The sequence below is a fragment of the Meles meles genome, chromosome 15 (genome assembly GCF_922984935.1).
Source record: "Meles meles chromosome 15, mMelMel3.1 paternal haplotype, whole genome shotgun sequence".
Classification (NCBI taxonomy): domain Eukaryota; kingdom Metazoa; phylum Chordata; class Mammalia; order Carnivora; family Mustelidae; genus Meles; species Meles meles.
In genome coordinates, this window is record NC_060080.1 from 14,508,217 (window position 1) to 14,580,305 (window position 72,089).

Here is a 72,089-nt window from a genome sequence, read left to right on the forward strand (position 1 = left end):
GCAAAATAATAATAAAATGAGAAGTCTATTAGAAACAGAAATCATTTTTGAGAGGGAAGAGTCAAGATGACAGAGAAGTAGCAGGCTGAGATGACACCAGGTAGCAGGAGGTCAGCTAGATTTTTATCTAGATAGTTTATCAAACCATTCCGAACACCTACAAATCCAACAGGAGATCGAAGAGAAGAAGAGCAGCAATTCTAGAAACAGAAAATTGACCACTTTCTGGGAAGGTAGGACCTGCGGAAAAGTGAATCCAAAGCCATGGGAAGATAGACTGCAGAAGGAGGTGCCGGCTCCCGGTGAGTGGCAGAGTAACGGAGCACAAAATCAGAACTTTTAAAAGTCCACTCCACTGAGGGATATTGCTCCATAGGCTAAGCTGGGGTGAAGCCCATGCAGGGACAACATGGTCTCAGGTCCTGTGGGGTCACAGAAGGATCAGGGGTGTCTGAGTGTCACAGAGCTCGCAGGTATTAGAGTGGGGAAGCCAGCTACAGAGATGGAGCTGAGGAGTGAGCTCTCGGCTCAGGGTTACCTAAAATTCTGATCTGTGACACAATCAGGCCACTGCTCTGTAAGCAGGGATCTCACAAGATCCGGGGAGACCCCCATGGAAGAGCACAGGGATCTGCTGGGTTTGGAGACTCCAGGCAGGGCTGTGTGCCAGGGACACTTGGTCACAAGCTGGATGAGCTTGGAGTGTGGCGGAAGGCCAGGGAGATAGGAGTGATTAAGCACTTTTCTCCAAGGGCACACTGGGGAGTGGGGCCCCAAGCTCTCAGCTACTCCGGGCCCGGAGACTGGGAGGCCACCATTTTCATTCCCATCCTCCAGAACTCTACGGAAAGTGTTCAGGGAACAAAAGCTCCCAAAACTGAACCCCAGCAGATTACTTAGCCCGGCCCCTGGTAAGGGCGGTGCAATTCTGCCTTAGGCAAAGACACTTGAGAATAACTACAACAGGCCCCTTCCCCAGAAGATCAACAAGAAATCCAGCCAGGACCAAGTTCACCTACCAAGAAGAGCAGCGGAATTCCAGAGGAGAAAGCAAAGCATGGAATTCATGGCATTCTCCCCATGATTCTTTAGTCTTGTGAAGTTAATTAATTAAAAAAAAATTTTTTTCTTAAGCTAAAATTTTTTTAACTTTTACTCTTCCCTCTTCTAACATTTTTAACTAGTTTATCTTAATAATACCTTTCATTAAAAAAAAAACTTTTTTGAACCATCATTATTATACTCATATTTTATCCTTCATTGTATCTAACTTTATTTTTTGTATACACATAGGGTTTTTTCTTCTAAGAAAATTTGGGATAAAACTTCTTCTAATAGATCAAAATATACCCTAAATCTAGCACAGGTCTTTGTTCTAGTCTCCAGAATGAGCAAATTCTCTCCACTTTCTTTTTCTTTATTCTCCCAACCATCTTATCTTATCAACTCCATTTTTAGAAATCAAAAAAAAAATTCATCTTTATAGTCATATTCCATCCCTTCATTGTGTTTACCCTAATTTTGTGTGTGTGTGTGTATATATATTTTTTCATTCTTTAAAATTTTGGGAGGTAGTTTCTTCTAAGAGACCAAAATACTCCCAAAATTAAGTGGGTGACTCTGTTCTATTCACCGGTCTAATATATATATGTATATATATTCTTTTTTATATATTTTTTCTTTTTTTAATTTTTTTTTCTGAACTTTTTTACCCCCTTTCTTCCCCCCACAATTTGGGGTCTCTTCTGATTTGGTTAAAGCACATTTTCCTGGGGGTCCTTGCTACCCTTTTAGTATTTTATTCGCTCCTTCATATATTCTTATCTGGATAAAATGACAAGGCAGAAAAACTCACCACAAAAAAAAAGAACAAGAGGCAGTACTGAAGGCTTGGGACCTAATCAATATGGACATTGGTAATATGTCAGATCTAGAGTTCAGAATGATGATTCTCAAGGTGCTAGCTGGGCTCGAAAAAGGCATGGAAGATATTAGAGAAACCTTGTCTGGAGAAATAAAAGAACTAAAATCTAACCAAGTTGAAATCAAAAAAGCTATTAAGGAGGTACAATCAAAAATGGAGGCTCTTACTGCTAGGATAAATGAGGCAGAAGAGAGAATTAGTGATAAAGAAGACCAAACGGCAGAGAATGAATAAGCTGAGCAAAAGAGAGACAAACAACTACTGGACCACGAGGGGAGAATTTGAGAGATAAGTGATACCATAAGATGAAACAACATTAGAATAATTGGGATTCCTGAAGAAGAAAGAGAGAGGGGAGCAGAAGGTATATTGGAGATAATTATTGTAGAGACTTTCCCTAATATGGCAAGGGGAACAAGCATGAAAATCCAGGAGGTGCAGAGAACCCCCCCTCAAAATCGATAATAGGTCCACATCCTGTCATCTAATAGTAAAATTTACAATCTTAGTGACAAAGAGAAAATCCTGAAAGCAGTCCCAGGACAAGAAGTCTGTAACATACAATTATATACATACATACAAAACATACAAAAATATTAGATTGGCAGCAGACTTATCCACAGACACCTGGCAGGCCAGAAAGAACTGGCATGATGTATTCAGAGCACTAAACAAGAAAAACATGCAGCCAAGAATACTATATCCAGCCAGGCTATTGTTGAAAATAGAAGGAGAGATAAAAAGCTTCCAGGACAAACAAAAACTAAAAGAATTTGTAAACACCAAAGCAGCTCTACAGGAAATATTGAAAGTGGTCCTCAAAGCAAAGAGAGAGCCTAAAACTAGAGGACCAGAAAGGAACAGAGACAATATACAGTAATAGTCACCTAACAGGCAATACAATGACACTAAATTCATATTTCTCAATAGCTCCTCTGAATGTAAATGGGCTAAATGCCCCAATCAAAAGAAACAGGGTATCAGAATGGATTAAAAAAAACAAAACCCATCAATATGCTGCCTATAAGAAACTCATTTTAGACCTAAAGACACCTCCAGATTTAAAGTGAGGGGGTAGAAAACAATTTACCATGCTAATGGACATCAAAAGAAAGCTGGGGTGGCAATCCTTATATCAGAACAATTAGATTTTAAGCCAGAGACTATAATAAGAGATGAGAAAGGACACTATATCATACACAAAGTGTCTGTCCAACAAGAAGATCTAACAATTCTAAATATCTATGCTCCTAACGTGGGAGCAGCAAAATATATAAACAAATTAATAACAAAATCAAAGAAACACATCAACAATAATACAATAATAGTAAGGGACTTTAACACTCCCCTCACTTAAATGGACAAATCATCCAAGCAAAAGATCAATAAGGAAATAAAAAGGCCTTAAATGACACATTGGACCATATGGATATAACAGATATATTCATAACATTCCATCCCAAAACAACAGAATGCACATTCTTCTCTAGTTCACATGGAACATTCTCCAGAATAGATCACATCCTGGGTCACAAATCAGGTCTCAACCGGTATCAAAAGATTGGAATCATTCCCTGTACATTTTCAGACCACAATGCATTTAAGCTAGACTCGATCACAAGAGGAAATTTTTAAAACCCAAATATATGGAGACTAAAGAGCATCCTTCTAAAGAATGAATGGGTCAACCAGGAAATTAAAGAAGAATTGGAAAAATTCATGGAAACAAATGATAATGAAAACACAACAATTCAAAATCTGTGGGACATATCAAAGGCAGTTCTGAGAGGAAAATATATAGTGATACAAGCCTTTCTCAAGAAACAATAAAGTTCTCAAATACACAACCTAACCCTACACCTAAAGGAGCTGGAGAAAGAACAACAAAGAAAGTCTAAACCCAGCAGGAGAAGAGAAATAATAAAGATCAGAGCACAAATCAATGAAATAGAAACCAAAAACACAATAGAACAAATCAACAAAACTAGGAGCTGGTTCTTTGAAAGAATTAAGATTAATAAACCCCTGGCCAGACTTATCAAAAAGAAAAGAGAAAGGACTCAAATAAATAAAATCATGACTGAAAGAGGAGAGATCACAACCAACACCAAAGAAATACGAACAATTATAAGAACATATTATGAGCAACTATACGCCAGCAAATTTGGCAATCTGGAAGAAATGGATGCATTCCTAGAGACATATATACTACCACAACAGAGCCAGGAAGAAACTGAAAACCTGAACAGACCCATAACCAGTAAGGAGACTGAAGCAGTCATCAAAAATCTCCAAACAAACAAGAGCCCAGGGCCAGATGGCTTCCCAGGGGAATTCTACCAAACATTTAAAGAAGAATTAATTCTTATTCTCCTGAAACTGTTCCAAAAATAGAAATGGAAGGAAAACTTCCAAACTCACTTTATGAGTCCAGAATGACCTTGATCCCAAAACCAGACAAGGATCCCATTAAAAAAGAGAATTACAGACCAATATCCTTGATGAACACAGATGCAAAAATTCTACCAAAATACTAGCCAATAGGATCTAACAGTACATTAAAAGGATTATTCACCATGACCAAGTGGGATTTATTCCAGAGCTGCAAGTTTGGTTCAACATCCACAAATCAATCAATGTGATACAATACATTAATAAAAGAAAGAACAAGAACCATATGATACTCTCAATAGATGCTGAAAAAGCATTTGGCAAATTACAGAATCCTTTCCTGATCAAAACTCATCAAAGTGTAGGGATACAAGTCACCTACCTCAATATTATCAATGCCATGTATGAAAAACCCACAGCAAATATCATTCTCTATGGAGAAAAAAATTATCAAATTCAATGGAGAGCTTTACTGCTAAGGTCAGGAACATGGCAGGGATGTCCATTCTCACCACTGCTATTTAACATAGTACTAAAAGTCATAGCCTCAGCAAGAAGAAATTAAAGGCATCCAAATCGGCAAAGAAGAAGTCAAATTATCATTCTTTGCAGATGATGTAATACTATATGTGGAAAATCCAAAAGACTCCACTCAAAATCTGCTAGAACTTGTACAGGAATTCAGTAAAGTGTCAGGGTATAAAACCAATGCACAGAAATCAGTTGCATTTCTTTACACCAACAACAAGACAGAAGAGAAATTAAAGAGTCAATCCCATTTATAATTACACCCAAAACCATAAGATACCTAGGAAAACACCTAACCGAAGAGGCAAAGAATCTATATTCAGAAAACTATAAAGTACTCATGAAAGAAATTGAGGAGGACACAAAGAAATGGAAAAATGTTCCATGCTTATGGATTGGAAGAACAAATATTGTAAAAATGTCTATGCTACCTAAAGTAATCTACACATTTAACACAATCCCTATCAAAATACCATCCTTTTTTTTTTTCACAGAAATGGGACAAATAATCCTAAAATTTATATGGAACCAGAAGTGACCTCGAATAGCCAGAGAAATATTGAAAAAGAAAGCCAAAGTTGGTGGCATTACAATCCCAGACTTCAAGCTCTATTACAAAGCTGTCATCATCAAGACAGTATAGTACTGGCACAAAAACAGCCACATAGATCAATGGAATGAATAGAGAGCCCAGAAATAGATCCTTAAATCTATGGTCAACTAATCCAAGCAGGAAAGAATGTCCAATGGAAAAAAGACAGTCTCTTCAACAACTGGTGTTGGGAAAATTGGACAGCCACATGTAGAAGAATGAAACTGGACCATTTCCATACACCACACATGAAAATAGACTCAAAAGGGATGAAGGACCTCAATGTGAGAAGGGAATCCATCAAAATCCTTGGGGAGAACACAGGCGGGAACCTCTTCAACCTCAGCCGCAGCAACTTCTTCCTAGGAACATCACCAAAGGCAAGGGAAGCAAGGGCAAAAATGAACTACTGGGACTTTGTCAAGATCAAAAGCTTTTACATAGCAAAGGTAACAGTTAACAAAACCAAAAGACAACTGACAGAACAGGAGAAGATATTTGCAAATGATATATCAGATAAAGGGCTAAAGAACTTATCAAACTCAACACCCAAAGAACAAATAACCCAATCAAGAAATGGGCAGAAGACATGAACAGACATTTCTGCAAAGAAGACATCCAGATGGCCAACAGACCCACATGAAAAAGTGCTCCACATCATTTGGCATCGGGGAAATACAAATCAAAACCACAATGAGATACCACCTCACACCAGTCAGAACAGCTAAAATTAACAAGTCAGGAAATGACAGATGCTGGCGAGGATGCAGAGAAAGGGGAACCCTCCTACACCGTTGGTGGGAATGCAAGTTGGTGCAGCCACTCTGGAAAACACATGGAGGTTCCTCAGAAAGTTGAAAATAGAGCTACCCTACAAGCTACTACTTTTGCACTACTGGGTATTTACCCTAAAGATACAAATGTAGTGATCCAAAGTGGCACATGCACCCAAATGTTTATAGCAGCAATGTCCACAATAGCCAAACTATGGAAAGAACCCAGATGTCCATCAAAAGATGAATGGATAAAGAAGAGGTGGTATATATATATATATATATATATATATATATATATATATATATACAATGGAATACTATGCAGCCATCAAAAGAAATGAAATCTTGCCATTTGTGACGACATGGATGGAACTAGAAGGTATTATGCTTAGCAAAATAAGTCAATCAGGGAAAGACAATTATCATATGATCTCCCTGATTTGAGGAAGTTGAGAGGCAACATAGGGGGTTTAGGGGTAGGAAAAGAAAAAAATGAAACAAGATGGGATTGGGAGGGAGACAAACCATAAAAGACTCTTAATCTCATAAAACAAACTGAGGGTTGCTGGGGGGGAAGGGGATAGGGAGACGTAGGTGGGGTTGGGGAATGTATGTGCTATGGTGAGTGCTATGAAGTATGTAAACTTGGTGATTCACAGACTTGTACTCCTGGGGCAAATAACACATTATATATTAATAAAAATAAAAAAATTTTTTAAATCATTTTTGAAAACAAGTTCTGGAACTGAAGAATATAATGAATGAAATTAAAAATTCAGTAGAGAGTATCAGCATCAGACTGGCTCAATAAAAGAATCTGTGAAGTAGAAAACAGATCTTTTGACCTTATCTGATAAAAGGAAAACAAATCAAAAAGAATGAAAGACTAAAACCTATATGGATTATGGGATACCATTAAGAGAAATCATTATGCATTAATGGGGTCCCAGAAGGAGAAAATAGGAAGAAAGAAACAAAAGCTTATTTAAACCAATAATTGCTGAGAATATCTTAAAACTAGGGAGAGATCTGGACACTCTTAGTGGGAATGTAAACTGGTACAACCACTATGGAAATCAATATGGAGTTCCCTCAAAAAACTAAAAATAGAAATACCATATGATCCTGCAATCCCATCTGGGATACATATCTGAAAGAAAGGAATTCGCTTGAGATATCTGCCCTCCCATGTTTACTACAGCATTATTTCACAACAGCCAAGACACAGAAACAACCTACACGACAATCATGACAATCAACAGATGAAAGCATAAAGAAAATGTGAGATAGATGATTGATAGATAGAATATTATTTAGCCATTAAAGAGGAAAAATTAGATATATCATGGAATATTATTTAGCTAAAAAAGGAAATCTTGCCACTTGCAACAACATAAGTGGATCTTGATAGAATTATGCTTAGTAAAATAAATAAATAAATCATACAAGAAATACTATATGCTCTCACCTCATGTGTAATCCAAAAAAGTTAAACTCATAAAAATAGAGAGTAGAATAGTAGCTCCTAGGAGCTGGGGGTGGGAGAATTGGGGACAAACTTTTAGCTCTAAGATGAGGAAATTCTGGGGAACACATACAGCGTGGTGACTATAGTTAATAATATTGTATCATACACTTGAGAGACTGAGAGAGGGGAAGTAGATTTCCCAAAATTATGCATGGCCGCTGCTACCATGACACTTGTCAGAGAAGCTTCAGCTCTAAGATCTGCCCTTTGTCTGCAGCACTCACTGAGGCTTGGGGCCACTAGCCAAAGCTAGGACAAAGGATTTTACATCAGGAAATTTCAGACATGGACTTAACACCAGGATACTGATGTTGCTGCATTCCTATCTGCAGGAATTAGGAGTCAAATCTGGCACAGGGCTCCCTGCCTGCATGCTACCCTTAGGCCAACCAGCTTTCCTAATCTTTGCTGACACCTGTGTCATCTGCTTTTGGTTCAAAGCCTACTACTGGGTGTTCATCCGGTTTTCACTAAGAAAGTCACCTAATATTTTATAGCAACTGTTAAGTGTTAAATTGTATCCCCTAAAAAAAATACTAAAGTTCTAACCCCTAGTGTATCTCAGAATTTGACCTCACTTAAAAATAGGGTTGTTACAGATGTAATTAGTTAAATTAAAATGAGATTATATTTGAGTAGGGTGGGTCTCCAATCCAATATGACCAGTGTCCTTATAAGTGGATGTCCATTTGAAGACACAGAGACACCCAGGGACAAGGCCATGTGATGATGAAGGCAGACAATGAAGTTACGCAGCTGCAAGCCAAGGAACCCCAAGGATCACTGGCAAACTACCAGAGGCTAAGAAAAGGCAACAAAGAATTCTCCTGCAGGTTTCAGAGAAAGCATGGCTCTGCCAACACCTTGACGGCAGACTTGTAGGCTCCAGAACTAAGAAACAATACATTTCTATCATTTTAAGCCACTTAGTTCACGGTGCTTTGTTATGACAACCCTAGAAAACTAATACAGAAATTCTATGACCCAGCAAGAGTGCAAAAGCCGCCCTCCCAGCCAGACTCACCAATAAGCACACATCCCAGACGAAGCTCCAAAGTGGCATTTACCTCATTTATCCAGAAAGCAGTGCTTCAGCAGACTCAACTAGGGAACTGTGACCAAGGACCAGAAAGGAAGCAAGAAAATACCCCAGATACATATGACACCGTTCACGTTTTTAATTCCTAAAGCAGATCTTCAAACTCTCACTTAGAACCTACTGACCCTTAACTAAGAAACTGCCCAACAGCAGGGGTGGTGCATAAACTCCTGGGAGAGCAGGCCTGGAGCTGACAGCAGAGGCAAGCAGCTGCTAAGGAAGGAGAAGAGATGACAACAAGTGACATTAAAAAAAAAAAAAATCTCAGTGTCCTGGGGCCATTTAGAGCAGAGGGAAACATTTCTACATTTCAATAAATGTCTGGAAAATAATGATGCATTTGATTCACCCAAAATGCATAAGTGGTTTTTTTCCAGTTGATATAGAGTAACAGGGACCATTTTTATCCTCCTGCATGGAAGGACTAAAATGCCAGACAGAATATATGAAACAATGGTGTTCAGGACATAGGATAGTGGGCAACAAGGGACTGTAATTCCTGAGAGATAGGGGAAAACGAGATGAACCCTACTCTTGCCTGGAGAGAGTTTGCAGGCTTTAGGACTGGAAGGGTGGGTCCAGGCAGAGCCCAGGTTCTCTGGAGTTGAGGAATGGAGCAGGAGCTCCAGGGAGCTCCCAGGGAAGAATGCCAGCAAGGAAAGAGCCCCCCTGCGACCTGGGGAGGCTCTCTCACATCTTCATGGTGTCAGGGGACCCAAGGCTGGGGGAAGAACCACCAGTAAGCGTCACCAAGAACAAGCCCCAGAATTCATACCCACCTGGAAATAATTCCTGTTGCCACAGCAGAGTAGGAAAACCTCGTAATTCATGGACCATTCAGCAGGGTACTGAGCAAGGTTTTTTCCTCAATAGTGGGACAAAATTGGCTCTGAACTAAACGCCGATTCCAGTAGCACCAAACAAAGCTTAAAATACTTCAACAACAGTATGGTCTCCAAGAATCTTCCCCAGAAAACACTTAATAATTACAAATGGGAAAAGGGTAAGTTTAGGGTGGTAAAGTCTGGCAGACACAAGTTAATCAAATGATCAAAGGTCAAATCACCAGGGGCGCCTGAGTGGCTCAGTGGGTTAAGGCTCTGCCTGCGGCTCAGGTCATGATCTCAGGATCCTGGGATTGAGCCCCGCATCAGGCTCTCTGCTCAGCAGGGAGTCTGCTTCCCTCTCCCTTTCTCTCTGCCTACTTGTGATCTCTCTCCCTCTGTCAAATAAATAAATAAAATATTTTTTTTAAAAAAGTCAAATCATCAGACTGGACAAATCAGTGTGCCTCCTCATAGGATGCATTAATGGCATTCCTTATGTGACACTCCTACCAAGAAGGCATGATCCAAATCAAATCATGGGGACATGTTAGGCAAACCCAAACTGGGGGACATTTTACCATACAACTGGCCTATGACCTTCAAAAGTGACAAGGTCATGAAAGTCACAGGAAAGACTGAGAAACTGAGGTTGAAAGAGACAAAAGATGCATAACAACTAAATACAACCTAGGATCCTGGATTGGATCCTGTTTCTCTAAAAGCCATGTCTGGGCACACTGGTGGAATTGGAATGAGATCTCTGGGTGAGATGACACACAGATGACAGAGATATTACACACAGAGATGTTAATGTCCTGATTTAGGTTTCAAAAATAGTACAGAAAGTCCTCCTTTGCCAGAATTACACAATGAAGTCTTCCAGCAACTTACTTTCAAATGGTTCAGGGAAAAAGGTATTTGTAATATGATAGCAAATTTTCTGTAAATTTGAAAGATTATTAAAACAGAAAAATAAAACTTTCCTGAGGAACATGTAGGAAAATTCTAATAAGTAGAGAGACAGTCTATGTTGCTAGAATGGGAAGGCTATATATTGGAAATCCATCATTTCTTTGGTGTAAATCTTAGGAAGTCAATACACTTCAAATCAAAATTCCATCAGAAATTCGTGAAACCATTAGGGCAAAGGAGTCAATAAAATACTGAAAACTAAATAAAGCAAGGAAGAATTTACCTTTCAGTGTATTTAAATTTATTTCAAAATATAATAACCAAAAAGAGCATACTGCGGCACCATCCTGCAAAACAGAGCAATTGAACAGAATGAGAAGCCACCAAAAAAGGTCAAGTATGAAAATGGCCTTGGAAATCAGTGAGGATGAGTTATATATTAAATATTAGGCTACTGGTTATAAGATTGGGGGGAAATTTTAAATATCTACCACACACTATATATCAAAATAAATCCCATGTACATTAAAATTTAAATACAAATAATGAATCTATAGAGAAATGTAATCAATATATTTCTAAAATCTTGAGATGCAAAAGGATTTTCTAAATATGACATCAAAGGCAAAAACAGAAAGGAAGATATACATGGAATTGTATATATATATATATATTTAAAACCTTTGTACATCAAAAAGTACACAAAGAAAAATAGTTAACTATAACAAAATTAGTGAACTTATAATGTCCTTACTGTTAAATAACATTATATACCAATTAGAAGATAAACCCCCCCAAAAAAGAGAAACAATTCTCTTAAGAGGACAAACACTAACACATGAAAACTGACTGTTGAATTTCATTAGAATCAAAAATGCAAGTAACAAAATATCATTCTTCACCTATCACATAAAGATAGATGCTCACTCAAAAACATCGCTTAAAATAATAAAAAAATCAGAAATAAGCCCAGCTTTTTTTAAAAACAGAGAAACTGTTAAACAAACGAAAATATTCTGGTAAGCAACAATCTAAGATGGCCCCACTACCTCTTCACCCTGGTTCCCATCCCCTGCACATTCCTGCCGACGATCAATATGATGGCATTTATTCCGCTGATTAGGTCACATTACAGGACACAGTTGTCCTTAAAATGAAAGTATTCTGGGAGGTGTGGCCTAAGCATATGAGCCCTTTAAAAGGGAAGAGTTTTCTCCAGTGGATCATAGAAGAAGCCAGAGTCCAAACACAACAAGGAGTCAACGTACCACTGCTGGCTTGCAGATCAAAGGGGCCACATGTCAAGGAAGACAGGTGGCCTCCAGCTGCTCAGAATGTTCCTTAGCCAACAACCAGCAAGGACAAGAGGACTTCAGCCCTACAGTCTTGAGGAACTAAATTCTGCCAACAAGAAAGAGCTTGGAAGCAATGTTTCCCAGAGCCTTTAGAGAACTTAGCCCAGCTGATACTTTGATTTTGGAACTTCTGGGATGTGAGCAGAGACCCTAACCATGCCATGCCAGACTTCTGACCTATAGAACTGTGAGCCGATACAGCGTGTTATTTTAAAGGGCTGAGTTTGTGGTTATTCATTACACATCAATAAAAAACTAATGCAAATATATTCACAAAAAGTATAAATAGGTGTTTTCATTAAAAGTGCAAGAAAATTGGCAAATGCTTAGGATATAATATTTGTTTTTTTAAAAGGAATCAGAACCAAGCATACAATATAATCACAAATTTACTTGATACCCATAGAAAAAAGATTGCATGAAAATACATCAAAATGGCACAAGAGGTAATATCTGGTTAAAGAACTGAGAATTTCAATTTTTTCCTTTATATTTTTCTGACCCAAGTTTTCCAAAACAAGGGTATATTACTTGAGCAAGCACAAATAAAATCAACAATACTTCAATAAACTGCCAAGAGCAAAGCACCTGGTTTTGAGGGGCTACTAAAGTATTTCGGCTAGTTTATTAATCAGATGGAAAAATGGTATTTAGCATCTTTACATTGATATTATAAATTACACCCTGTTGTTAAATAATAATAATACATAAACACAAGTCAAACACATGGGACTGTTGAGTCTCTGACCACTTCAGGGCTGGTTCCTGATGTGACATGAATTCTGGAGCCTGTGCCTGCCCAGTTTAGCAGCTGAACAGCCCAGTCTCAGATGCTGTGAATGAACTTGGGGAATGCTGCAGTATTAGCCTTCTCTGCTAATCCTGCTAATGCACTCACAATCTATTTGACAGGCTGCCCATCACGGCCCCTCTGTCAGGGCGAGCAGCCTTCAGAGGTGGCTGTGACAAGGGGATTATGGAAAGGACGCCCGGGAGGACAGACTGGGCCTCCCTCTGCAGCGCTCTGACCAGCTCTGTAGATAGGCCACATACCACAGAGGGCATCAGATTTGTCTTCCCTACAGAAGTCTTGGCACAGGGCACAGAGGGAGACGTTCACCACCCCAGGGGGATGAGTGTCTTCTGACACCCATGCCATTCTCCAGTCTCATCGTGGAGAAAGACAACAAGGCAATTGGAAGGGACAATTCACAGGGCTATGGTTTCTGGCTCATTCCTTAATAGCAGAACTTCCCCCCTCCCCCCTTGCAGAGACCCTGCGTGTTCTAGAAAACTAGGAAAAACTCTGGACTCTTGGGAGGAGTCATCAAACACTTCTGCCCTCTCCTTTCCCTCTGGTTACCAAGTTCCTCAGTGAGTGGCTGACACTCCATAAAAGTGACATTTACAGCTCGGTCTTCATTAAATTCGCAGGACCACTTTATTTGCCTTCTCAATTTTCAAGGATGTCATTTTAAATGTTTCATTTAAATACAATGTAAAATGGAAATAAAAGGTACAGTCTTCACACCAGCAGGTTATTACTTGAAAACGTAATACAGGATTTGTCCAGAGCAAAGCCACTGTTCCTTTTTCTGAAAAAAGTCCCTGACAGCCAGACCTCATCACTCAGGCAGTGGACAGTTCCTTCTACTTCAATTTACACACATGGTTCTCAAATGATCGGAAGGAGACTTCTTCCAGAAACGGTTAGTTAACAGGAAACTTCTTTTCTCATGAAGTTTTCCTCATGCCTCTAATTGGGCCAAGGCTCTCGAGCTTCCTGCTCAAATAGAACATTCTCGGGCTCTGGGCCACAAAAGACATAGGGAATACCGAGATAGACAGAACCGGTCCGGGGCCTCAAGGAGCCTGCAATCTAGAGCAGACGACGGTGACCAGGACTTGGAAGTGCTGTGAGCGAGGTTTCTGTACGGGCACCTGGAAGAGGTCCACGGACCAGACTGTGGAGAGGAGAGGCGGAGGCCATGTCCGGGAAGAGTCTAGTCTGGGTGGCCTAGGTTCCTCTTCCTGCCCTCTCCAGCTGCATGTTAGCTACACTCATCACGGGTGCCTCTACCGCAAGATGAAACCCTGAAGGTTAGCGGACGGTCTTAGCTGTGCCCCGTCAGGACAGCACCCAGAGACCCAGCTGAGGCCTCGGTCTCACACTCTGCCACTGTCCTTGACGTGCCCAGCTGCGGTGCTTCAACATTATTCAGACTCACAAGCTCGTAGTGCAGTGAAGGGAAATGCACAGGGATATCTCACACAGCACTTAATACCCACAGATAAAATCCATGCCCTTCTCAGACAAGCCACACCCTCTCCTGATGGAAGACCAGCGCGGTAGCTCTCATGCAGGCGGGGATCAGCTACAGGCTCCCACTCGCCTCACTCCCAGGAGGGGCTCCATCCTGAGCCAGACCCTGGGCGGACTGCTCCATGGAACAGAAGCAAGGCCTCCGCCTCGTGCTTGGAGGTGGGGGCTAGGACCCAGGCCAACCTTAATCATTCCTTGACTTGTGCTCAGCAACCCCTGGGAGGCCCAGAGCTTTCTCAGCCCTCCCCTCCTACCTAGTCTCTCCCTCCCCGGGAGAGGTAAAAGCCCAGCACTCTTCATCCTTCTGGGCAGGGCAATCAGAATCCTAGCGATCTCAGTGCACCTCAATTACAGGCAAGTAGTAGAGGGTCTCGTGAGCGCATGGGTTTTGGAGTCTTGAAGAACCTGGAACTGAAGGCTGGTTCTGATCCCATACTGTGTCACCTTGTGCAAATGTACACTTCCGCCTCCATTTCCTCATATTAAAAAAAAAAAAAAAAAAAAAAGAGAACAGTACTGTGGACACCAGTCTCTCGGCGCAGTGTTCTGCATATGGTAAGGACTCAATAAATGGAAGCTCCGTAAAACAGCTCCTCCGAGCATATCTCCTAGGTCTGCATCTCAACATCGGCTCTCGCTAGGAAGGGTTCTCATGAGGAAATGAGGGATTCCAGACCCCTAGGGAGCAGGTGAGGGTTTGTTTTCAATGGGAGGTAGACTCTGAAATCATCCTGCCAACAGAAGTACTTTCAATTAAGGCAATTTCTGTTCATCACTTAGAGGCATGCCTCCCCAGCCAGAGAAGAGTGTGCACCAGGGAACACAGCATACATTAAGCCCGCTGTGCACCCAACTTTCTGGCTGCATATCTACATGGGGACTTTCTGGAAACCTCAAAGGACCTGGTGCCAGCCAAGCAGGCTGAAGACAATCACCCACTGTAGAAAACAGTGAAACCAACAAGCTGGAAAAGTCAAACGGATTTCACCCAGCCTCCTCAGGCTACACTAACAGATCCTTACTGATACTCACACTCTGTGTCTTTCTGGCCCATACCTGTTGTATGGCTCAGAGTGATTTATGTGACAGGGAAGTAACCAAAAGTAGACACACACAGAGAACACTCTCAACATTCCTTTACATTTTTTCTGCCATTCAAACAGATGCTCTGCAGTCAATTGTAAAATGACCTTTATATCCACAGATAAAGTTCATGTCATAGCTAGCTTTGGCTCACTCCCTAATTTCAGATTCTGAAGATTACAAACAGTAGATAAAATTTACAGGGATTTTTTGTTAGTTCCTTGCCACATCTAAGAACCAGTTCAAAGACAAGAGATGAGATCCTGCCTACCATGGGGGTGACAGCAGGACGTCTTGCCTCCTAAAGATGGCCTCGTGCAGAAATCCCCATGTCAACACAGCAGGATGATTGGTGTGCTCTAACTACCATGAACCCATTCCTCTGAAATTTGAAATGAGTTTGCCTTGTTTCTCTAGAAATAAATATTTATGACTCAAATCTTTGTGTTCATTTTTTCAAAGTCTGCGTTTTTGTAATTGTTCTTATTTCAAGACCAGTTGGTTTACTTTTATTGTGCTTCTGGGACAAATCAGAATATCCACATGCTTCTGCGTAGTTCCTAAATGTGAGACTGATTTTCTAATTACAGCTATTTCAATCCGCGTATGCCTGCTACACAGTTCTGTAAACCACGTGCGAGGCTTCCGCCTGACTCTGCTTGGGTGACGTAACTCGCTGTCGGGCAACAGCAGAATCAGAGTACCAGGAGGGAAAAATCAATTCAGTTGCTTACTCATCGCAAAAATGGACATAGTCAACTATGGCAATGAACTCTGAAAAAATGTTTATGGCTATCCCAAGCACTTTTGAATTCTCTCTGCTCAAAGACATTTTTGACACCAAAAGAAGCCGAAAAGCTGGGAGTGTTTACAGATACTCTTTTAAGACTAAATAAAAAGAGGTGGGTAGTCTTTAGCCATATTATCTATATTTATGACACAATCTAAATTTTCCCTGACCCAAACTGTACAAGTCAGAAAAGATAAATACTTTTATTCTCCTGGACAGGTAAGGAAATTGAGGCCCTACGAGTTTACAGGGTTTGACTAAGGCAACACAACAAAGTTCAGCAATGAAATGTACGCTGAGACACAGGCTTCCTGCTTCCCAGTTCCTTTTATCTGGGTAATCTGTTTAAGTTGCCCTGACTCATGGAAGTAAACATTATGCTATAACCACACATATTTGGAAAAAGCAAGAACTATTGCTCTCAATTTGCATGATGTTCACACTTAGCCTGTAATCAGACAAAAGTCATAGGTCTTAGTCAATAAATAATATTAACTGAAGAGAAGTTTTTTGCTTTAATAATTATTTCTATCCCTGACCAAGGCAACACTAAGACATCTGTAAGGCACAAGAAGAAAAAAAAATTCTATCCTTTTAGGAAAATTTGGACAATGAAGGAAAACGACCTATTATCTTAGGAAAATTTGGACAGATTCCTGAAATTCTGATCTCAAAAATTTAACAAAGCTTAAAATTCTATGGACACATTTATATTAAAAATTATAACCTGAACACCGGACACAGGAGTAGGGCAAAAAAGAAATCCATGCTCCCAGCCACTAGATCCATTAGTTTTTTTTCTTTTCATGAACAAAATAATAAAAGACTCAATTTTACTGGGTCAAAATTCAAGACATTATAGCTAATGTAAAAATACTGATTGTTCTTTTTTTTTTTTTATCCACAGGGACCTACATACCAACATTTGAGTATAGGCAAAAGTTTTGCAACATTATAATAAAATACTACCCCAGAGCATTTTATGTCAAAACACAAAGTGAGAATTTTATATTACAAAATAAAAAACACCACAATACATTAGAGTGGCAACCCAGGATTACATTAGAACGATAAAAGAAGTGCTCCCAGGAAATGGGAATTTGTGGAGAAATTTGTCCCTTGAGTATAGTTCCATAAGGCCAATACCAGTTCACTTATGTGACAAGATATTCAAAAGGCCATAAACTACCCATCAGGAAAGACTGAATGAGCAGTCTGGGCTTCTTTCTTTGTCCACCTACAAAGGGGGGGGGGGTTCCTCCCTGCATTATCCAGGTGTATCTGAGAAGACTGAGTGGGCAACCAAACTTGCATCATGGCCGATAGGTAACAAGGCCTTCCACCTTACCCCCAGCAGAAGCCATGTGGGAACAACCAAAAGAACCAACAAAAAGGATCTCTCCGCTCCTAGCCGAGATGGTGTCAGTGGAGGCCTAGAGAGGAAACTGAAATCTCACCCCTACCAAGTAGCAGCGTGGCACCCCTCTCTTCCCAGGGTGCCAAGGAAGCCAAGTGGGGGTGCTGGACATTCACCCCACACGATATTAGTGAGGTAGCTCCCCTTCACCCACCATGTCACAGCAATTCAGATTAAAACAGATTAAAATAAGAACCAGAGTTTCATAACACAATACCAAGAATTTCAAGGGCACAAAAGAAAATTACGTGTCAGGCCAAGAACCAGGAAAACTTCAACTTGAAAAAGAAAAGATAATCAACACACATCAACATCAAGATCACACAAATGTTCAAAGTATCAACAAGAATATGAAAGCAGCCGTCATAAAAATAATGAGCAATTATGAAACCTCACAACAGCTGAAAAGTAGAAAGTCTCAGCAAAGAAATGGAATATATTTTAAAATGTGGAAATTTCAGAATTAAAAAAAAATACAATCATTGGAATTTTTTAAACTCTCAATAGGAAGTAGCACAACGTTTTTCAAGTGCTGAAAAGAAAGAACTATCAGCTCAGAATTCCGTACTTGGTGAGATTATCCTTCAGGAATGAAGGAAAAATAAAGACAGTCTCAGATGAAGGAAAATTATGAAAATTTTTCACCACCAAACCTACCCTAAAATAATGGCTTTAAAAGTTCTCCAAACAGAAAGGAAATGATAAAAGAAGGAAACTAAAGCTATGAAGAAGGGGGAAACTTTTTTTTAAAGCAAAACCATGGCTAAATACAATAGACTTTCTCCTCTTCAGTTGTCTAAATTATGTTTGATGGTCAAAGCAAAAAAAAAAAAAAAAAAAAACAGAACATTGTATGACTTGGATGTCAGTGTATGTAGAAGAAATATTTAAGAAATAAACAGGGAAGATAAAATTGCTTAAAATTTGGTGTTTTAGGTCAGGCTGCTCTAACAATACCATAGACTCATTGGCATAAAAGGACAGGCATTTATTTCTAACAGTTCTGAAGCCTGGAAGTCCAAGATCAAGGTGCCAACCAATGCAATGTCTGCTGAAAGTCCTCTTCCTGGTTTGTAGATGGCTAACTTCTTGCTGTGTCCCCCAATATGGTCTTCAGCAGAGAGAAAGGAAGCAAGCTTCCTCAAGCCCCTTCTTACAAGGGCACTAGCACCATTTGTGAGAGCTCCACCCTCAAGACCCAAAGCCCCATTTACTAATAACATCACTCAGGGGGTGAGGATTCCATCACAGGGATTTGGGGGGACACATTAGGTCCACAACAGGAGGTAAAGTTTCTACATTCACTCAAATTCTAAAACACTGATACCGGCGGATCTTTGTGCTGATTCTATAGTTCTGCATCTTCATTATGGTGGTAGAATAGGTAGAATCTACCTACTCCTGTTTTTGTGGGGAAACAGCATAAAACTACACACATACATGGTACCAATATCAATTTTCTTAGGATATTGTATTATCATTACACAAGGTGTAACCATGGGAGAAAATGGGGGAAGGGTACCTGGAACTTCCCTGTACTATGACTGTAACTTCCCATAAATCTATACTGAATTCAAATTAAAGTTAAAAAAAAATCAGAACTGTTCTAGATTAAAAGATGTTAAAGACACAAACGCAATGTGGAAAACTCTGGAATTTGATTTCTAAAAATTCGAATGGTGGGAAAATTGGGGGAAACTTGAATGTGGATAGGACATTTGATATTAGGCAAAATTATTATTGATAACAATGTGGTGGTAATATAGAATAACACCTTTATTCCTAAAATATATGTGCTGAATTATTTAGGGCTAAAATATAATGAAGTCTGAACCTAACTTTTTTTTTTTAAGATTTTGTTTATTTATTTGACAGACAGAAATCACATGTAGGCAGAGAGGCAGGTGGTAGGGGGCATGGGGGCAGGAAGCAGACACCCTGTTGAGCAGAGCTGGATGCGGGGCTCCATCGCAGGACCCTGAGATCATGATCTGAGCCAAAGGCAGAGGCTTAACCCACTGAGCCACCCAGGCGCCCCTGAACCTAACTTTTAAATGGTTCAGGGAGAAAGATAGAAAGAGAGAAATATAACAAAACATGATCAATTGTTGATTTTATGAAGAAGATATGAAAGTGTTCTTTGTCCTATTCTTTCAATTATTCTGTATTTATAAATTTTCATTTAAAAAAGAAAAGGTTGAGGGATGAAGTGGTGGTAGGAAATGTGATAAAGCAAGTATAGTAAAATGTTAATTGTAGGATTTCGATGGTGGATGAGTGAGTGTTCAGTATAAATTTCCCTCTATTGTTCTGTATGCCTGGAAATGTTTAAATTAAATTATGGGGGAAGAAAGCTAAGGAAACATCAAAATCCAGTGCCCTTCCCCCTAACACTCCTAATCCTCCTGGCCCCGTTAAATACATACTTAACGATAGTTAAAACAAAGCATCATTTGCCAGGGGCAAAAGCTTGCCTGGCTTCTTGCCTGGAGAAGCCCGAGCACGGCCTCACACTCTTCCCAAAGTGGTAAAGCCCCAGTCACTGCCAGGTCCCCAAGGCCACACTGAGGACTCTCCCAGGAGTACTGCTGTCAAGGAGAGACAAACCTGAACATGTACATATATAGTAGAACTCCAACAAAAAAACAATTCCACCATCATGGTGGGAGTTTTTAACACACTCAAGTACCAAAGTTAGGAATTAAAAGACTAAGAAATTAAAAAACTAAAAAGAACATAGAAGATAAAAAGATTTAAAAGACAGGTCAATGGCGCACAGATCCCTGTAACAGTTAACAAGAACTCTCTGAGCCACTCCACTCACATTAGGGTGATTCTGCTCAAATATTTCCATGTGGGCAGGTCTAACAAGGCCGTAATAGAAACTGTCCCTGACAGGTACAGCACCACACCTGCCCTGGTTCTTCGCCCACCACTGACCTACAGGAGGAGCTATGTATGCTGTGAGATACTGAAGACATTCTGAATTCTGCACAGACACGTTCCGCTCTGGCCCAGGTCATCAAAAACTAATGATGTACTGTATGGTGACTAACATAACAAAAAAAAAAAAAAAAGAAGAAGAAGAAGAAGAAGAAGAAAGAAGAAGAACAAGAACAACAACAACAACAACTAATGATGTACTGTACGGTGACTAACATAAAAAAAAAAGAAGAAGAAAGAAGGAAGAAGAAGAAGAAGAAGAAGAAGAAGTGGTGAACCAAACTCCCAAATAAATCTCATTATTTCAGGCAAGGCCTGGATTCTCTGGAAGCTCATTTTCCCTCCTTGGTCTTTTGAGAGGTGAAGAATCTAGTGATTCCTGCCCCATCTCCTCTAGCCTTCTTCCATGTCCCCTATAAAAATTTCTCATGCCGCCATTTACCTACAGTCCCCAAGCGGTACCCACTCATACCACTGACAAAAAGCAACCCATCCCTGCCCCTGTTACAACTAAATCCCTTATCTTATCTCACAAGCAAGAGATCAGTCAAACCAAACATTGAAAATTAATGATGCTTACACCTCCCCAGAGATGGCTGAGCTGCTCAGATCCATGTTTAGAAATAAGAAAAAAAATGCACTCCATTTGTCCATCCATCCCACTTTTCCAAGTCCTTCTATTTGCCACTTTTCTAAGTCCTTCTATTTTCTGATTGCTGGAGCTGAAACTAGCACTGGCCAAGCAAAATGGCCAAGAGTGGTATCAGAGAACCAGGGCTCAGGTGGCTGGTGAAGAGGTACATTCCTATAGATCTGTCCATGTAACAACAGTGTACAACTATCTGCAGGCTCTGGACATGAGAGTAGAAATCAAAGAAAGAACATACCCAAAGACTGTGGGGTGGGGGGGCGCGTTTGCAAAGTGAAAGAGCCCCCTCCCCCAACCACCACCACTTATGGAGTCACACTTGCCACATATATAGGCCCCGCCCTGCCTGACACCTCAGTCTGCCCCAAGTTGTTTTTTCTCCCTAGGCATATGCCACAAAGGAGTGGTAAGTAGGGCACTTACATTTTGTCTCCCACCTTCCTCTCCCAAGCAAATACAACAATAATCTGTGAACTGATTTATCCATTCGTCTCCATGGAGTGAAAGGCGGCTTCTTTCAGATTTTCTAGGAAGTTTCATGACCACCAGCCCAGGTGATATCCTTCTTCCATCCCATTTCATTAACTCTGGGTGATGAGAAAGTGAAGACGAGAAGAAGAGTCTCTTAAGAAAAAGGCAGCTTGGGAGGCAGGCTACCTCAGAATGCTGAGAGCAGCATTTCTAATACCTTTACATGGTGCTTCACAAACGCCAGAGTTGTTCTGCAACACATTAGGGCCCAGTTGTTGGTTCGAGTGGTGAATAAACGATTGAGAAAATATGTATATGACTTTGACCTTTTAAGTGGCAGGAAAAGCTACAACTGGGTCTTCAGGCCCCTTGCCTCAAAGGAAACGCAACTTGTAATTCTTCCTCTGCCACTGACGTGAGGTTTGATTTCCCCCCCCCCAATCCTATCTCATGTCCATAGTGAATTTTTCATCTGAAACATGGAACGTGGGCCCAACCATCAGTCTGGTTCTCGCAGAGTCCCAGGAAGCCAGGCTGAACGGGCAGGGCAGGTGACCAAGCCTGTGCGTCCAAGAGCTCCGCTGGACTGGAGACCAAGACCTCTGCCTCGAAAACCCTGCTCGAAAAGACTGGGGCCGCACTGGATCTAGGGCTGGGGTGGGTCGCACCATCCCTCTCGGCTCGAATCCCAGGGACCTCCGTCGGACCAGGGCAGCATTGGACTCGAGGCGCCATACGGACTCCAACAGTCTCTAGCCCGCATTATCCCAGAGCTGCCTCCTTCGGCGTTAGTATCTCTAGTGCTCATAAAGACCGATAGCGGGATGAGCCCTCTCGGCCAGCGGTACTCTGTGCTCTTTACACCCGAAAGCGGGATACTGAAGCCAGGAGCCACCGCCCAGGACCGCCACCGCACGGCAAACTCCAGCGCTTGCGGTGCTGGGCGACGAGTTCCTTCTGCGCCTGCGCACAGAGCTTGCGCAGTGGTGGAGGCTGTGAGCGGGGCGGGGCAATGTGGGCGGGGCTAGTATCCCGCGGCCCCTGGTGCTCTGAAACCCTACCCGCCGGGAGAGCATTCTGAGCCGCGAGATTCCGGAGGGGAACGCTGCCGGGCACTCTCCCTCACTCGGGGCCCCGACCAGCGCTCCGGGTCGGTGCATCCTATTGTACGGGAACGAACGGATTCTCCGCGCGTTTCTGGCAAGATTCGCAGGGCGGGGCCGGGAAATGTGGGAGCCGTAGTATCGCCGCTAGTCTGTGACGTCATCGAACTGCATAAATGAGATGCGGCCGGAGACTTGGAGCCCTGGCGTATCTTGCCAGCGGCTCGTGTGACATCACTGCGCCCTAGTTTTGTGGCAAGTGGGGCAGGATGCCTTTGAGCCGGCTCTGGAGGCACCAAGATTCCAGGGGTGAGGGTGGGTATGCTTTCACAGGTTCCGTTTTCTTGGAGCTGAGGTGGTATCCAGGAACCCTAGACCAGTCAGTCCACTGCGTTTCTGCCTTCCCCCCGACCTATGTTAGCTCTGACTCCCGCCGTCAAGAAGTCCGCAGGAAAAAAATGGCCCATCCTCCGACCCAGACCCCTGAGTTCGGAAGGAGGAGGTGGAACCTTGACGTGTTCCTCTTGGGGACAAGCCCCTGCGAGCTGTTCTTCACCCCGAGTGCTACTGATCTCCCAGAGCGAGCACCAGGAAGCTCCAGGCTGCCTAGAAGCTCTCTTGCGCCTTCTACCCAGCAGCAGAGGTCCCGCCGAGTAGTGTCCCGCCGAGTAGTAGTGCCCCTTCCCTGCCCCGCGCTTGGTCCTCCCTGGAACAGCTAGCCTAGGGGCTTCGGGGAGGGCCCCAGCTGAACTCTCCTCTCTCCCTTCCTTCACTCCCGAAAACTGACCTAAGTCACACTGGGGACCTGAGACCAAAGAAGCTCAATGTCTGGAGAGTGCGGTCGGGTGGGGGTGGGGGTGGAGAGGAATGGGATCTTGGGGTGAAGGTTCCCTTGCAGCCTGGGCAAGCAGTAAAACCCATCCAAGCATTTCCGGCATTCTCATTGCCTTTTCTTGCTAACCCGCAGAGTGGGAGCTGGAAATTGCCTCCCCCAACTGTGTTGCCTGGGAATTGTAGCCTGCGTGGTGTCTGGGGGCCTGCAGCCCCAGCCTGCCCTTCCACTTGTTGTGCTGTTACTACGCAATCCATAATATCACTGTCAGGGTATAGATGCAGCCGGCTAGGCCGAGAAGTGGCTTCTGGGTCCATCAGGATGATAGTGAGCCGCTGGTCGGGCAAGACAAGGTGGAGGCACTGAGTCAGTGGAGGTCTTCTGAGGGTACCCTGCCCCACTCTCAGCGCCTCTCTGTAAACCCTGTGCTGGGAATCCATCCTTTAAGGATACACAGTTGATATGGGAAGTCTCTCAATTGCAGGATCTAGGAGGGACCGAAGGAAGGGGATTCAGTTTACTAGAGGTGGGGTGGGCCAAAATGGAAAAACCTTGCCTGCAAACCTCCTCCATATCCGTGGCGGGTGGCTTACTGCAGAAGCTCTAGATGTCCTGGGGGACTGGGAGGTGGCTAATGTGGGGGCTGCAGCAGTAGTGAATCCTTGAAAAAGGTGGAACACAGAAAAGAGCCGGGAACTGAGGAAGACGCTCTCACAGGTGCCCAAAGCTTTCCCTGGCAGCTGTATGTACCCAGGCACTGTCATCTTAGAGCAGCCACGTCTCCCGGACCTCACGGAGCTCATAAAAGAACCCACATGGCTCCTGCCATGGGCCCTAACATAAAGCATGGCCAACCGCACACCTTACTACGCGGGCACTGGCTGGCTAAAGCCGTCAAAACCCAAAATGCACTGACTGACCTTCCCTCTCTGCGCCCAGAAATCACAGTTCTCTGGGATCCAGACTCCGTTTCTTTCCTGGGGAGCGTCCTTATGAAGCTGGGGGAAGAAGGGCTGTGATCTTGCTCCCCTAGAGGAGATCGCCCAAGCGGGTTCAAACCCGGGAGCGGACAGTCCTTATTTGTAGTGGGCCATGGTACCGGTCAAGAAGATTTTGAGGGCAAGACCAGACATCTAGATGAGTGGTGGACGGGGCCTGCGACGGAGAGTTCATCTAAATGAGCCTTGGGCTGGATGCAGCGAGGTGCCCCTGTCCCGGGTCGCCCGTTCAGGCCTCTCCAGCAGGGGGCAGCGTGGCTCCGAAGGAGGACCGGGCTCACCAATGCGGGCCCAGCCAAGGCCACAGGGGCAAGTTGGGTTCCGGAACCGCGGAGTTCAAGCCCTCACTGCGCGGGGAGGCATACCCGGAGGAGGGGACGGCGCCGTGAAAGGCTGGAGCGTTTTAAGTCCTACGGCGGGGGCTTCGTTTCTCAGGCCGCACGGCCCGGCCTGAGGCTGGGGCTTTGGGTCCCCGCGGCAGGGAAGTCCGGCCCAGCCTTGTACGGGGCCGCGGAGAGCCGGGCACAGAAGCCGGAGAGGCCGCGCGCACGGCTTGGGAAAGGCCGCGGGCGCCACCGCCTGCGCCGCCCGGCGGTCAGGACTCTGGAGCTGGGGAGCCCCGCCCCGCCCGGAGCAGGAGAGCCCCAGGCGGCCTGGCCTCTAATTGTGGGAAAGCAAGACGCCCCGGGGAAGGTTCAACTTGTGGAGGGCGGACTCAGATTTCCCCTCCTAAACTTCCCGGGCCTCCCAGGGCGCCCGCCCCCGCCATTCCTAACAAGGCTTTAAAAACTGTAGGGAATCTTCGCGGGCGTGGAGCCGTGCTCCGGGCAGGGGACGAGCCCCAGGCTGAGAACTGTGTCTGGGGGGATGCTATTGGAGGGAGGGTTGTAGGTTTGGGGTTTGGGGGAGGTAGCGGGGATTGTGCACGTGCATCCGGGTACTGGGGCCCAGGGAACAGAACTGGTCCTATGGCTGGCTGTGAGGCATCCCCTTCCGTCCCAGAGCAGATGCCAGAGGTCAGTAGGGAAGCCTTTGGTCGGAGAGGTGGGTGACATTCTGTTCCCTTAGTGGATCCTAAGCGACCCTGGCACCGGGAGACGTGGAGATTTCTCACGGCCAACGTACTGGCCTGGCTGCAGGCCCGGCTTCTTTATAATCCCCCACCCTTTGGAGGTGAGGAGAGGGGACACTGCGACCTAAGACCAATGGAGGAGTGAAGAAGGAAAATAAACATGGGATGGGATCCGAGAAAGACCAACACAGGGAGAGAGGAGGCTTCTGCATCCATTCCAGCCCTAGCGCCTCAATAAGGCGGGGGTTCGGGAAGCGGGCAGGTTGGGGAGGGGAGGGAAACCTGCTCCTCTCAAGGAAAGGAGCCTCCCAGTTTCTTGTGTTTGGGAGGGAAAATACCCATCCTGCGATGCCTGTAAAATAACCGTTTATTTCATATTTTAAAAAACTCCAGTGATAAATGTCTGTTACCGATGGTCAGCATAAAGTGCCAATCGCAATACAACGCCCCTGCTCCTAGCCGGCTGCTCGCTCGTGGTGACCGGGCGGCGGAGCAGGGGAGCCAAAGGCCGGGCCCCCTCCAGCCCAAGGCCCCAAGGCCTCCCGCCCTGCCGTCCGAGGCGGAGCGGAGCGGAGCGGGGGGGGGGGGGGGGGGGGGGGGGCAAACGGCCTCGCGGCGGAGCAGGGAGGGGGCGTCCGCGGCCCCGCGGCCCCAGGGCCGGGCTGCTGAAGCTGATACACGGATTACACTTTTGCAGGCTCCCGGGGGTGGGGATGGGGACGGGAGGAGGGGGTGGGAGCTGCGAAGGCGCAGAACTCCTTTCCCTCTCCCCTCTCTCTCCGCAGGCAGAGTTACAAGCTTATATGGTCAAAGAAAAAAATAATAAAGAAAACGTATAAAATAACAATAGAAAAAGTAATACTTCTGGGAGAGGCGCCGCTATGGCTCCGCGGAGCTTTCGTTCGTTCTTTAAATGCAGTTTCCCTTCCGCCACGTGAGTACCGCCTTTTGGCCAAGACTTTAGCCGCGTCCTGGGGGAGCCGCCCGGGCGGCTGGGGTCACGGCTCGCGGCGGGGCTCTCGAGTTCCGCGTGCGCCCGGGACCCAGGGGACAAGTCTGGGATAGGGAAAGTTCCCGGGAACCCCTCCTGCTGCCCACCAGAGTCGCCTTCGGCTTCTGGTCCCTCCGGACGAGGGGTCAGCGTGACCCAGGGTACTGGTGACCCAGAGGCTCTCTTTAGCATTTGATCTTGGAGGTTTTGAGCTCCTTCACCTGTGAGTGTAGCGTCTTGTGGACAGCGAGAGTCCTGGACTGGCAGAATCCTTTCCCACACTCTTGACACTTGAAAGGCTTCTCTTTGGAGTGAATATATCTGAAAGCAAAAACAGAGAAATTAATCTTTGCAAAATGATGTAATGTTATAAACAGTTATCCAAGATCCCCTCCCACAGCAATGAGGTACTTGCCCTCAAAAGAAAGGGGGAGGTAGGGGGGGGTACCTAGTGTGGAGTGGGCAACAGGAGAAGATTGTGAGTCAGGTAGGGAAGTGAAGGAAACCCATAGACAATGTCTGACCCATCGGATGGTCAGGCTAGGCCCATCCCTGCCTTCCCCCAGGGACAAGCACTGCTTCCTTATAAGGTCTGGGTTAACAATGAAGGTGAAGGAGGGACCTGGTGGGGGGGGGGGGGGCAATGGAGCTTCACCTTTCAAGCTGGCAGCCACTAGCCACACGTAGTCATTAAAACTAATGTTCAGGAAAACTAAAAAGTTAATCTCGCTGTCTCACTAGTTTTACGTTTCAAGTGCTCCGTGGGGACACGTGTCAAGGGTCCCACTTTCCATCGCCACAGACACTTGTATTGGACAGAGCTGCGGATGGGAGAACGGGTGAGGCAGCTGTGCATGCCTGTCTGGAGCTCATGGAGACCCGACTCAGTCTTCCCATGCCCTCTCCACCCATTCTCCAAGAACCCTGAGCCTTGTCGGGCTTCCTTTGCTATGTTAGAGAATTCCCAGAAACTGTGATGCTTGGAGCCAGAGCTGGGCTCACCAACCACCTCATTAGGGAGGAGGACTGTGAGGACAGAGACAGACAGACAGCTTTTCCGGGGGACCACCCGCAGTACCTGTGGTCCCGTAGGTGGTCTTGTCTCCTGAAGGCTTTGTGGCAGATGTCACAGGTGTAGGGCCGCTCATCCGTATGCGTCCGCTCGTGGATAAGGAGGTTGTAGGACTTCGTGAAGTGGCGGCCACAGAACTTGCAGACGAACTCCTTCTTGGTCTTGGAAGGCAGGCGTCCCCTTGTGGGCTTCTTTTCTGGGGACAGCTTGGTTACATCCAGGAGGGCACCCAACCCACCAGCGGGGGACCCGGGGCCCTCCCCCCGGCCAAGCTTGGATGGATCTTCTTGCGTGGCAGCCAAAGCCAGGTTGGCAAAATCAAAGCGTGGCTTGGTCTTGAGTGCGGAGGGGCCGCTGCCTCCCACGGTGATCTCAGGCTTCGGCTGGATGACATGAGGAAACCAGGGAAAGGCAGGCAACTGGAAGCGTGTGTCCACTAGGCTGGACACAGCGCCAGGCACTTTGGAGAAAGAGGAGCGAGGCAAGTGCACGGCAGGGTAGCCCAGCGCCCACTGGTGCAGGTGCACGGCGTGCAGTGCACTGAAGCCGTACAGGTTGGGCAGGTGGTCCGAGGGCACGGCGGGCAGGCCGTTCACTGCCTGAAGGAAGGAGTAGTTGGTGAGCTGCAGAGACGGGTGAATGGGTACTGGTGCCGGCAGGGTTTTGCTGCCCATGGTGTTAGTTGCCCTGGGTTCTCAATCTCAATCTGCAAAAGAAAGGAGAAAGAAGAAGGGAGAGAAAAAGAGAAGTTCAGGGTAGGTGGTCCTCCTTCTGGATTCCAGCCCCGCCACACCCTCCTTGTCCCCCAGGGCAGATGCTGAAAGTCTGAGATCCCACTGAGGGAACCCACTGCCCTCACAGAGAAGACGGAACCCTCTTTCATGCCAGGGCTCCCTCCAGATGACCTTCGCAGAGACACACAACTTGCTACAGAAACCAGCCGGGAAACTAAATCCTACGCAACTCAACGAACTGAAGGGAGGGCCTCCAGCGTCCAGAGCCCTGAGAAAGGCGGGAGCACAGGGAAACTGGCTTGTGGAAATTTACATCCACACAAGCCTGAGTCAACACAGAACTGCACTCTCTTGCAAAGAGAACAGGAACTAGGAAGCATGCTTCCACAATCATGGGCAGATAAACAAACAGAGAAAAGCACAAGGACAGATAAACAGGGATTCACACGTTCTGGAGCAGTTGACAACAAGGTGCAAAGATAAACGGAGATGATCAGTGCTGTGCTACGCGAGGAAATGCAGGAACTGCCCGAATGTGGTCACACATGCGCATGTGAGCACACACATGCGCATGTGAGCACACACATGCACACAGGGGATCACACCAAACATAGGAAGGGCCTCACAGAGAACACACACACACACACACACACACACACACACATCTCTATGTCTCCAGCCTCCTGGGCATTAAGCTCTACTAGCTGATCCTCAGCTGGCTTCCAGAAGCCATGTTATCTCTCTCCTCAGAAGTCTCACCTTGGAAATCAGATTTGCTTTTCCGCCTCACTATTAATGAGCCCAGCTGACACCACCCTCTCAGCTCTTGGATTTGACTCCTTACCTCTGCCCCTGGGGCTCACCTTCTTTTCAGCAAGGACACTGACACCCATATTCATTTACTCATTCACACATCTGCGGGCACACAGGCGGGAGCTTCAGTACCCTTCCTACCCCATGTTAAAGGGGGCAGTGTCTTTGGGCTCTCTGGATGTTTACCTGTGCTGTGACACCTGGGCAGGTGGTATGCCCATGGGCTAGAGCACTGAGGCTGGGCCTCGGCCACTTTGATCTCTGCCCCTCCAACTGCAAGTCCAGCATGCTGAAGTGACCAGCAGACGGGCATCTCCTGGCCTGCTTGGTCGGGGTCTCCAGCCTCCATGAACAGACCAGGGCTCTGCAGAAGAGACCTTTCATCTCCACGCCTCCCAGACATTCCTAATTTTCCGTCTGTCCAGTGGAAGCAAAAATGGAGAAGGAAAGTAGAAAGCACAAGGGGGCCTTGGGAGGCTCAAGTGCTGACCTCTCTGGAACCCTGCTGGGGGCTGCTTAAGAAGTCACTGTGGAAGCAGGTACTTGGGGAGCCCCTCTCCTTGTCTGTCTCAATCCCCGGCTGCCCACTTGTTCCTTTAGTCTTCATTTCCCCCTCTTCTCTTCATCAGCTTGCTCCTCTAACCTTCAGTAAGTCCTCCTCCCTGAATTGTGCAGGCCACTGCTCTGCTCCTTCCTCGGGCAGACACTGAGGCCACCCAGACAATCTCCCCAGCCTAGCTGACCCTCGGCTGAAGGCCACAAGGCCCAGTTGGAGACTCCACAGCCTTTCACTGCCGCAAAGCTTTTAATGGGAGAGTGCCCTGCCCGTTCAGGAAGGACTAAGGACAATCCGGACCCAGAAACGCTTTCACTTGGAAGCTGGCAGAAGAGGTCACTGGCTGAATAGCGGTCCAGGAGGGGCAGAGGTTCAGCTAGGGGTGGAAGGTGCAAAACACAGGGAGTCTGCAAAAATTTTCAGCAGCAAGTTACTTAGCAATGGTCTGAAAACCCAGCATCAAGACAGCAATTAATTCAGCCTCAGACTAGGGGAGAGACAACTCCACAGTGACCTGTCCTGGGGAGCAGGAGTGCCCAAGCCAGTGGAAGAACCAGGGATTTGGGACCAGTCTTCTCTGATGCTTTGATCACTGGCGCCCGGTGATCATCTTAGAGCGCTAAGACACTGCGAAGCAAAATAGGAAAGGGGCCAGAGAGAAAGCAGGGGCCCTTTGGGGTTGGGGAGGAAGGAGGAGGGAGAAGGAAAAAACCAGAAGATTCGCCAACTTCAAAGGTTGGCCCAGACTTAGGCGAGGTGAGCGCTCTTTGATTTGCTGTCACCTCTTCTTCCCCTCCGGGCGCTGGAAATCAGATCCTTATCTCCGGCTCCCCGGGGCCAGCCCGGCGCCACCCTGGCCCCAGCTTGCTCCTCTCCGTGCTCGGCCTATCGCCCGCCGAGCGAGCGGCGGTGGCGGCGGGGCTCTGGGCTGCACAAGGGCCCGAGCCCGCTCGCTGCCCGGATGGGAAACCCACCAGCGCCGGGTACTAACCTGGCCTTTCCTCGCCTACCCCTAGGAACCATGAAGACCAGGGGCTCCGTAGGGGGAGGGGGCGTTCGCCGCCATCACTGCTCTTGGGAGCCAACCTTTCCGGGCTATCTGCCCGATCTTGTTTCCCCCAACACTCAATTTATTTTCTTCAGCAACGCAGCCAGTTTCTTATTTTCTGCCGCATTCGGAGGCCAGGGATCCCCAGGCTCTCGCCAACGACTTTCCCCGGGACGAAATTCGTTCGAAACGTGGCTCCTTAACACTAGTACCAAGAATGGGCCAAATGCACGATCCGGTTTCAGGCGGTCAACTAAGAGAAAAACATAGTCTCACACTCGCCTCTCCACCCCGGGAGGATGGACGAACTCCCAGCCCCTCCGCGTCCCGTTGCCCTGACTCCCGGGACCCTTGTGTGAACGCTTTAGATTTTTAAACAAGAGGGGAAACACCGCTCCCCGGGCCAGGCATCCACTTGGCAAGGAGCTGGAGCCTCGGGACCCGGGAGGTGCGGGTAAAGATCCCGACTACACGCAGCAAAAGCAATTCGCGCTTCCGAGCCTGGGTCCCCTGCGCAATGCCCGCGCTGCTTCGCTCGCGCGGTGGAGCGCCCATCCCAGGTCTGCAGCCAGCCCTACGCCGGGCATTAATGAAGTGTGCAGAGTCTATTAAAGTGGTTTATTCGGGGCTAATTGAGCGTGAGCGAGTTAACTGCTTGCATTAATGAGGACCGAGCGAGCTCCCCGAGCTTGCGCCTGAAGGAGCCCAGCAGCAGCCCCAGAAAATCATCCTTGACATCGAATCCCCAACACACTCGTGGTGACAGGCGTCCAGACCCCAGGTGGGAGGACTAACCACCACGGGATACTTGTGTTGAATTCTCCCAACAAACGGGATCGAAAGAACCCTTCGGCTAGGCGACCATCCCCTGGCATTTAAACGCCCTTTTGGTCCTTAGCGATCAGTTTCCCAATCTTAATGAAACTGCACTCACTTCGAGGAGCCTAGGATAGAACATCTACCCACCAGTCGTCCCCTGTCCCTGTCAGCCCTTTCTCTTCTCCCGGAGGCCATGATCCTGGGAGAGCAACTAGCTTTGCACGTGGTTTCTGTTCCCAAAAGCCGGCGCGCAGCTCTTAGCCGGGTTGAAATTTACCAAACTGTGGCAACAAAGGAACCCTCGGATCTACTTTACACCCTGAGAGCCTATCCCGCTACCGCGCGAGCTGCTTAAAAAGGACTGGATGTGGGTTTTCATTCTTCGGATCAGAAACATTTCGGGAAAGCAAGCAGTTCTGCAGGCAGCCCCTCACCTCTTTCCCTCTTTCCTTCGACTTCCCTCTTCTCTCCCGAAGACTGAGTTAAGGGATAGTCTGGGGAGGAAACGAATCCTTCCCTTATAAGCCCCAAACCGGAGAAACTCAGGGCACCCACAGCGTTTCCACTACTTTGGCGTGCGGGTTTCCAATTGATAAGGGTTCGCGCCCCCCTGCGCGCTTCCCTGCACGCAAAAGAGCGGCGGGTTACTCCCCAGGCCCTGGCTGCGTAGAGCAATGATCCTATAGAGTACACCCTAAAGTCAGAGCACAAGTGCGAGACTGGGTCAGGCACGCGGCCCTGCTTTCCCGGTGAAGCCGGCCTGATACCTGAGCGCAACTCCGAAAAAGAAAAAAAAAGAAAAGAAAAAAGAAACTTGCACGAAAAGCGCGACCTAGCTGGGGCATGCACCTGTCCCTGGCGCCGTCGGCTGCGGCCGTGGCCATCCATCCACTCTCTTTTCCTTCTTCGTCAGCTAAAGTAGGTCAGACTGAGCTAGGCGTGCATCTCGGGAAAGTTTGTGCCCGCTGAAGTTTCTTCGGTTTCTCAGAGGGGGGCCCACAGGCTGACTTCCGAAGTCCGCGGGCATCTCCCCGCGGAGTCCTGGGAGCCTGGCCGCGCGAGGAGCAATAGTGGAGGCCCGCCCCCTCCTTCCCCGGAGGTCAGAGGCCGAAGACCCCGCGCGGGAAGTCCCGAGCCAGCACCCCCAACCACCCCGGGCTGCAGCTGCTCTCACTTTCACAAAGGTCCTGCAGCCTTCGTTCAGCAAGAGGAGCTTCCTTCTGGGACCCAGAGAGAGGAGACACCCGCCGCACGGTGACAGGGGACCCGGGAGCGCTGCCCGCATTCCCCTCGCCGAGCAAGGGCTCCCAGGACGGCAGTTACCTTGTTCCGCGGCGGTCCCGGGCTGAGGGCCTCCCTGGGGCTCCGCTGCGGGGGACCCGGGAAGCCCGAGGAGCTGGATTCCACAGGCACCCCCCGGAGCTCTAGAGTCCTGGCCCCTCTCCGGCTGCGGGGACTCGGAGCGCCCGACACGCGGGAGCGCTCGACTGCCCCGGAGTCCTGCCCTTCGGGGGATGGTGAGCCCCGCTCGGGGCTCCCTGGTTGGGTCTGAACCGGGAGCGGCTGAGAACTTGCTGGGGAGAGACCGAGCTCCGACTCACTCATCCCTTAGCACCGAGCCGCCTACTTATTTTAATCCACCACCCTCCTCCCTCCCTCCTCCCCTTGCCTCAGGATTCCTCCCCTCCCTCCCCTGTCCCCCAACCCTGCCCTGCGCCTGCGCACTGGGAAACAAAGTTTTGCTGACCGGGGCAGCAGACTTTGGCAGCTGCGCTCACTTTGCCCCGGCCTCCCGGGACCTGCGTCCCCTGCTTTTCAGTCCGGTGCGACCCCTTTTGCTTTGTGAGACCCACGGGGCACCCCTGACGTGCTAGAGGAAACAGCCTCAAGCGGAGGAGAGCAGGCTGAAATTGCGCTTCCGAGGTCCTATTCCTGCTCGCCTGGGACACAGCCTGTGCAGCGTTGGGGGGCGGGCGGTTGGGGGGGTTACAGGGGGATCCCCATGCTGTAGCTTGGACTCCAGCTCTCTTTGGCCCCTGGTGGAGTCGCTCTTTCTCCCAGAATCCCTTCCCAGAGTGTAGGGTAGGGCCCCTGGTATCTAGTAGTCCCCAGGGCAGCCACCCAGACCCCAGTGCCTAGGGCTGACCCCAGACTCTGGGTTATGGAGTTGGGTGGAAAGATCAGAGGTGAGGGATGGGGGAAAGAGGTCAAGAAAGTCATCGTCCTAGGATCCCAAACCCTCTGGGGTTTTACTCTAATGCACTGTGCCACCCTCCCATCCTGTATTCACTTGTTCTGGGAGGATAGGTTGGGAGTTTGGAGAGAGCAAGCCGCAAAGTTCCTCAACTTCAAGACCTCCGATCCCAGGGAGCTGGTTCAGGTGGCATTTGGGACCTAAGGGGGGTGGGGTGGTCAGGATTCTGGCTGCAGGAAATTCTGTCTTCACTGCCTCTGCCTTAGGGAGAGTACCAATACCTTATCGACTGCGGGGCTCTGGGAGCTGACCTCCAGCTGACCCTAGCCCTGACCTCTTGTGGCCACCTCTCTGGAACACCAGCCCTGGATTCAGGAGGAGGCAAAGGTTTCCCAGGGCTTGGGTGGGTCCAGATTCACACCACTGCACTCCCAAGGTCTGCCCCGCAGTTGTGGCTGAGTGGCCCACCCAGCCCTTGGGGCTGGATCTTGGCCTCGGTGCGTCTCTGGCATATTAGTACTGTGTCTCTGGAGAGGAAATGGTGCTTTGTCCAGCTTCGCTCTGCAAGTCTGGTGTGACATTTTCAGGGTGTCATTATCTGACCTAGGGAAATAATAGTGGAAATGCCCCCAAAAGACATAGTTGGAGAAGATCCTTGTCTTATCCACAGGCTTTTAGGACAGAACCTGGCCTCCAGCCCCTCAGTAAATTTGACTTGGGTGGGGAGGAAGAAGAAGGGGTACAGCTTTCACCCCAAGGGACTGCACTCATCTTTCACCACAGGTTAGTGCTGACTGAAGGACCCACATAAGTTTGCTGTACAGTTGGAATCCTAGCAGCTGTCAGTATGGGGTGACATTCTGGCCAGGGAGGGGCCCCTTGGGAGCAGAAAGGAGTTGAGATCACTCCCTTCCCTGAGATGCCAAGGCAGCAAGTTCCAAGAGCAGGGGAAGGACTAGAAGGAAAGTCCAGCAGGGCATTCCTGCATTGAACTCGCTTCCACCTGGGTCCAGGGAATTCACCTATAACCAGTCTCAGTCTCTCCTAGGAGACAAAGCTTATGAAGCTCCATTAGCAGCCATGAAAGCATCCAAGAGAGGCCCTCACAGCTGGCCCTCTGGCTGTCCAGATTGCTTAAGAAATGTCTGCTCAGAAGAGGACATTCTGTGGGATGGAGCCTCCCAGGTGTACAAACCCCATCTCCTTCTCAGAACACACCGTGTAACTGTGTTTCCCCCATCTTTCCACTTGTTGTCTTCTTCTGAATCAGGGCCCTTGGCCAACACTCTTCAAGGACTTGTAGAAATCTCCAGGTAGTAGGATCCCTAAAGAACTCTTGGGGAGAGAGTCTTTAGGGATTCTAAAGAAAGGACCATGCAACTGGTTGTCTGATGTCACTTTTTTCAGGGTATCTGGAAAACTGATTTGGACTCAGGCCAAATCTTGGAATTTAGCAGCTGTAGGGTAAGATGGGAATGCAAGGTAGGAGCTGGCTCCATATGGCCCAGCATTTCTGGCTTTGCTTCCCAGAGGCCTTCTGTCTGCCTCCCCTGGAGCTGGTCCTCAAGGCAGGACAAGACAAGGTGAGAGCTGTGGGACTCCGACACAGCTGGGGCAAAGATGGACCTGTTTCAGAGACCTGGCTTGGAAGATACTCCTTGTAGGAGTAGCAAAGTTAGAAAGTTGCTCTAACTTTGAACAACCCCAGAAACCTCGGAAATGAAACAAAAGATTTGCTAGTTACGGAAGAGTGCTGCACCCCAATCCAAACTCCCAAGGGGATGGCCCACAAACCATGGACTCTGTCTCCCCTGGAAGCCAGTCAGGTTCTAATTTCCTCTGAGGAGGGTGAGCAGAAGCCCAGAAAGCTAAGAACCCCTCTGCCCTCCGTTCAAGGGCGAACAGCGGAGGATCCCCTCCCCCACGGACTGTTTAAGAGAAACCCTTCAGCCTAAAGCAGGTGGAAGTACTCTGGCCCCACTTGTCTCGGACTTGTCTGGTTTGAGGAGGGCGGGACCCAGGACACCTAAGGGCTTCCATGTTGCTTCTTAGGAAAGTCAGATTCATTTAGGACTCACAAGGACATTATGTTTGGAATTTAGTAAACGTCCTCGGTAACCGGAACCCAACCCTCCTATGGCCCGGGAACGCATTGCAGGTGTCCCAACTCCTGTCTGGTTCCCCCGGTGGCCAGCGCACCCGGCCACCCGCAGCTGCAGCTTCTGCTCACTTCGAGCCTCTAGGCTCCCGCCAACACTAGACCTGCCCGCAGACCCCCGCCAGGGCTCCCTCGGATTCTCCTGCCCGCCCACCGCCAGCAGGGCGGAACCGCGGGCGCCCAAGGGGTCTCAGTCTCCGTTGGAACTGAGCATCCTTGGGGAAAGGTCCCCACACTAGCGGCCGGGGGGCCTCCAGGTCCGGGTTACACCCCGCCAGCGCTAGTGGGGTCCAGCGAGGATCAATCAATAGCCAGGGCTGCCGAGCCACCCGGTCTCTGACCGCATGGCTTCCAGCCCCGCAGCGAGCCCTCGCCGCCAACTTTTCGGGGCACAACTGAGGTTGTGACAGCCTCCGTTGGTCTCCCTGCCCCAATCCCAGCTCCCCTCCCAACTCCTGCTTACTGGGAAGGAAAGAGCCTTCGGAGTGAAAATTGAACAGCTTCCAGAAAGTTAACTAGAACGTGGCCCCTGTTGCTTTGAGGTGTTTTGGATTTTAAAAAAGAACCCCACTTCTCCCTACTCCCCAGTCACACAAAAATGACCTCATTTTTAAGAAAGGAATTTACTTAGCACTTGTGAGTTTTTGCTTCCAAAGCAAGCCTCCCCTGTAACTACTTTGTGGACAATTGGGGCTCTGCTCATTTGAACCCCCCTCCCTTATGCACGTACAGAGCTTTCAAATAACCTGGAGATTTAGGTATCCCTCTGTAATCATTTAGATGATGGATTGTAATGGCTCAACAGTTCCTCTGGAACCATTAAGATCAATCAGGTCAAAATCCAGCTTGGTGGGGGGGTGGGGGTGGGGGTTAAGCAGGGGAGGTAGGTAACACGACATCCACACACACTTGTATAGATAACACACTCTGATAAAGGACAAACAATTCCAGAGTCTTCGGAGAATAGATCCCAGGTGAACCCAAGAGCGGGTGTTTATTGTGACAGCAACAGACAAGTTACAGTATCAAAACTGAAAGGGAAAGTGAACTGTTTTTCTAGGCAGTTCCCGTTTCGTAAGTTCTTTATGAGTCCGTAAGTATCCTGTAACTATCTGTCACCTTACTGAGTGTAACAGGACACATCTGCCTGCATCTATCCCCGGTTTAGAAGAAGAATATGGATGAAGCACGAATATTCATGTGAAATTGCATGAATCCGGGGCAAACCATCATCTGTAAAATGAAATGATGATGCATTGTATTGTGAGGAGCAAGTGTAAAATGTGTATAAAAGGTCTAGCGAATTTACACTTTTTGTGCAAATATGAGTTGTCAGAATTATTTTAGACACTTAACCCATCTACCTTTTAAGACTACTGAACTTTTCCTCTTATCCAAAGGTGGAAATCAATGTATTAGGAACGAAGCAGTGTCTAATCAAATTGAGGATGATGAAGAAAAGTTATGTTAACTGAGTTCTGTACAGTCAGGGGGAAACCCTGAGGAAGAGAATTACTTTACCATACCCGCGGCGCTGCGTCTTTAACAGGCTGCATCGGCCACGGTTGGCGCTGGAGGAATCAACGTTCGCGGTAATTAAACATTTCCAGACACTGGAGGGTTATTATCTGCATAGCGATTTCCGGCGAAGGGACTCAGAGCTGGTCTGGCCCCGATGCTTTATCGAGAGAGTCGGGGAAGCAATCCTGAAGAAAACGCGCCACCTGCTGGCGAGCAAGTGGCATCTGCCGGTACCCCTTCCTCTCAAACTCCCACATCTAGTTCTATTGAATCTTACCTACAAGTGGGTTCCCCCCCTTAAATTTTCTTACGTGAGTCACGAAATTCGCCTTTCCTCCTTTAAAACCACGCACACTCTTGCGCCTCCAAGGAACAAACAAAAGAGGAATTCCCTTTTGCCGTGGGGTTTCTGGTTTTCCCTGCTCCAAAACCAGATTTGTGAGTTTTTGTTTTGTTTTCTTTTTAAATAATCCGAAATCCTTGGCAACTATCTACCACCATTAGTTTCTGGTCCTGGGAAAAACGATGAGCCAGGATCTGTGAAGCTTTTCTTTCTTCTCGGAGCTGGGTTAGCCACCTCCCAGGTGACCTCCACGTTGCAGGCTGGGTGAGGAGAGGAGGATCCCTGCGCCCAGCCTTCCAGCACGGAGGCTGGTCAGAATGTGGTCCCTCCTCCGATTCTGGTTCTGGCTTTCTTAAGAACCACGGGAATGAAGAGAGGGAGTCTGCTTCTGTGAATCCTTTCCCCCTCACCCCAACCATGAAACACGTGATACTTCCTACCCCTGTCCCTCCTCCCAAGCCATTAGAGTCCAGTCCTCTGTGGAGGACTTTCCATCTGAATTCCTTCACAGAATATTATAGCTGGACCCTCTCTTTTCCTTGGCATCAAAGCTGCATGTTTAATTTTTTTTTTAATTTTTCGTTGAGACGTAATTGACACAATGTGTAAGTTTAAGGTGCATAAAGTGTTGGTTTGATACATTTACAGATTGCAATAATATGTAACCAGAGCGCTCACACTTCGGTCACGTCGTCTAATTACCATTTTTGAGTGTGATGAGAACGCTTACGGTCTAGTCTCTCAGCAACTTTGAAGTTTATAATGTGGTATTGACCTGTAATCACCATATTGTGTAGTAGCTCTCTAGAACTTAGACTGATTGCAAGTCTGTACCCTTAAATAACATCTCCCCGGCTCTCTCACCAACACCACCACCCCCCGCCCCCTGCCCCTGGTAACCACCATTCTACTCTCCCTCATGAGTTCAACAAAGCTGCATCTTGGAGGCTTTCCTTCCTGGTCATCCTAGCTCTAGCTTTTCAGATAGGGACAGAAAGAGAGAAGTCTTCACAAAATACCCAATAAAGTGTTCTTCACTCTGACCTCTGCCTACAGAGGAGAACAGGATACAGGAGATCCTAGGGAGCTTCGGCCGTGCTGTTCTTTTAGGCCTCTGGCCACCCTCCTTACCCTTGAGAACTGATGCAGAGGAAACAAGCTAGGGACTGAGGGAAAGACAGACTCCCTGCCCCTGCCCCTGCCCCAGGCTGGTAGAAGAAGGCTCGCTTGCCTAGTCTCTTAGCTCCACTAAAAGGTGGCGCCTCCAAGTTCCTCAACCTGAGCTTGCAATGAGGGGAGGAAAGGAAGAGGACCCAACTTATACACTCCAGAGAACTACCAAGGCTGCCAACACCAACCCACCCTAGGTGACACGCAGCTGTGGGATACCTCAGCTTGATGCAGGAATAATGGTATTCACTGGTAGAAGGAGATCAGGGACTTCTGTCTCTTTCGTGTTTATGGCAGGAGGACTTCCTGAGTACAGACAGTCACAATGAAGTTGTTCTGAGTCCCCAGAGCGGTGGCCCCACTGAGAGAGAGGCGATTGCCCTGGGAACTTGAAAGGCATCTGGATGCAGCTCGAGTAAGTGGTGGTCCTCCTCCATTTCCTATGACTGAAACCCAAGTACCAGCTTTAGGGAGGGGGATGGATGAGAGAATGGAATTGAGAATGTTCCAGAATACTGGCCCTTTGAGCAAACCCAGAGTGATCAGCAAGCTGTGGGAGGGCCACGTCCCTCTGCCAGAAGAGCCCCTGTTGCTCTGATTTCTATGAAATCAGACTTCATGAAGGGGAACAAGTGGTATTTGTGGATCTGAGTGGCGTTACAGAGCAGGGCACTATGCGCGGAGCAGGAAACCACACTCCCATTTTAAGCAACCACAAGGGCCAGGCACCCTTCCTCCATGGTCTCAGCCCCAAGCTTGTGTGGACACTTACAACGCCAGCTCCCACCATGGCTCCCTCTACTCCCAGCTGACTCAGACAAATCCACTGGCTGATCACGCGTCCCGTTCCCTACAGGTGAGCCTTTCCCCTGGAGATGAAACGTCCGCTGAAACACTTTGAACAAATCCAAAATACGAAAAAGGGAAATACATCGGCATATGATTTTTCCCTCCAAAATGACCGATGGTTGTGTTCCTTTGGTATATGAGGTGTTAGTTTTCATATCACATGTCACGCGAGAAAATGCAAAACTAAAGTGTTATTATCCATGTATTCCAGTTAAAGAATTTTCAGGAGTCATGACTTGGTTTGTCAAAAATTCAGTCTGTAATGAACATTTCCAAAAATTAATCTAAAAAAAAATAATAAGGATCAAGTGCCCGGGTGGCTCAGTTTGTTGAGTGACTGCCTTCAGCTCAGGTCATGATCCTGGAGTCCTGGAATCGAGTCCCACATCGGGCTCCCTGCTCAGCAGGAGGTCTGCTTCTCTCTCTGACCTTCCCCTTCTTATGCTCACTCTCTCAAATAAACAAATAAAGTCTTTAAAAAAATTGTTTTAACTTTTTAAAAAAGGATAAACCATGAATTATAGTGGGGTTTGTTCTTTCTTGATTTTCTTTTTTCTTCTTTTATTTTTTATTAACATAGAATGTATTATTTGTTTCAGGGGTACAGGTCTGTGATTCATCGGTCTTACACGATTCACAGCACTCACCATAGCACATACCCTCCCCAGTGTCCATCACCCAGCCTCCCCATCCCTCTGCTCCCTCCCCTCCAGCAACCCTCAGTTCCTTTCCTGAGATTAAGAGAGTTTCTTATGGTTTGTTTCCCTCCCTGGTTCCATCTTGTTTCATTTTTCCCCCCCTTCCCCCCAAGAATCCCCACCCTGCATCTCAAATTCCTCATATCAGGGAGATCATATAATAATTGTCTTTCTCTGACTGACTTATTTCACTTAGCATAATACCCTCTAGTTCCATCCACATTGCAAATGACACGATTTCGTTTTTTGATTGCTGCATAGTATTCCATTGTATATACACACCACAGCTTCTTTATCCATTCATCTGCTAATGGACATCTAGGTTCTTTCTATAGTTTGACTATTGTGCACATTGCTGCTATAAACATTTGGGTGCCCATGCCCTTTCGGATCCCTACATTTGTATCTTTAGGGTAAATACCCTCTGAGAAGCTATCCAAGGGAGAGCCGCAAAAGGCCCCCATGAATGGAAGAAGCTTGGCTCTCAATGCCTCTGGTCCTGCAAGGGCAACAAAGTGACTGGGAGCTTGGAACACCACAGCAGAGGCTTGACACGGGACACCTGAGTGTTAGTTCACCTGATATAAAACCCACTCACTGAGGAAAGGAAGGATGAGCTCCACTTAGGAGCTGGCCAGTCAGCTCATTCCTGCTGGGCTGGTACCAGAAAGACAGTTGACGTGTTACTGGTTTTAGAAGGTGCTTTCCAAAATCCCATGGCACCGTGTCACACCCAGAGATTTCCCACAGCGCAGACTCTCGGGTACCTTCCTCAGACTCTCTGATGCAGGAGGTTTGCCGTGGGCCTTGAGTGTCTGCCTGGTCTCAGAGCTCCACCAATGGTCTGGACGTCGGTGGACTTTCGAGCACATACGTTCTGAGAGCCGTGGGTAAAGCAGGACTCTGGCCCATGGCGTATGGGTGTGGCTAAGGAGAATTCCAAGGACTGAAAAGTTATCCAGAGTCAAAGAAACAGCTTTTCATTAAAGCATCTTAAACACTTGAGTAGGTGTGTCTTTTTTTTTTTTTTAAGATATTATTTATTTATTTGACAGAGAGAGAGATCACAAGCAGGCAGAGAGGCAGGCAGAGAGAGAGGAGGAAGCAGGCTCCCTGCAGAGCAGAGAGCCCGATGCGGGGCTTGATCCCAGGACCCTGAGATCATGACCTGAGCCGAAGGCAGCGGCTTAATCCACTGAGCCACCCAGGCGCCCCTAGGTGTGTCTTTTTTAACCGCCCCCCCTTCTTTACGTGCAAGAGAACTTTAACTGATAATTAACAAAAACCATCTCAGTTCCTCAGTTTTAAGTTTCCACATCATGTTGGAAACTCCATGCTGCCAACATGTGGGAATTGTGCCATGAGAGAGCATCCTGGGTCTTGGGAAAAAACACCCATCTCCGCCCACAGAGAAGAATGTCACTTCTGCAGCAGAGCTCCCTTGGAATACAGACGTCCGGGAGAATGGACGAGCAAAACTGTCCCCTAAAGTTGGGTGCAGAGACTTTATAGCCCACCCCGTGAGTGTTACCAGAAGTTTCAAGGAGAAGGAAAGCATTGTGGGCTGAGTGGGGAGTCCTTGGTTTGTCCATTCACCCTGCACATTCCAGACTTGGTAACGGACAGCGGGATGGGAACACCACAACTGTTGCTTATTCTCTGTGTTGCTGGGGTCAGGACAGCAGGTTCTAGCCAATAGGGTTTTTTTTTTTTTTAATGCTCTTCTTTCATTTTGACAGTGCATGCCAATTTGGTTTGGCAACAACCCATTTTACGTGTCCATTAATTTTAAAAACCGTGGGAAGTGTTCTAGTGTGTGAGGACTAGCAGTTTGTCTCACCTCTCATGTCTGTAGGTGAGGAAACATACACATCTCTTTGAAGGCGTTTATGTTAATTTCCGTAAGTTCAGTGTTTCCAGGGTCATGATTTGATGGGAAGGACCATCAAATCCTGATTTGATTTGATTCGTGATTTCAAGCACGAACACCACTGGTGTCACTTCTGTGAGGAAGAAACTCTGTGTGGTGCCTCCAGGAGGAGGCCACGTTCCTGTTACTCCCAACAGAGAAGCGAGGTCCAGAAGCCTCCCTGGGGCTCTAGGCAGGGCTCGTGGGTGTAGCGCTGGAGGAGGGGAAGCCTCGGAGTGCACAGCCAGACACAGTTTTCCCAGGGCCTTCTTGCCTCCTGAGATGGTGGGCCCAGGACACCTGCATCACCTGCCTGAGCCCCAGCAGCAAACCAGAGATGTGGCTACAATGATAGTCTCGGTGTCTGTGAGGAGCTCTGACTCGGAAACACCCAAGAACTAGTCCCAAAGTCCCAGAGCTAGGCAAGTCTGGAGCCGGACTTGAACCCAGTTGTGTTTGATTCCCAAGTCCAAGTTCGTAAGGAAGGCACACTTGGTGGGGACTCAAAGTGTGATCTGCTGGTGGCATCCGCATCACCGGGGAACTTGCCAAACATGCAGAAGCTCAGGCCCTAGAGCTGCATTTTAGCAAACCCCCCCATCGCCCGCCAGAGGTAAGCCCATGGAAGTGTGCCATGCACACCATTCTGATGCCCAGACCCAGGTCTGGTCCTGATCACTGCCTTCACCCTAAACATACAATTTAATCTCAGCTTCTAGAATAGAGAGGAAAAGCTCCTGGATATACAAAATCAAATCAGAGAGCCATAGACTAAAGCTTAGAAAAGCTGTAGCCCCAAATCATGTGTGCCTATGGACCCACAAACCCTGCTTTGGCCCAAGAGGAAGCAGTGTGGGCCAATCAGCTGGCGAGTAAACTGATTCTCACTGTTCTCATGGTCACTGTCCTCTCCTGGCTCTCCAGAGGTTAGGGTGTCTGAGCAGAGTGACCACCTTTAAGCTGGGCTCAGCTCTTCTATAAGACAGGCAGCCTTCAGAACTTGCTGGAGAGGACAGGGGATGAGAGGCATAACCACCCCTGATGGTACTTTGGGTTCAACAGTCCTTGCTTCGACCTCCCACCTCCTAGTTGAAGAGATAACAGGAAGGGGCTCACTGGATCTTCTTCGGTGAGACATGAACTTACAACAGTAACATACACATTATTGGTGATATTTGCACATTAATAATGCATCGTCGATGTGTCATCTTGGCACAGACAAAGTTTTGAAATTCCAAAGGCATCCACAATTAGGGATGGCGTGTTAAAATTGCGCGAAGGGTCACTCACAAATCCCGAAGTTCTTTAGTATGCACTGCCGTCTGATGATCCCCATCTCTGCCAGACTCGGCGGAATTATTATGTCATCCTCATCAACACTCCGCCAACAAAAAGGAACCTAGTTTCAGCAAGTGTGCCTCAGCTTCTCTTTCAAGCCCCCTCTTTTAAATCACGTGCAGGAGACCGCTAAGTTGAGGGGCAGGGACGTGGATAGGGGGAATGGCATGGGGACAGTGCCAGCAGGGGGCCTCCCAGGGAAGGTCCTGACACCTTCCTCTCCCTCTCGGGATGTCTTCTCATCCAGGAACCCAGGGCCCCGTTGGACTTGCTCCCTTATTCTGAAGTTGGAGGGGTTGCGAGAAGCGCCACATCAAGGGAGATGTGCATTTAAGAGCGGGGTTTGGAAAGAATCGTGTTTAACCTATAGGATTGGCATGGAAAGGACAGCACCGCCTCTCTTCCAGAAAGCACGGAGTCTTGGCTCTTGGAGGAACCTTAGACATATCATCTGTGGCACCTCCATTCCACAGATGAGAAACTGAACCTCCGAATACTGTTTACCCAGTCCCACGAGGGCCCCGCTGAGCTGGCTTGCCTGACGTCCGTCTGGCGGGGCACCCTCTCTACATGGGGCTCCCCGCTCTCCATTTTTGTGAGTGAGGTCTGGGAGTGAAGGGCCTCCCCAGTGCCTGCCTTCGTTCTCGCTCTTCAGGGGACAAAGCCTGGCTGGGGCAGCGATGTCCCCGGGAAGGGACCCTCTGAGAAGTGGGCGGGCGCACCACGCGGTGTACGGACCCTCGGAGGGCTGCCTGCGCCCGAGCTGTGGAGGCCAGCTGCTCAGTGCGGCAGCCTTGTGAAAACATTAAATGTCATTACTTATTCCTTCATGTCCAAAATGTACACTTCAACATTTTTTCTCTGTAGACAAGTGTCACTTTCACTGCGATCTTCAGGCCAGATGTTCCTGGTATAAGTGGTAACAGATGCCAGGCGGGCAGACGTGTGGCTCCAGCTAAGTCACTTTCCAAAGACCCCCAAGGCCCTCTCTGCAAAAACACTGGCATGACAGGAGAAACCCATACCTGGCCCTCCCGAGCCGCCCGGGGAGACTGCGGGGAAGGCTGGAACAGGGCATGGGGCGGGCAGGCTGCCAAGCCGCGACTGCGTTTCCCTCTTCCTCGGTGATGAGCTGGAGTCTCCGGGTAGGGACAGCCGCCCGCGCTCCTGCCCCTCCGGCCTCCCTTCAAAGCGGTGTTTATAGTGCCATCACCCATTACCCACGTCCTCATTTGTCTGGGCACCAAGTCATTTCCCTGGCTCTCTGTCACCCTCTCCGTAGCCTGCTGTGATCTCAAGTTGACGTTCTATTGTTTTTGAATTTTGCCCCAGTTGTAGCCGCCTGGTAGCATTTATCTTCTCTGCTCCCTGGGGCTTTGGCAAATTCCTCAATAAGGTCCCATCTCAGCGCCAGCGTTTCCAGAAAACGCAGGCACAATTTGCTTCCATCTTCAGTGAAGACTGGAGACACGAGTCCGCCAAAAAATAACTCTCGCCTTTGCAATTCTTGGCTCTCGGGCTGAGGAGCCTATTATTGGAGAATGTCCTCCTGTTAAGCAAGGTTGAATTTATAAGACATGCGGAGACAAGGACAGACACAAACCCTATGCGGACATCACACCAGGCATCTCTGGGCGGCTGCAGCATGACGCTGCCTCCAAGAGGTGGCGAGCTCATTCAGGGTTCTGGCTCCTTCGGACAGGAGTGAGGCCAGCGCCAGGCAGGAGCAAATTACTTTGGTGAGGCTGGAATCTGGCTAGATAGGAACTCAAAGGCCAGGAGACCCCTGAGGCCTGAACTTTCAAGAGGCCAGTGGCAGCAGAGCGCAATCTGGGAATGGTCCAGCCCCTGTCCCCTGGGTCTCAGCCCTCAAAGAAGTAGCTTCCACCACAGAAAGACCAAGAAGTGGCAGAAAGGCTGGGCTTTGGGTCCTGACCTTGCCTTTCACTGGCTACTTGGTCTTGGGCAAGACAGATGAACGCGTGTTCTTTGAGATTATTGTGATGACCGAACCAACATCTGTAAAAACTGATCAAGGTTATTCCCTTCTTCTGCAGGTACCAGATTGTGGTTTTGTCATGGGTGAACTGGGTGGACTTTTAGGTGAATTCTCTCCTCACAATCAGGACCATTTTCAATCTGCTGCTCTAAACACAGTCCGAGTGAAGTGCCAGTTACGACGTTAATGTCACTGGGCTTCAAATCCACCTTCCTACAGCCCAGTCTGTGCCACTGGGGCTGGGACCCTGCAGACCCTATTTTTTCTCTCCCAGCTGTTAGATTTGCTAATAGGTGCCCTATCTATAGGGCAGTGCAGACTGGGTGTTACCCTAGCACTGCCCTTCACTCAGTCTCCCCAGGTGGCTCCAGTTTCCAGTTTCTTTCCGAGCTCCCAGGCCACAATCTCATCATGCCCTAGACGGATGCCTTCACCAGCTGCCACTGCCCCACCCACCCACCATGGACTGGGAGAACTGAGCCTCTGACCCACGGATTTCCTCTTCTGAGCTCCTGAGACTTCTAGAAGCAGTAGGGAAGTGTTATGTCCCCAGAGGGCTGAGCTGCAGCTCTCAAGGTCCGTGCTCTGAGCTTCCCTTACACCCCACCACCCCTACACCCTTGTGTCAGTGTGGTGCTCCCACCGCACTTTCTTACACTCCTCCACCCATTCAACCTATTTTCTCTACTGAATTCTCTCTGTTGAAATGCCGACCATGGTTACTGGTTTCCCAGCTGGACTCTGACCACTACCGGGACTACATATCCCAGTTTGCCTAGACTATCCTGATTTCCACTAGTTTTCCTGGCATCTTGTCTTGGTTAGTGTTTGTCCCCTACAAAACTGTCTTTGCTTCCAGTGCAAAACAAAGTCACCTTACATGCAGTGGTCCTCTTTACTAGGCCACAGGGGAAGGACTGTGAGCTCTGCATGTATTAGGCTACTTTCTGTAGATTCTTATCATCTCTCTTTGATCCAGAGCCACATTCATATTCTCTACTTTGAAACAAGCATTCCCATCGATTGTGTAAGAAGGGAGAGCTTCGTACACGCAGCTTAAAATCAGAGCTACAAAAGCATTGCCCATCGCTTCTCTTTCTTGTCATTACACAAATTAGCCCCTGGTGGCTATCTTCATCCATCCATCCCATCCCAGACTGATCTACTAGGGAAGCAACAGCTCCTGCTTGGAATGCTTTATGTACAAAGACTTTATTTATTTATTTATTTTTTTACATTTTGAAAATGTTTTCACACCATGGTCACCCTTCCTGTGAATCCTAAAGTGACCGGAATCACTGCTATCCCCAAGCCTTTGATCAAAGTATTCTCCTTGCCTGGAACGACACTCCCCTTCTTTCCAACTGACTCACAAGTCATCCTCTTCTGCTTAAGTGTCAGCCTCCACGAGCCCTTCCCCTCGCCGGTGCCTTCACCCTCTTACAGACTGATTCCATGAAATTCTCTACCTGGTTTTTGTCGCTTTACCACTTCTTATTAGGCTAGGTATTTTTTTTATAATTTTTTTATTTTTTAATAAACATATGATGTATTTTTAGCCCCAGGGGTACAGATCTGTGAATCGCCAAGTTTACACATTTCAGAACAGTCACCATAGCACATACCCTCCCCAATGTCCATAACCCCACCACCCTCTCCCTACCCCCCTCCCTCCAGTAACACTCAGTTTGTTTTGTGAGATTAAGAGTCTCTTATGGTTTGTCTCTCTCCCAATCCCATCTTGTTTCATTTACTCATGTCCACAATAGCCAAACTATGGAAAGAACCTAGATGTCCATCAACAGATGAATGGATAACGAAGATGTGGTATATATACACAATGGAATACTATGCAGCCACCAAAAGAAATGAAATCTTGCCATTTGCAACAATGTGGATGGAACTAGAGGGTATTATGCTTAACGAAATAAGTCAATCGGAGAAAGATAACTATCATATGATCTCCCTGATGTGAGGAAGTGGAGATGCAACGTGGGAGGTTTAGCGGTAGGAAAAGGGTATTTTTAAATTTTTATTTCATATTTATTTCTTTATTAGAGAGAGGGGTGAGGGAGGGCCATAGAGAGGGGAAGCATGAATCTTAAGCCCGGGACTCCACCCCATGACCCTGAGATCATGACCTAAGCTGACATCAAGAGTCGGGTGCTCAGCTGAATGAGCCACCCAGGTGCCCTGGGTTGGGTATCTTTCATGTGTGGTCTTTATATCACTGTAACTTTGAATGCATCTTTAATTTGTCAATTTGGCCAGTTGATAAGTTCCCTGATAGATCTGTCTGTACTTCATCTTTGAATCCCTCTCAGCACCCATCCATCTTTTCTGGTCTAGTAACTACTGACTTCTTCTCCTTAGTCCCGTTCTGCCCATCCCTCTCACTACCCCCCCCACCCCCACTCACATGTGTACTAGGATATTTTGCACTTCTGTGCTTCTTGCTCAAGTTGTTTCCTGTGCTTGGAGCTCTCCTCCCCCTTCACCCGACTCATCCCTCCAGACTCCTGCTGAAGCCTCCTCCAATACCCCAGGCTGAGCTGAGTAACCTCCTCTCTCCTGCCATCATTCCCGTTACAGCCTCTGTCATTGCACTTAGCACATTATCCCGAAATCACCTCCTACATTCCTGTCCTTTCTGATGGGCTTCTTCATAAGCTCCGAGGATAAATGATGTGTCTTGTGCACCTCTGTGCTCACAGGACGTAACACAATGCCTGTCACATAGGAAGCACTTGATAAATGCGTGTTGACCTAAACTTAATACATTTTTGCTGAGTGATTGAATGACATCGAGGCAGCAAATCCATGAGCTGCCATTTTTCTCCCCTGGACACATATTTATCTCCCTCTTCCCCTGCCAAAACCCCGACGATGGCTTCACTACACTGTATAATCTTTCTGTCAGGTCTCTGACACACAAAGCACATGTAATCGTTCCATTATGAGGGCTGGCACTAAGTTTAAGCTGAGTGTACAGATTTATTAGATCTCGTACCAGGAAACTAGTGAGGCTGAAAGTTTAGGGAGATTTCTAAAGGGGATGTAAACTGTGCATGAGCCCTTGTACATCGAGGCAATTCTATGTTCCTCTGGGGGCCTCAACTATCCTTGCGGATTGTGTTTCTCCATCTTCCTTCGAGAGATGCAGGCAGGCTACTGCTATAGACTGATGTGTAGAAGAAAGGAAGGGCCAAGGCAATGAGCAACCTGCACGTTCCATACTTGCCGTAGCCCCACTTAATGACAAGAATGCCCTGCACTATGGGCTCACTGTTTCTGTGTAAAGACAAGTTGCACACGGTGTAGACATCTGGTCACCAGAAGCTCATTTTGCACCCTGGCTGGTTTGCTATGTTGATGTGATTGTGAGTTCCTGTTCTTGGAAAGGAAAGGTATTCAGTGCGGATGACAAGGATGCCTAGCAGGGGTTCTAATGGTCTCTAAGTGTTTGCATGTCCCTGTTGCCCTAGGAATCCAAACTTTAAGGCTCCATTTAAATCCCATCTCCTCTAAAAAGCTTCATCAACCATTTTGGCTTCTAGGACAGTCTCTTAAAGCTCTGCAGATGAATGTTTCCAAGGGTGGGGCTCCATTGCGTTATCTTAGAAAGACGGTACAGTGCAAAGAGCCCTGGATTGGGACTTGTAAAGCTTCCATACTTATTCCAGGTTCCTTCATGATGTTGTCTAGATCCCTTCACACTTCCCTTCCCTCCTCCTCTTCTTCTCTCCTCCTCCTCCTCCTGCCCCCTTCTTCCTCCTGCTTCTCCTTCTTTTTGTCCTCCCTTGCTTTCTTTTCCTCATCCTTCTCCTTCCTTCTCCCCTTCCTCCTGCTTCTTTTCTTCTATGACACAGAACAAAATATCTCTTTCATGCTGCATTGCCAAATTTATAGAAAGGATTTTTACGACGCATTTGTGGAAATCATGTGCAGGATTGCACAAGAGCAAAAGATGGTGTCAAGAGGGAAGACTTGTAGACGTTTTTATTTCACAGACCCTGGCTGCCTTCAGGTGGTGAGTGGCAGGAGGAGGCAGGGTCTGGTTGCAAAGGGTCAAACAAATTTGGGAAGAATGAATTCCAGAAATGGAGTTCAGATTTGAATCGAATGTGCAGTCACTGCCAAAGAATTCCCCAAGGGGGGCTTAAACCAGAGGATGGATCACTGGTATAGTGGCCAAATTCTAGGAACAACCAGAGCAACCGCTGAGACTGTCATTCATTCAATGCACAGCTCACAAGTTTCACTGAGTACTAGACACTGGAAGGCACCAGAGACATGGCGGTGAAGAAGGCACCATCCTTGTCCTCAGTGAAACTTCTAAGTGACTGGGGGAGATAGGCATGACAAAGCATGGTAGGTATTACCAACGAGGGGAGCACAGGGTGTTCTGAAGGACACAGGGTGGGCACCTAGCTTGCTCTTGAGAATTCAAGGAGAGTCTTCTTGGACAAGGTGCCATCAGACTCAGGAAAGCAGATTCCAAATAAGGAATAACTACTAAAGAGACTAAGAGCAGGGGTCTAAGGCCCCTATTCATTGGACTCTTCAAGGAGAGATTTAGCATGGAACTGGCCAAGCTGAAGCTTCAGGTCCTCTCACTGGTCCAGGTCTTTCCAAGGTCAGCAGTCAGGCAATCTATAGTCTTATCATATGTTCTTGGAAAATTGTAAAAAGTAAGATATTTAACTGAGCTTGGTTAAGACTGCTGTTTCTTTTCATTTTGACTATCAACCATTTCCTATTATGTATGGATGGCCTCGTCCACCCACTTTGTAAAATAACCATGCACTGTAACATGAGGGTGAAGACCAGTGGGGTTGTTGGGCTCTGCGTGAGTTCTGAGGCACCCCCACAGACGTATGTCGGTAGAGCAAACGAACAAACCAACCACGTCATTGGAGCTAGAAGCTAGTCTGTGGGAATGTTTTTCAACTCTCATACGGGAGACCTTTGATGAAGTTTTTCTTAAATCTTAAACATTTACAGTACTACCGATAGCAAGATGTAAAACTAAAATAAAGTTGCCTAAAATATAAATGGTTAAAAAAAAAGTAAATTTTGGTCCATCATGCTAGAGGAAAGACTAAAGTATCTTTTTCTTCTCTCTACATCAAAATTTTTCTTCTATGAAAGGGTCATCAAAGAGTATATAGCCAAAAATGTTGGGATAATCCACTATGGAGGTATATCAGGCAATCATTAAAAATAGTTACTTATCTGGATTTTGTGACACATGGCATATTTGTAAGTTCTTTAAAATATGTAATTTTTGTGCTTTCTTTTCTTATTCTAAATAAATATCATGTTCATGTTGAATTTTGTTTTTGCAATTTTGAATTCTTTTTCTGAAAGAGGTCTTCCCAAATCAGACAAGCTTTAGGCTTTTCCATGCCTCGACTTACCCTGGTTGACCAGGTAAGTTATTTGAACTGGAGGGACTCATCTTCTCTCTAATGGACAGTTTCTCCCTAAATCCTAGTACTTCTTGCTTGCTGTGCAAAACCTGTGCCTGAGACATGTAAAGTGTCTCTCCTGGGTGCTGTGTCCCATTGTCTGAGAGCCACTGGTTTCCTTACCCTGGAGCTAAGCCCTTAAGGGCCTGGGGAATCTAATCTAAGGGGACCTTAGATTCCCCAGGAAAGATGCTGTCAACTGGAGGGTTTGTGGGTGAAGACATCAAGAGCCTGGGTATGGTGCACCTTAGGCAGCCAGGAGAATGGTGTGGTACATGCAGCCCGAGGACGCTGCCCTTCAGTGAGGTACAAATAGCATTTGGTGAGGCTGCAGACAGCAGCTGACTCCAGTCTGCGGGCATGTACTGGGAGGAATGGCCCAGCCTTCATGCAATGACAGGTGGATACCTGGGGTAGCAATAGCTCAGGGAACAATGAGGGAGACACCACAGAAATGGGAAGGCCAGACAAGTTGGAAAAGCTGGAAAGTCTCATTTCAGCCTGGAATTGGTTGGCTAATTGCAAAGAGAGATACTTTTCTGTCCCTTTAATTTTTTTCCCCTTTGGGCAAATGCCTAAAATGTACTTTGTTTTGTTTTTATTTATTTATCTATTTATTTATTTTTGTGTGAGGGAGAGGGCGAGAGAGAGAGAGAGAGAGAGAGAGCGAGCACAGAGGGAGAATGAGAGGAAGAAGCAGACTCCCTGCTGAACAGAAGTCCCAGCGTGGGGCTGCATCCCAGGACCCCAGGATCATGACCCAAGCCAAAGGCAGTCACTTAACCGACTAAGCCACCCAGGCACCCCTAAAATGTGCTTTGGACATTGATAAACTCAAGGGCGAGACTGCTATGTTAGTCAGGGTTCTGCAGAGGAAAAGAACAACTATAAGACAGACACCCACATACATGCATACATGCATGCGTTACGCATATGTAGGTTTATGTATATGTAGTTTTATGATAAGGAATGGGCTCACGTGATTATGAAGGCTGAGAAGTCCCCAGATTTGCAGTTGGCAAAGTGTAGACCCAGGGGCTGATGTTTAGTTTCAGTCTGAGGGCAAAGCCCTGAGAAAGAGCGGTATACCCAGATGGCATGTGTTTAGATCTGAAAGCTCCCAAACAGCAGACCTAAGAAGGGCCAATGTTTCAGCTCAAGTCCACAGGCAGGAAAAGCCCGCTGTCTCAGCTCATACACTCAGGCAGGAGGTGGTCCCTTTTACTCAACCTTTCTGTTCTGTTCAGGTCTTCAGCTTTCCAGATGAGGCCGACACACATCGGCAGGGCAAGCTACTTTATCTAGCCTAAGGATTCATGTGTTACTCTCATCCAGACATGCACAGATACACCCACAATAATGTTTGACCAAATACCTGAGTACCCCATGGCCAGTCAGGCTGACGTATGAAATTAACCACCACAGCCCCCTACCTCCTTTGTCTTGTCTCCTGGAAAATGTTAATAGTTGGAAGAAAATGAGGGACGATGCCAAACTGGCCTTCTAGGGCCTGGAGAAATAGAGGTTATCTCACCTCACCCTTTTACAGAGCAGGATATACTTCATGGACCCCAACATAATTTTAATTGTTTCTTCCCTGCTTCTTATTTTCCTAATTGGATTTAACACCAGTCATCCAAAGCTGACCTTACTAAAGGCCGAATAATTCACAAAGTGCCAAGGTGTCAGCTCGCATTGTAACCTGAAACACTCATTGTGCTCTTTAGGGAGGAATGGGCTCCTTCTTCTAGAATTGTCTAGAACTCTACTCTATAGATGATGTATAAAATATGCAAAGACCCTAAAACAGCTGATTCCTACAATAAGGAATAAAATTAAACAAATCTGCAAGTCCATTGTAAAAGTAATCATTCTTTATTCAAGTGCTGTCTCATGTCTCATCATAGGGAATACAGAATAAGTGTTGTCTAAGTCTGAACCCCTACTCTATGAGCAGAAATTCAAACAAGCTCATAAGAAATTCAAGTACATAATTTGTAGGGTAAGTATTAACTCTCTTTAAAAAAAGGAATAAGAGCTTAACTTAAATCTTAAATAATTATTATAAAAATCTAAGTAAACCCTATTTAATAATTTTGTTTTTCTTGCCCAAAAAAGCTTTAGTTATAGAGATACATGAAATATGTGCCATTTGGTAAAATAGCATATATTTAAAAATTTTTTATCTTATTTTTGCTGCAGTTTTATCTTTAAATCCCCATTTATAACAAGGAAATTGAAATAAGACTTCTACTCCATTTACCCTAGATTTTATAAACTCAAAAAAGTAAAATATTAAAGCCACACTATAGGTGACTCTGTTCTATATTTAGCAGAACAAAAAGTTATTTGGGAAAATTAAGTTGAGGGTCACAGAATGAAAAAGAATGTTACCAATTCAAATTCTTATGTTCGTGTTCAAAAAAGAAAATCAAATATTTTGGATTCTATGTGAAGCATGAGTCTCGGGGTCACTAAGTGCCTCCAAGATCACATGTGGGCACTTAGGTTTTAAAAGCACTAAAGGAAGTTATGTGGAAATTCTTCTGAATGGAATAACAGGTACTTGGTTACCGAGGAATGGTCTTTATCCAGCACAGGTAGACACTTACTCAGAACTTGGAATGCTGAGGTGCGAACACCATGTTCTGACCACCTTCTGGGAGCTCACTCACGTGTCCCTTGTGTCATGGGAGCCAACAGACATGGATGCGTGGGAAAGAACAGGATTCTGGTCCCAGATGGTCAAGGTCAGGAAGCGCCCCTCTATTCTGACTCGGGCTGTTTCTCACCATCAGCACCGACTGTTCTCCCGCATTCCTGGCCTCACTCTCGGATGGCCACACTATGTCCACTCAAAGCTGACCCCATGAAACGGCCCTGCAGCCTCCTGCCTACACTTCTCTTGCTGGTCTGCTCTCCCAGACTCCAACGCACTGGGCGGCAGCTCTCTGCTGGGGCTCCTAGCCCTTCTTGACGGTGCTGGAGGGCTGTGTGGTTCCCTGCTTCCCTCTTTTTCCACCTGATGACATAGATTCTGGCCCCAGAGCAGCCAGAGACTAACCAAGTCAGAGCACTCGGGCACTTCCTGGCCACTCCCTGATGTGGCCAAGTCTGGGGTCACAGGAAAATAAAACGGAGTGAGGGAAATAACCACTCCACGGCGCTCCCTGTGCATGGCTCCCTTCTTGCGGCTCACCCCCAGAGAGCTTGGCTCAATGAAAAAGCCCAGAACATCAGGCTTTGACAGGACCCTCGAGATTTTATGAACCCCCTAATTTTATGGAGGGGAATATTAAAACTAATATTTGGAATATTAAAACTAAGATGGATAAACTTTCTAAAGTTAGGATGTGAGACACTGAAGGAGCAGGTCCCGGAAACCTGGTCGGGGCGACTCCCCGTCCAGTGCTCTCCCTAGGCTGTAAGGCCACGCCTTGATGAATTATTGCCTTGAGAACATCATCAAACCAACTTTGAACTCTCCCATTCTTAACGAGCAAGGTACTGGCCAAAATGTCACTGTGTCCGAGGACTTGGGAGCTGTTTCGTGGTCTCCCCACTCAGCGATTTGCTCAGATGGACGCTCTGTCTTCTAACAGATGGAGAAGCAGGTGACTGATGTCCCCGCCGGGGAGCGCCTGGAGAGATGGTTTCTGCAAAATCACAGTAGGCAGAAACCCCCAGCCTCTTTTTAACCTCCTCCCCTTTTAAATAACTATATTTATATTTCGAATACGTGAAATGGTTAACTCTGGAGAGTCGGGGCACCTAATCCCAGCTTGATGCAATTACTTTAACATGAATTTAAAATAAAATTAAAGTTAACAGTTTAAACTGATGTTTGAGGGTTTTAAAAAGATTTAGTTTCCTTTGGAACCACTGTGTTATTTGATCCAGTACAATCTTTTTGAGCTCCATGCATAACATCTTTACCCAAGTACCATTACTACTAGATTATGCCCATAGGTTGAGTTACAAATGTCTAAAAATCTTAAAATTATTAAGCTCAGATTAGAGTGTTCAAAGACTATGGTGTTATTTTAGTCTCCTGCCATATCCTCCATTTACTATAAACTTGTTATATTGGCATTCAAATAAAATGTCATAAAGCAAGTATGTAAGGAGGTGTTTGGGGTTTGTGTCAGGCTTCTGCGAGCCAAGTTTGCCTGGCAACCAGGATGTATAACAGAAACACTCGACGAGTCTTCATAAAAAGAAATGCTGAGCAGAGCTCGGGAGTGGGACAGCTTATAAGTTGGGGCACGCCATCAAAGCTGGTCAGAGCAATGCCAGGGTCTAGATAGGGACAGCATGTCACCCAACATTGTCTCAACAGTACACCGAGGCCCCTGTAAGCATGGCCAAGTGCCAAGGCATCAGAGGCCAAGCTTCTAGAGATGCAGCTTCTCGGAATTTGCAGATGGCACAGTCGGGAGGACTCTTCAAGGCCATTTTACCAAACCCCTTGTCTTATAGGTGAGGAGATGGAGACCCTGAGCTGTGATCTGTGCACCATCTCAGAGGTCTGCTGTGTACTCAGAGCAGAAGAACAGGGGTATGTGCTCTCCCATGTTCTCTGGTTTAGCGAATTCTCTTTTGTTTTCCCAACTGAACATAAATTGCAACTGTTCTGAATTGGGACAAAAAAAGCGAGGGTGGAGGCAAAAGGCTTTCATCTGGACATGGCCTTAACAGTATTCATTGGGAGTCTTTCGGGGCTTCCCAGATGGATCTGCCCGATAGATCTTCCCCTAGAAGACCCATCTCATGAAATCGGACAGATGGTGCTTTGTTTCCACTATGGAGAAGGCATTCTTCAGAGCTCGGTTAACCCACCTGCTACCACAAGGAGGAGAGAAACTCTCCTTTGAGGTCGTTTTGGTTTCTGAAACCCAGATGAAGCGTGCAAGAGTGGCTACTTGGAATGAGGCTGCCCCAGAGCGGGGTGAGGTAGGATCCAGGAGGTGGGGACTTACAAAAAGCTTCAACCAAAAACTGGAACAAGAAGAGAAGCAAGGAAATGGATGTTTGGCACTGCTGGGAAAGGGGGCTTCATTGTACAGGAACTGATTGCAAATACTTTTAAAAAGAAGGGGTACCTGGATGGCTCAATGGGTTAAAGCCTCTGCCTTCCGCTCAGGTCATGATCCCAGGGTCCTGAGATGAAGCCCAGCATCAGGCTCTTTGCTCAGCAGGGAGCCTGCTTCCCCCGCCCCACCCCCCCCCCGCCTAATTGTGATCTCTGTCAAATAAACAAAATCTTTAAAAAAAAGAAAAACCCTATTTATACCTCCTCAAATTAAAAATCATGACAAGTTTCTCCTATTCCTGTCTTTTTTTTTTTTTTTTTTTTTTTTTCAATTCAAAACTGGCATTCTGCAATCCCATTCCCTCTCTATTCTTCCCTACAGGCAATCTAGCAGAATTCCTCTAGTTCCCAAGATTTGTATTTACGCACAGGGACAAAAATGGACTCCTAGTGTACACCTTTCTCCAGATTTATTTTATCCCCACTCATCATAGTTCCCCAAAAAATCTCTTTCTCTAGTTTTATGTTCTCATAAGAAAGAGCTTTCATTACAGTAATATTTGGGGCCTATGCACATTCCTTACTCATCCCTGCCCACAGATGAGAAGTGAATTATCTGATTAATGAGTTTGGAAGAAACAATCTTATTGTTATCTCTGTGTTTTGGGTGTCAGTTTCTGCAGGATGCAAGCAATCAGCTGGTCTTCCACCATGCAGCAGAGGGCGGCCCTTTGCAAAGAAGGCCCATGATTGTGAATTATGCCAGCAAACTACGCAAGATTGTATCATTTAGAGGAAGTGCTAGGGAGACCAATCAGACCACTGAAGCAAACCACATTCCTTCAATCAGCTATATTAGTAATATATATGAGATACGTTAGGTAAAGAACTCAGGAATTTTTTCAGCCCTCAATACACTGAGGAAGGTACAGAGAACCCACGCAAAGAAACTTGAGTATAGTTAAACCAGATCCTTTCAGGGAATGAAAACAACAATCATAGAAAGGAGAGACTGGTGGTCACTGAAATAATAAGACACAAGTATCCAAGAGCCCACGGGATTTTGTTTGGTGCAGCTAAGAGCCTGAATTTTAAAGATAAAAATAAGTAAGTAAGTAAATAAATAAATAAATAATAAATACTGTGCCTGGGTGGCTCAGTAGGCTAAGCATCTGCCTTCAGCTCAGGTCATGATCTCAGGGTCCTGGGAGCAAGGAGCAGGGCTCTCTGCTCAGTGGGGAGTCTGCTTCTCCCTCTGCCTCTGCCCCCAGCTCGTGCTGTCTCTCAAATAAATAAATAAAATCTTGACAGAAGTAGAAAATACAAAACACTTTCTGGGATTTGCATTCTGGTGATCCTTACTTGAAGGGAAGTGGGATGGGAAAGCAAGGACTCCATAAATATCTAGAGTGGGTTTGTCAGAGAAAATCAGGGACACACGGTTAAATCTGAATTTCAGATAAACAAGAAATAATGTTTTAGTACAGTCCAAATATTATACAGGACATAGTAAAAATTATTTCTTGTTTATCTGAAATTCAAATTTAACTGGGTGTCTTAATTTTTTGACATCTTTATGGAGTAATAATTTATATGCTATAAATTCACCCAAGTAAAGTCTACAATTTAATGGTTTTAATCTATTCACAGAGCTGTACAACCATCACCATGATTTCTGTTTAGAATATTTTCGTCACTCTAAAAAGAAGCTAGCACCCATTAACAATCCCTTCACATCCCACCCCCAGCCCTAAACAAACATGAATCTACACTCTGTTCCCTTAATCTCTGTTTTGTCCCCATACAGTCACCCACGTGGACATTTCACATAACTGAATCACACAATGCATTGTGCAGCCTGTATCTTTTTTTTCAAGTCTGACAGCCCTAGCCCAAGACAATTATGTACAGTGATGAGGAGTCATGGCAACCTGAGAAAATACAAAGGGAAAATAAATATGCTAAAGCAGGTAGGGAAAGTGGCCCACTGAGAACCTGGTGGGGCTGCCCCTCCCCACATTATGGATCTTTCTCCAAGACATCAAAACTCGTATGCAGCCAGTTGGTGCACGGAACGTCAGGCAAGGGGGATCTCATCATCTCTGCATCCAGGCGCTGTGGGGCACCCCCACGGAGGGGGCCGGGGCCCTACACCACAGGCCCTGTCACCAGGACCCCCGCCATCTCTGCATCTGAAAGCCTTGTGTGTCCACCATGCTCCCTTATCTTCCCAGAACAGGAAGAGAGTCCGTGTTGACTTTCCTCCCCAGGATGTGAGAAGTGCGGCAAAGACCTGGATTCCATGGAGATCCATCTTCAGTTCTTGCTGCCCCAGGTGGCAAGGATTATTGGCAGTGAGTGGAGTCTTAGTCCTGTGCCTTGGCTACATAAGAACTCAATAATTGATTTCTGGTTCCTACCTCAGGGAGACAGGATGAGTCCATCATATGGGAAAACTACAGGACAAGCGTTTGAAAGGTTCCAGGGCACTCTGAGCATAACACTTTTATCATCACTTTTCCCCCAGCTTGCTTGGGACAATGCAGAAATGGCAGCTGGCATCAGAAAGGCAAAACTGTGCGAGGAAATGCTGCCAGGCAACTCCCTAGCTGAAGCAGAGGACGCAGGGCCCTTTGACTGAGCAGAGAACGCCCAGTCGCCCAGAAATATTGGCCAGGACACTTAGGATGCCCACAGCTCCTAGGCACTCTTAATTTTAGGATCTCTACCCCAGGATAACAAATGTATTAAAATTCTCTCATATCCCCCATTAAAGAGAAATGTTGTCCATACATTCTTTTGGGAAATTCCTTTACCATTTTGCTTTCAAAACTATTTTTGTCTCAAGTACTTTCTTCCACTTAAAAATCTAATGACTAATTCATAATGATGATGCAAGCTCAGGAATTCTTACAAAATAAGTTGAGCATGCAATTCCTTTCAAGTATAATGAATTTTTTTTTACTAATATCAAATTTAACAATGAAAATATTTGGCATAATGTGACATTTTAATGCCATCCGTTAACAAATCTTGCTTTTGATCTTTTAGTTTTCTATTTGTCCTTTGGATATAAATAATAATTTCCTGCTTCTACCCTTTACAAGGAACACTGAAAAGCTTAATGATAAAACAACAACACAAGGCTGTTCCTGTACAAAATTATCTGTGGGATTGGGTGAGAAAGATAGTTGCATGAGACCCAAGATGAGAGAGTAGAACTCAACCGCAAACCAAGGCTATACATAATCCTGGTGAGAATTTTTCTCAAAAGGCTGACCCCTTCCTCTCCCTCCACTGGTCTTTGGTTACAGAAAACCCCATCTGAACTGTACCTTTCAAAGAAAAGCAGTTCACAGTCAAGATTGGAAGGGACTTGCAGAGAATTTACCCACGTTTTATCAATACAAACAGAAGAAGGCTAGACAGAGCTGCTCCCCTTCAGCATGATAAAGGCCAGGAAGAGCTTGCAAATATATCGTAGAAAAAGAAGGCAAAGAGGTTGATGATAATATGAGCGATAAAGAAGATAAAGGGGCACCACAGGCAAAAGAAAGACAACATCTAATCAAGATGACCTCAGAGATGAGATGTTCAAACAACAGAATAAGAAAAAGAAGTTTGTAGAGTTAAGAAAATAAACCAAGGACAAAGACCCCAATTAAGACTAATTAATTATATTTTCTATAGCACAGATATATAGATACACATATAGATAGAAAATATAGATGAACATATCTGTGATATATATTTCCCGTGATACTGTATTTATTGATTTCTGTGACATAGAAAATATAACTAATTAGAAACAAGTTGTAACAGAGCTGACTACTTCAAAGTGAATTACTGGCATGTAGGAAAAGTCTAAAATAATCCTACTGAATGTGAAGGGAGAAAAGATTACAATTTAAAAAGTAGTGGGAAAGTGAGTTATACCATCTAACCTGAAGATGACTGGAGTCTCTGAAGTGGAGAACCCTGTAATAAAAAAGTATATACTAAAGTCCTAAACATTCAAAGGATAAAGGAACTATTGAGCCTACTGACTGAAAGTCACACTATTCGCAAAGAGAAGCAGACACAGAAAAACTGAACCTATGCCGTAGTCAGTCTAGCTAACACATTCCAGGAAGCATTAAGAACCAAAAACAGGGGCGCCTGGGTGGCTCAGTGGGTTAAGCCTCTGCCTTCAGCTCAGGTCATGGTCTCAGGGTCCTGGGATGGAGCCCCATGTCAGCTCTCTGCTCAGCAGGGAATCTGCTTCCCCATCTCTCTCTGCCTGCCTCTCTGCCAGCTTGTGATCTCTCTCTCTGTTAAATAAATCTTAAAAAAAAAAAAAGAACCAAAAACATAGGATGGAAGAATGAAGACAAAATATGTATATACAATTAGTTGTACTAACACACGTAAATAGAACAAGCCAATCTAGGAAAAGAACAAGCCAATCTAGGAAAACTTTCATCGATTGTGTCACAAAAAACAAATCCAAACATGTTGCTTACAAGCGCAGCTTCCAAAACAGATAACAGGAATATCTAAAGTAATAGGATAAATAAAAGCACCTTGTAGAAAGCCCACACCCAAGTTATAGAGAAATTCTACTAAGTTTTTGGCTATACTTGTAGAGTTCCGTGTTGTTTTTTTTTTTTTACACCTATATTTTTTATTCATTTGGAACTTACTCCTATATATATTGTAAGAAATGGATCTGGTTCTCTATTTTTACAAATGACTCTCCAGTTTTCCCCAACATAATGATATAAAAGGGTTATCTTTGCCCCAGGAACCACCATTGTTGTACACAGTTTCACCTATTTCTGGACTTCCTATTGTTGCAGTTGGTTTTTCTGTCTATTCACACACCATTACTGTAGTTTTAAGTATCAAGGTGCTGTGATATGCTTAGATATCTGGAGGGCTAGCTCCCCTCTCCTGATTATTCCTTTTAGGGCTTCCCTGGTTATTTCTGTGTGTTTGGTTTTTCCCCCACAAACTCTGGTATCACCTTGTCCAGTTCTTACCAGGCTTTAATCAAGGCTTACTGGGAATTAATCAATTTTATAAGTTCATTTATAAAGAACTGACATCTTGATGGTGTCGTGATGTCCTATGCAAAAATGACAGTGTCTTTCCATTTGTTCAAGTCTACTTTTGTATCTTTCAAGAACGATCACAGTTTCGGGGTACCTGAGTGGCACAGCCGGTTGAGCATCAACTCTTGGTTTTGACTCAGGTCGTGATCTCTGGATGGTGAGATCTATGTGGTGAGCCCCACAGAGGCCTCCTTGCTCTCAGCATGGAGTCCGCTTGAGTTCCTCTCTCTCTCTCTCCCTCTGCCCCGCCCCCACTCATGAGATCTCTATCTCTAAAATAAATAAAATCTTTTTTAAAAAGAATGACTGTAGTTTTTTATACAGTATTTGAACACTTCCTCCCAAATTTATTCCTAAAGCATCTCATTTTCCATCACTATCATAAACAGGTTTTCTCTTTCATTTTATCTTCTAGCTGGTTATTTTTTGCACATGTGAGATTACTGATTTCCATAGATAACAAAGCACCTCAGAACACTTACACTGAGATCTACCCTACTCTACCCTCATTGTGGACCATCGCAGACTGCTAATCATCATCACTGAGTCCCCATGAAGAAAGAGTTGCTGACTGCGAGAGAGCTCCAGGTTAGGGCAGACCCAGCATTTGCTGGTTCCGCACTGGTTTATTTGCTCCAGATCAGATGAATCCCTACCATCTAGAGGAAGGCACGTATGGTGAAGGTGAGTCATGATCTTTTCTGATTCTATGCAATCTGACCTGCTTCTCAGAGGATGGGACATCCAAGAATAGTTTTCTCAGTGCATCACCATTAGAATGTCATTTGCATAAATTTGGCCTAGACTTTTTTTCTGTGGAACTCCTTTACATTTGAGTTTCAATGAGGTTTCCTGGATTGGCTTCCTACTGTTGGTGTTAACCAACAGAGATTTAAAGCTCTACACGCTTATTCTATATACAGGTTAGAAGTTTGGCATGGGACTCATGAAGCCAAGCTCAAGGTGCCAGTAGGGCTGCATTCCTTCTTCAGGTTCTAGAAGAGAAATGTTTCCCTCCCTTTTTTAGATGCCCATGCCCAGCTCTGTTCCTCAGCTCCCAGCCCCTTCTTTCTTCAGAGCCATCGCTCCAACCTTTGGTTCAGGCTTCACATCTTTATTTTCTGACTCTGAAGCTTTTGCTTCCCTGTGATAAGGACCCTGTGATTACACTGGGCCCACCCAGAGAATCCAGCATAATTCCTCCAAATCAAGATGCTTACTTTGGGGGCGCCTGGGTGGCTCAGTGGGTTAAGCCACTGCCTTCGGCTCAGGTCATGATCTCAGGGTCCTGGGATCGAGTCCCACATCGGGCTCTCTGCTCAGCGGGGAGCCTGCTTCCCTCTCTCTCTCTCTCCCTGCCTCTCTGTCTACTTGTGATCTCTCTCTGTCAAATAAATAAATAAAATCTTTAAAAAAAACAAAACGTAATTAGGATGAGACTTCTGGGGGAAGCAAGAGAGTTGCTGGTATTAAAAATTCACCATCAGGGGCGCCTGGGTGGCTCAGTGGGTTAAGCCACTGCCTTCGGCTCAGGTCATGATCTCAGGGTCCTGGGATCGAGTCCTGCATCGGGCTCTCTGCTCAGCGGGGAGCCTGCTTCCCTCTCTCTCTCTCTCTGCCTGCCTCTCTGCCTTGTTGTGATTTCTCTCTGTCAAATAAATAAATAAAATCTTAAAAAAAAATGCTCTAAAAATTCACCATCAACTGTTTGTTGCTTATGGGAGATAATTAAGATCCAGAGGCCTAAAGAGATTCAAAGTGGATGTGTAGTCTAAAGTGGGGGGGGGAGTCAGTTACCACTCCGTGCACGTTGTGATTTTGATGTCATAGATGTGAGAGGAGATACAGTTTCACGTAGAGATCTAGCTGCGGACACAGACAGAGAAGCCCATGGCTTTCTCTGAAAACCAATAAAGTCCACAGCAAAACACTTTCAAGGAGACAGGCATGGCTGAAGATGTGGTAAGGACTCCCACTAGGTGTTTTTCCCTCACTGTCCCAGGAAATGACGCTGAGGAGAACAGTGATGAATAACCGCCCCCCGCCCCCTCACAGAGTCTGTTGTCAGGCAGGGGGATGCGCCATCACTAGCAACTACTGTCCTAATCTGTGCATTTTGGGTTCACATAGGTCACCAGAAGCAGAGACCTGCTTATAATTTTCCAGTGGTTCAAATTCCACGATTTTCTCTGATGGGGATGTTCGGTAGTCTGGGTGTATTTACCAAGCAAGGACACTCTGGTCTGCATGAGCAGTCTCAGGTGGCAAGATATACCCCCCACCCTGGAAACTTCCATCAGTTATGACCAAACAGTACTTTAAGGACTTCACAAGAAACACTGGAAAGTCTATTACTAACTTCAGTAACACTGACCACATTGTCAAAAAAAAAAAAAAAAAACAGGATCATTTTCCATCGAGTCATAAATCACTATAAATACGTATAAATTATATATATATAAAACTTCACTGTTTAAAAATTCATTTTCGTTTGACAAAACAATTAGCATTCTTTCTGAAGTTGAGATCAACATGTGAAAATGCTGTCTGATTCTGTAAACCAAGATGACAGATGGAATATACTGTGCATACCTCACAAAATCCTAAAAGGGAGAGAGGGCGCATCACGTGGAGTTGCTCAGAGTTTGTTTAGAATGGCCCGCCAGCCTCTATTGTAGTTGTAAGGTGGGGATTCCTTTTCAAAGGAATTAAAGGGTGCTTGCTGACATGGCTATCTTCTTCAATATTTTAATTGGAGATTCTTTCTTATAGGTCTAGACAGGTAACTATGTCTTCATTGTCTACCAAAACCAGTTCTGCATTAGTGCACCTAGGATGTTGATGATGTGTCTTTGACTCAATAAAAGGGTCGAAAAATGAGAATGGGAAAAACGAAACCATTTGCAAATAGTTACCAAAAATACTTTATCCAACTGCCAACCTCTCACTTAGCAGTAAGCACTTGTACCACAGAGGTTTTGCTCATTCTTTCTTTTTCCGGCATTCTTTCCCAAGGTTTGCATGGGCTCTGTAACGTGTTTTCTGCATGCCTGCAAAGGCCCCTGTGTGGGCTAGCATGAGTAATTTGGGGTCTGGATACAGAGTGGACAAGTTCCACATGCCCATCAGCTGAGCGAGACCCAATGTGATGGTTTGTCATTTTCGCACATGTTGAACATCCAGAGCGTTTATGGTGGTAGAAATCTTGGTACCTGTGCAAATGTAGTATCTTAGCAATTCCGTAATGAAATTCACATGGAATCTCCCAACCCGGCCAGATTTGTGTCAGTTTTCTTAACATGTTCCAGTTGCATGAAATACTAATTAAAGGCACTCATTGTTAACTGATATAAATAGTCCCCACTTAGCCCATTATAGGTATGGGCCGTAAAACAAACAATTACGTGACAGATGATACATGTGAACATAGAGAAATTCTATAATGACATTTCTGTAACTCTGTAACCTCTTCAACCACCATATGTTCTACATTAGAAGCTAAAAGGGGTGCTGATTGCGAAGGTGACGCGCCCTCCAGCGTGTGACTTTTCTTCTAAGAATAGAAAGCACCTCTGAAGGATTTACATTACAAATGGAGTTGAGGCAATGAAATCATTAATGGGAGTTGGTTTTTAACGGTTCCATGTGTTTGGGATTCTGCACCCCAGTGCCAAGCAATGGCATCAGGCTACCTACAAATCCTCCGATCTGAGAAGAGGGAAATCAAGGGAAGCAACTGTGTGCAATGAGCACTTCTATCTTCAGAAGTTGCTAATCTGTCCCCATGCATACATGTTCAAAAGAGATTTTGACACCGTGCAAAGTTAGGTTTGAAAGGTGTTATTTCTCCAAGAGATAAGTCAATTGCATGTCAAAATAATCAATGAATATGATCAATGATGAATTGCCATGTATATAATAGTCCTGACAATCAAATAAATACACAAATTAATTAAACTATGCAATGGAAAACCATCTCCTACTTTCTTGTCTCTTATTCTTCTAACACAGATTATAGGTATTTCTTCTGAAATACTGAATAAAGAAAGATTGTGTGACAGCTGAGCCCATCAAACAAGAGAAACTGAAATACACATTTAAGTGGAACCACCACTTTAAGAGATTGTGAACATTCTACAGAATTACACATTGTTCATGTACAAATGGCACATGATCTCCACATATTCAAATTTTCATAATTCACAACTTTTCATTAAAAAAATGTCATTTTTTTTCAGAAGTACTAAATTCATTACCATGAACTTCTATTTTCTGGCCTCTTATTTTCCAGTTTTTATGTTAAGGGCTTTATTGGGTTTATCTTGTTTATTGTTTAAAAGTCCATAGAGCAGGACTTATTATTATTCACATTTGATAGAAAAAGTAATTTAGGCATAGAGAGAGTAAGAAACCTGCTCAAACTTTTGAGCTACTATGAGCTCAGCTTTGTAATGAATGTTGGGGATCCAAAGGTAACGAGATAGGAATGGCCCCTATCCTCACAGAATTTACAGTCCAGTGAAGGAGGTAGATGTGAAATCATTAGTAATAACTAATTAAATGAAACTATGCAAAGTGCCGGGGGGGGGGATTTTAGAGACCTCTGAGAACATATACGAAGAGAGGTATATCCCAGTTTTGTGGGTCAAAAAGGACTCACCTAAAGAAGTATCCTGAAGTATGAATAAGATCCAAGCAGGCAAAGTCGGGGTAAAAGAGTTTCCCAGAGAGAAATGATGCCTTGTGTCCTGAGAGTGGAAGGAGATAAGAGTATTTGCAAAAAAGAGAGGAAGCCAGAGAGCTTGGAAAGGAATAAACAGGAAGAGACCAGAGCAAGAGGAGGTAGGGGGTCAGGTGGAAGCCTGGCCAGGTCACTATGGGTTCTGCAGGACTTCACCAAGTTTTGTGGACTTGGTCTTAAGAGCGACTGGGAACCACTGAAGCAGGAGTGTTGTAGATCAAATTTACATTTTAAAAAATCCCCTAATCAGCATAAGGAAACAGGCAAGTCTACAACACGGAACATTACACCACTGGCCTATTTTCCCTAGAAATTCAATGTTATTTTTTCTTGACTGGATTATTTGTTCTTTGGGTGTTGAGTTTGAGAAGTTCTTTATAGATCTTGGATTCCAGCCCTTTACCTGTAATGTCATTTGCAAATATCTTCTTCCATTCCATAGGTTGTCTCTTAGTTTTGTTGACTGTTTCCTTTGTTGTGTAGAAGATTTTTACCTTGATGAAGTCCCAGAACTTCATTCTTGCTTTTGTTTTCCTTGCCTTTAGAGATATGTCTTGAAAGAAGTTGCTGGCCAATGTCGAAGAGGTTACTGCCTATGTTCTCCTCTTGGATTTTGATGGATTCCTCTCACATTTAGGTCTTTCATCCATTTTGAGTTTATCTTTGTGTATGGGGTAAAAGAGTGTTCCCTCATATGTGGAACCTAAGGAATAGTGCAGAGGACCATAGGGGAAGGGAGGGAAAACTGAATGGGAAGAAATCAGAGAGGGAGACAAACCATGAGCAACTCTGGACTCCAGGAAGCAAACTGAGGGTTATAGAAGGGAAGGGGGTAGGAGGATAGGGTAACCGGGTGATGGGTATTAAGAAGGGCACGTGTTGTGGTAAGCACTGGGTGTTATATGAACTAATGAATCGTTGAACACTACATCAAAAACTAATGATGTACTCTATATTGGCTTATTGAACATAATAATAAAAACAAAGAAAAAATAAAAATTTCATGAATAGAAGAGAAAAGAAAGAGAGGAAGGAAGGAGGGAGGGAGGGAAGGGAGAAAGAAAGAAAGAAAGAAACTTAATGTCACCAAAATGGTGTATGTGGGGATGGGGATGAGAGAGGATTTCTTAAAAATGTTAAGAGAGTCAACAATCAAATGCAAAGAATGATCCTTGGTTTGTTCCTGGCTTCATATGGAATGGCAATAAAAGAAATTTTAGAGACAATATAGGAAAATTTTATTACAGATTAGTTACTAAATTATAGTATGGTATTATTTGTAATTTCCTTAGGTATAGAAATAGTGTTGTGGTTATGTAGAAGCATAGTCTTACTTTTCTGGACATGTGTGCTTAAGTATTTAGAGACAAAGGGTCATGATGCTTGTAATTTTTCTTCTGAACCATTTCAAAGTAACACACATGTACATCTGTATAGTACACCTAGGCACATCTATATGATTTTTATTTTATTATTATATCTGACTTTCTGCATCTTTTAGTAGTAGTAATACAAAGTCAAAGAAACAATCAGGGTTCTGGGTAAGCAGGGGTTGCGGTTGGATGGCAAGAGTAAACACAGAGATATGAACTAGTAGACTATACAGAAACATGGGTAAAGGAAGAAAAAAGCTTGGCTAAAGGATTTGTACCACAGAGGGAGATACATGGACGCATATGAAAGATAATTAGAAAACAGAATCAACAGTATTTGGCACATTGATTAGTTATGGAGGATAAAGGGAGGTATCAAGGTAACTAGGTTTCTACATAACCTTCTAAGTGGATAGTTGTACCATTTACTGGAATAGGAAATAGTAGTAGAGGAGCAGGTGTGTGGGATAAAGACTTCAAGTTCAATTTAGGATATTTTGATATTTGATGTTTGGAGACACCAACAATGAGATGCCAAGGTGGTAAATATACATGCAGGTCTGGACCACAGTAATGAACACACCCATAGACACACACACACATACATGCACACATCACACTCTGCTCAGCTGTGTTCTTTTTTCCAGCTGTGTTCTGGAGTCCCAGATCAAACAGAGAAGTCTGGACTCAGCAGTAGCAGAGCTTGCCAGCAGGAATAACAAAAGAAATAATGCCCCCCAAATCAGGATATTGTGAAAATGATTAAGAAATTTGTATGTGCAAGTTAAGCATTATAGAGAGGAAAGTAAAGAAAGGAGAGGTCTATGTGTGGGAGAAAGTAATTTTTCAGTAGTTTGGAGGTCATGTTATAATCGAATAATAGGAGAAGTGTTAAAAGTTGAAGAGACTAAACTGAATACAAGATAGTATACGGAGAGGAAAAATTTTTGAGAGTTTTAGTGGAGATGGTAAGTCTCAAAGGATGACTGTGGAATCAGTAATACAGGAGGGTTAGATTAAAAAGGAGGCCACTGTGGCACCTGGGTGGCTCAGTGGGTTAAGGCCTCTGCCTTCGGCTCGGGTCATGATCCCAGGGTTCTGGGATCAAGCCCCACTTCGGTCTCTCTGCTCTGCGGACAGCCTGCTTCCTCCTCTCTCTCTCTCTCTGCCTGCCTCTCTGCCTACTTGTGATCTCTGTCTGTCAAATAAATAAATTAAAAAAAAAAAAAGGAGGCCACTGTTTAGTGAGGATTAGCTTGGGTTGTTTGTCATAGAGAGATCTAAAATGTCAGTGGCTCAAAAAATTTGAAAGATGATTTCTCACTCTTGTAAATAAAGTTCAGCATTAGGCAGTCCAGGGAAACCGTAACTGGGGTCCTGGGCTCTTGCCTTACTGTAACAGAATCCTATTGCTGCCTTAGCAAGGTACAAAAAACTTAGTGGCATAAAACAATTCAATTATTATCTTACAGTTCCATAGGTAAGAAGTCCAACAAGGTCTCACTGGGATAAAATCAAGGTGTTAGAAGGGCTGTGTTCCTTTCCAAAGTATCTAGGGAAGATTTCATTTCCAGGCTTCCAGAGGCCACCTGTATTTCTCAGTTCATGTCCCTTTTCCTCTATTGTCAAAGCCAGCAATGGTGGGTTGATTACTTCTCATGTCTCATCACTCTGATCACCTCTGTTGCCTTCCTCTTCCATGTTTAGGGATCCTTGTAATTACACTGGACCCACTCAAATGATCTAAGATAATTCCCATTTCAAGGTCCTAAATCACACCTGCAAAATCTCCTTTGCTGTATAAGGTAACTTATATACAGGTTGCAAGGATATGGGTATTGTTTGGGGGTTAGGAGAACACTATTTTGCCTACCACACTTACAAATTTCCCAAGCTCATCATATGATTTCTATTCTCAGAGGCACTTAAAATGCAACATAGGGGGCCTGCACTTTAAGGTTAGGATATAAAAAGTAGTGATAGATCTTTGCTCACCTCATAAAAGCAAGAAAAAATGTATAAATTACAAAAATAATACTATTAAAAGACACAAGAGAGCTGTGAAAGCAAAGAGGTTTAAAAAAATTAAATTCCAGGGAGGGCTTCCTAAGTAAGAAGAGATTGGGGGATGTTTTCCACCCTGGGAGAATTTACTGAGTCTGCATACAGGGTGAAGATCAGGCAGAAGAATTCTACTAGATAAAGAGAGAAACCAGCAGAGCTTCTCATGTCTACATGGGCTGGAAGGGTAAATTAGTATCTGGAGAAGTTTTGAACATAGGGCTACTTTTGCCCATGAAACTAAGTGCTAGGCAACTGAGGAAGGACTGGACTGAAAAAGCAGAATAAGATTTCCTATTATCTCTTCAGGCTTAGACTCCTAAATTATGGGGAACACCTGAAATAAACTCTGACAGGTCTACACTCATGAAATTTGAAATAAAAAATGAATTGATTCTAATTAAAACTCCAACCCAGCACTGACTCGGCTCAATTATTAATTGAATGAAGATGATCAGTCCCTCATTCTGTCTTCCTAACAAATGAGTAAGCCCTCTCTGAGACTAAATAACAATAACTCACTCTCCATGGTTCTTTCATGCACATGTCCAAAATGTAATTAAAAATTGAGAGATATGAAGGATAATGATGTGATAGATAAAAATGTGACTGATGATCAAAGGAAAAAATAGAGAACAGAAGCTTACCCACAACTGACTCACTTGTTGGAATTAGCAGAGATGGATTTGAAAAATCATTGCTATAAATATGCTAAATAAATTAGAAGAAAAGACTGACAAAGATAAAAGAAAATCAGAGAATTTCAATAGATCATGAATTAGAATCTATAAAGGGCACCAAAATGGACATTGTAAAGTTTGAACATGTGATCCAATATTATGATCTCATTGGATAAGTTTCAGAGCATAACCGATTGAGCAGAGGACAGAATTAGGAGATGAAAGGACAGGTCAGTAGAAATTACAAAAATTGAAATACAGAGGAAAAAATGAATTAAAAGGAAAAACAAAATCGAGCTTGGAAGATGTGTCGAATACAGCCAAATGTTCTAGCATGCATGTAACTGGAATGCCTGAAAGAGTAGATTAGGGATAGAGCAAAAAAGATAATGTCCAATTATTTTACATAACTGATGCAGGATATAATCCACAAAAGAAACTGTTGCAAACTAAAGATACAGAGAAAATTATAAAAACCACCAGAGGGGAGGATAAAAAGACAAATTACATTCAAAGGAGCAATGATACCAATTACTGTAGACCTTCGGGCAAAAACTATGGAAGTCAGCAGACAGTGAAATAACGCATTTAAGGAGCTAAAAGACTGCCAGCCTAGAATTCAAGTTAGCAGGAAAAATCCTTCAAAAATAAATAAGAAATCAGACAATTTTGGACAAACAGAAGCTGACAAAATTTCCTGCCAGTAGACCCAAAGTACAAGGCATTAAAGAAAGCTCTTACAACAGAGGGAAAATGATCCCACAAGGCAGCAAAGAATGTAAAGAAGGAAGGAGAAGCTCCAGAAGGTATACATCTGTGGGTATAAAGGACTCTCAACTCTTACTACCACATTATTAAAATCATCTTGTGGTTTTAAAATTATATGAATAAATACAATATATAACCACAATAGGACAAAAGTAAAGAAAAAGGTAAATAGAGTTACATTGTTGCACAGTTTTTGTGTTGTTTATGAAGTAATAAAGAACTAATTTAAATTGTAATGTATGAAGGATGCAAATTATTACCTCAGAAGTTGATATTAAAATAATACAATAATATAATGAAAAATCTTAACAAAGGAAATAAAGTAGAACATACCAGGAAAAGAAGAAGAAAGAAAGGATGGGAAAAGAAAATAAAAAGCAATGTGAGAGATATAAATACAAATATATTGGTAATTACATTAAAATCAATCTATGAAATAGTCCAATTTAATGGCAGTATTGTCATACTGAATAAAAATCTAAAAGACCCAACTATATCCTGTTTATAGGAGACATACTTTAGATATAAGAATATACATAGATTGCACATAGAGGAATGGAAAGAGACGTTCTCTGCAAACACTAGCCAAAAGAAAGCTGGAATAACTAAAATAATTTAAAGGTAAGAAACATTAATAGGGCTACAAATGCTTTTTTTCATAATGATAAAAAGAGGCAATTTATGACACACATCTAACTATTCTAAATATATATTTATTTAATCTATGGCTTTAAAATATATGACAAAATTGTCATAATAAAAAAAGAAAATTCATAATTGTAATTTTAGACGTAAACGTACTTCTTGAAGTAAATGATAGACTATGTCCTCAAAAATAAGTGAGGATACGGAAGATTTGAACAAAATCAGTAATCAATCTGATTATATTTATAGACACTGCACTCGAGAAATACAAATAGACATTTTCCAAACTATGCGACCCTCACCATGAAATACACAGTACACTCTTTAACACTGAAATTAAATTAGAAATGAATAATCAAAAAATTCTAGAAAACACACAAATGTTTGGAAAGTAATTAAC

The 72,089-nt window shown here is 45.3% G+C and overlaps 1 protein-coding gene across 1 annotated transcript; it reads right to left on the bottom strand.

The window, feature by feature from the left end:
- Positions 1-26,214: 26,214 nt before the first annotated feature.
- Positions 26,215-33,273, bottom strand: OSR1 (odd-skipped related transcription factor 1). Its single transcript, XM_045978653.1, is given in 5 exon segments — positions 26,215-26,812; positions 26,814-26,925; positions 27,683-28,382; positions 29,410-29,640; positions 32,970-33,273. Coding segments are annotated over 3 exon segments (981 nt in total). The 5' UTR covers positions 28,351-28,382; positions 29,410-29,640; positions 32,970-33,273; the 3' UTR covers positions 26,215-26,611.
- Positions 33,274-72,089: the final 38,816 nt, after the last annotated feature.